This window comes from Antennarius striatus, chromosome 1 (genome assembly GCF_040054535.1).
Source record: "Antennarius striatus isolate MH-2024 chromosome 1, ASM4005453v1, whole genome shotgun sequence".
NCBI lineage: Eukaryota > Metazoa > Chordata > Actinopteri > Lophiiformes > Antennariidae > Antennarius > Antennarius striatus.
The window spans coordinates 12,996,693-13,068,781 of record NC_090776.1 but is presented as its reverse complement, the minus strand read 5'-3'; the positions used below and the strand labels follow the sequence as shown (position 1 = coordinate 13,068,781).

The window sequence follows — 72,089 nt, the reverse complement described above, 5'->3', positions numbered from 1 at the left end:
CACATATGTCATAGTCACGGTGGGAGTCAGATTGTATGTTCAGAGAGGTAAAAGGTAAATGTGTGTGTCTTCTGCTGAGTTTGCAGATTTCATCCCCGACATAATGCCCTAGCTGCGTATCCAAGCTGCTCGGACGCTCTCGGTTTTGTAGCACAGACCTGTGTGAACAATTTTTCCCTCTAATAAAGCTGAACAAAAAAATCACATAGGAGCCGTCTGACTGATAAAAAACAATAACTGATTTTCAGTTTATACTCTATGCAATTTGATTTATGCGTTTATCTTGATATTAATGTTTCTCCTTGAAGTTACTGACAGAGCCATAACAAAATATTGCTTTATTCATTTTATAATTAAATAACATGCAACTGTGTTAGCTCTTGGTTCAATAGGCTATGTTCCTTTCAATATGGTTTAATAAACATTGAACCAGTATGGCTCTCGGCTCGTAGCAAATTTATTTTTTGGCCCTCCGTGTGTTTGACTTTGACACCCCTACTGTAGAGGGAAGTAATGTTGCATGTTTCATCTTTTCTGTCTGCTGAATTGAATTCCATCAGAGATTTGTTTAATAATGACACCCTGGGCTCATGTGTCATGCTTTAAAAGACAGCAGACATTGTTTGTCAGAACAACCATTTCCCAGCTACACATGTGAAAAATGCAAAGGCTGACATAATTTCCTGTTCTCCTTGAGGCACACAATTAAACTTTATAACAGGATAATGAAGGCAAATCTGAGACCTGTAAAGGCTCTTTAAATAACTTAACTTCATAGAAACAAAGAAAAAAGGAGGGGGTTGCATAGAAAGCAGTCATTCTTAAATTGTATTTACAATTATTGAAGCTGCAGTTGTTTTTTTGTGTTGAGCTGACGCAAGTTTGTGAACTACTGTATCCATATCTGCTGACAATTTTTATCAATGTCTCTGTAACCTTAAAAAAGTACTCCCATTAACCTCCCCACCCTGATAAGTAGATAAATATATCCATTGCCAGTTCGCAAGTATACGATTAAATTCATACAACGTCTGCATCCACACTCTGTGCGAGCAATTCAAATAATCCACTGTGTTTCTGTTAAATTTTGACAGTCTTTGAAAACAGATACCTGCCTCCGTGGTCTCTGTCGCTAGTATTGAATGAGAGCACATGCAGCTGGGTAGCACCACAGTGGTTTTTAATGGCTGGAGTCTGTCTGCTAGACAGTTTTTAATGTGCACCGTGCTAAAACTGTGATCGATTGCTAGTTGGACTGCACTACCCTGTGTCTCTTCTGGACAGATCCTGATGTTGTACTGTAAATTTAAGAAACAAAGCATATTCCGTTCTTTCACTTATGATGTAACAATCAGTAAATTGCTGCAAGGCAAAGACCTGGCAGTTACTGATGATGGACCAAAACAGTGTCCAAATCCATTTTTATTCAAAAATCAAACAGCTTTACATTGACCATCGAGGCTTTGGTTAACCGTCTTCATTGGAACAAATCATTGGAATTTCCAGCCAGACACAGTGGCCTTCAAAGATCAGTCATCCAAGGTCGGTTGATTACAACTGGATAGGTGCAGTATTGGCCACATAATTGAAAGCTCACATCAACAAACAGAGAGAAGACAGAGTTCAACAACAAGACAACAAACCAATCACCTTTCACACATGTTCTTTTCTCACAGACACTAAAATATCATCACATGCACCCAAGTTTTTAATTTGTTTATTTACCCAGGTGACAAATGTTAACAGACTTTGTCACGTAGGTGAAAAGCTGACAGCTGCACTCTCCAATCTACATCTACAAAAGGTCGCTGTTTCCTGTGAAAACAAAGTGTGTCTTACATTTCACTCTTAATGCACAGCTAAGCTAACAAATGTGTTATGTTCCATGTCCTGCCATATTTCAGAAGAGTTGACACTCTTACCAAATTATACAGCCTCCAATTGTTATACTTCAACTGAATTACAAAAATTCGCCCTTTCACAGAGACTGAGCATGTGCAACAGACGGGTCATAAAGTGGGACTGTAAAAACTAAATTAACCCTCGTTAAAATGTAAATGGGGACGTCTTTCCTAAAAGCATACGTCTAAATTAAGTGACAATTGAAGTATGACAAGTGATCGCTGTGCAGCAAGTCTACTGTTCAGAAATGTGGCAGGACATCAAAACTAGCTTAGCTGAGCATAAGGGGTGAAAAGTGAGAATCGTACGGTTTCTTCACAGGAAATGCGTAAAAATTTCTGGGAGACTGTCACACGCCAACCTTTTGCAGTTGGGAGAGTGCAGCTGTCACTTTTTTCACTGACATCACAAACTCAATCTGTTTGCATTTGTCACCTTGGGAATGAAATAAATTATAGAACAGGAACACATCACAAGAACTGACTACTTGGAAGGGATGAACATCCGTTAACAATTTGTTTAAACGGTGAAGAATTTGTCGTTTTATTGTTGAACTCTCACACATGTTTCAGTATATAAGTAATTATACTCTCATGTGTATATCATTTCTCAGATTTTTCATTTCCTCTGGAGGATTTAATCATGTTTGTCAGATTTTAAACGTCATTACCCTGAATTATGACTACACTGCCATGTCAAATTATGCGTACCAAATTATGCGTACCAAATTATGCGTACCAAACAAATACACACTTTTGTAAATATTACCTTTTAAGCATTGGTACACCTATGAACATTCAAGCTATATTAGATGAAAGGTTAATGATTTTCCTGGTTTAGACGTATGCTTTTATATATATATATATATATGTGTGCATATATATATATATATATATGCACACACACACACACACATACACACAAAGTATATACTGTATATATATACACAAAGTATATACAGTATATATATATACACTGTATATATATATATACATCGTGTTGGTCAGTCCGGCTTCTTCTCTGGTCAGTTTCGTAACAAAGGGTTTCCCCAGGATGGGTTCCATTGTTAGAAAAAACTGACTCATCTAGTTGGCTCAACGCACAGGGATGGCACACCCCCCAATCGCAAGAGCCCTACTGACTGATATATATATATATATATATATATATATATATATATATATATATATATATATATATATATATATATATATGCATATATATACATATATATATATATATACATACACACACACACAAATATATATATATATATATATATATATACACACACATACAGTATATATTATACAATTGAGTCCAAAGAGGTCTTCTTCATGAATTATTATGCCATTTTCATGTTAGGTGTCCCATTAAGAAACCTGGATTTTAATAGCTTTGTGATATGCAGCTTATCTCCGAGGGAACCAAAAGAGAATCGCAGCTCTTTTAAGAAAAGTGCCCTTTCTTGAAAACATTTCATCTTACACATTAAAGTATCAACTATCCCATAAGGGGCAATGCGAATGTAGGAGATAGCTATCTCTGAGGAGGTTGTGTGGAATGAAGTAATCTAAATGCATTTCTGCTCTGACACAGCACCCTTTGAGTCAGCCCTTCATTTAGTTTATAGAAATGTTGCAGTTGCCAGAATGATCAATAACCCCATTAACAGAACGAAAGGAAAACACATTCCCAATCTACCTTTTGGGGATTTTCTAAAGGTGCTCATCTAGGAATTTAAATGGATAGATGTGGCCAAATTTACAACTGTGTAGGTCTGCGTGAGTGCTCATGTCGTGTATAAACATATTAGCCCACATTTTTCACCTAATTACCTCGTGCGGTTATCACTTTCACAAGATATTTTACATTCTGTTGTTGCTATATGTGTTGTGTCAAAAATCCAATTGTTAAAAATAATGAATGACTCATTAATTACTATTAATTACCAGTTAAACACTCATATTAAGGTACGAATACCATGCGGTTTGGTTAAACAAAAAAATCAATGAAATGTGTGTTTCAGCTAGAACGAGAACTCTGGCCTCTTGGCTGAAAGAATTGGTATGAACCACCACTCCATCCAAACCCACAACCCTGGGGACGTCCTTGTTTTGCTGCATTGTGCTGTTGTTCTGATGGTCCCATATTTATGCAGACAGGTTTACAGGGGAGCAGGTTGAAAATCTGGTGTGTCTCATGCAGACACTAAAGGGTAGCTTCTGTGTCTGGAGGAGACACCACGGGATGCGATAAAATGGTGGTAGTTGATGCCTTTTGAAAGAGACTATGCTCATCAGCTTTTTATAGTTTACTTTTATAGTACATTCTTTTTTATATGTGTCAGTGTTGTATTTTGAAGACATCTATTAAGGCCAGTAGTGCTAAAGTATCAGTTAAATAATAGAATGTTCACCGTCTTAGTTTAGCTTGCTGCAGAAACATGTCACAGGAATTTGACCATCAATCCAAGTATTAGACCAATTCAAATAGTGATCATCAAATCATCAAGGGACCTTATAGCTTTTTGAAAGGACAGTTTATAGCCATCCAATCCAAGGCGGCCCTCAGTGATGGAGTGACCAACACTTCCAATTCTGCTTTCACCAAAAAACTGAGTACAAATGCTCCCTGCTGATTAAGGTAAAAATGGCCATCATTGCGGAGTAGCATTTTGTTCCATAAATGGAATTACTGATGATGCCAGTTTAAACTGTTATAAGCTAATATCTACCCCTAAGATTTCAAAGTCAGCTGGTCTAACATATCAGCTCAGAGTCTGAATAAATCTGATGGGCAATGCTGACATTTTTTCTGACATTTAAAAGTGTATCCAATTGATGAAAAAAAAATGGACAGCTGATAATGAAGTAATCGGACATTGCTGTAATACATATCAGTTACACAGAACTAAATATACCACAACAGGAATCTTCCTGGACCCATTTGAAAGAAAATATTATTGAGGTGTGCAGCAGGACATACTAATGGATTCCACATAGATTGACACTTTAAAGGAAAAGAGCTGTTGGGGCACGACTGACTAATAACAGGCTTGCTCCATCCACTGAGATGCTTATTAAAATATGAATTTGAAAATAATCAGTCGTCAGAGCATTGTGCAGCGTCCAGCTGTAATTTATTGTCGCTAAAGCTTTGACACTGGTATCTCCTTGCCCAGAATAAGAAGTGGTAAAAACACCCTGACTGGAAATGAAAGCCAAAGATATGACACAGGAGGCAAAGAGAGCGGTCCTCTTCCAAACGACTATAATGGATTTGTTACCCTTCTGATTTACATTTAAATTAAACCCTTTTATCTGCAGGTCTACCTACTAATGAGCAAACTCTGCTTTGACAGATGTGAGTTCTCTTTGCATCATAAATGGAGTGAACCGAGAGTATATCGCTGTATATATATATATATATATATATATATATATATATATATATATATATATATATATATATATATATATATTATACACACACACACACACACCTACACACACACACACACACACACACACACACACACACACACACACACACACACACACACACACACACACACACACACACACACACACACACATTTACAAATGTATTTGTTGAATTATTTCAGGTTGAGGATGAGGGCACTGATTGAATATTTTTACCCATAATGGAACACTCTGAAGGTCATCCATCATATTGACAAATTAGATGAATGAAAGCCATCTAGTATAACATCAGACTATTCACTCTATCCCACAATGACCACATTTAGACCACCTGTGGCACCTGCCTTCAGTTCAGTAACAGGAGTACATCAAAGATGAGAGTTATAGTAGCACACAAAATTGGCTGCTGATATTTTAGCTTACTTCATACACAATTTGAGACACATACATATTTCATCCCACAGTTTAGTGTTGCAAATGCTTTAGCATCGTATTTGTATTACTATGACTCCCAGGTTTCCCACGCCTTTAGAGCACCAGCCAAACTATCAGTGTCGTTAACATAGTCGTTAGTATCTGGGCTAGTTGAAAGGGCTTGCTGCGAAAAGAATTTGATATATTTCTATCCATTCAACATGTAATAAGAGTCATTATACACTATTAAGTAAATACAATGTTGTGATCTGTAGTCTATTGCTCATGCCATGTTAGGACAACTGCATGCACGTACTTTTATTTTGCCCAGTTATTAGCAGATAAGGAGCCAGGCACAGCATGTTTTCTTTTGCCTACAGGCAACATATTGAGTAATTGAAACAGCAGCGAAGAGACAGTAATAAAAAATTAGTTATTACTGAGATTAATAAAGAAATAAAATCTGAATGAAGAATGAATGAATAATCATGTGACATTTTTAGTAGGTATAAAAACTGAACAGACATGAGAAGCAAGTTCCAAACGCCAGTGCTGGGGTTGTCCATCGATGTATCTGCAGAAGCCACCATGTGTATCCTCTGTCTCCTGCACAACTCCTTTAGCTCCACCAAACTAGGCAGTGAGATTTAATAAACATTTTCCATCACCTTTCAAATTGAATTTTTCCTTGCAGTATTAATTTATTCTGCTGTCTGTAGCTCATTTCTAGTTCACCTAAGAAAAGCATCTCCTGACAAAAGTGGAATCAGGAAGTCTCATATTCCGGTCATCTTGTCAAGGATAGATTTGAAGTTTATACAAAACAGAAAGTTAGGTAGGAGGGTTTATTTTCGTTTTAATTTTGACTGTGTGATTCTATCATATGCACCTAATTTGGTCCAATGACCCTTTCATTGTTTGCTGATGGTTCCTCTCCTTCTCCCTTTGTTGTATTGTTTGTATTACATGATACTGTAATCAGGTCGCGTTCGAAAATGAAATGCTATTAAACACTTTATCACTACAAAAATGTAATTAAAAACATGACAGCGGGGAAAGTTTAACACCTTCTGATGGAGGTGGAACTGAAACAGAACATAAAAAAGCACTGCTTCAGGTTTACTTTCTGAGCCAAAGGCTGAATTCATGATTAGACACAATTTTTTTTTTTAATTGAAAATGTGGGGTTTTTTAGGTTTAGGTAAAGAAATTTTAAAAGTGTAGTTGCTCGACAACATTCTGCTACCTCCCTCTCAGGAGATTTAAAAAATGCATCAGAAGACTGCACAAAAGCCCTATGCTGGGGGTGTGGCCTCCTGCCAATGTAACGGATGACGCAGGAGGTAAGGAGACGATATGACAGACAACTGCTCTGTGTAACAGGAACAGCCATCTGGCAGTTAGAGCTAACCATCCATGATCGGCTGCTGTCAGACGATCCATGTCCGTGATGGAAATGCAGAGTTCGCTGCAGCTTTGACAGTCAGATGCACATTTTCTTTTCTTTGTTGTTTTTTGTTTGGTAACCGTTTCCACAGTATATACAGAATATGAATAAATCCTGTATATACATCTATAGTGTACATCTATAATGTGCATGTATACATATACAGTATGTATATATATATATATATATTTTTTTTTTTTAAATGTCTCTTACCCTTGTGGGGTGGTATCTGTGTGTCATCCTCAAGCTCGGGTCCTCTACCAGAGGCCTGGGAGTCTGAGGGTTCTGCGCAGTATCTTAGCTGTTCTTAGGACTGCGCTCTTCAGGACTGAGGCTTCAGATGTTGTTCCAGGAATCTGCTGGAGCCACTCTTCCAGTTTGGGGGTCACTGCCCCAAGTGCTCCTACTACCACAGGGACCACATTACCTTGACCTTCCAAGGTTGTGCACTGCCTGGATAGATTACCAGAAAGCCTACGATTCAATGCCACACACGTGGATACCGGAATGTCTGGAACTGTATAAGATCAACAGGACACTCAGAGCCTTCATCAAGAACTCAATGGGGAAGTGGAAGACAACCCTGGAGAATAACTCCAACCCAATTGCCCAAGTTAACATCAAGTGCGGCATATACCAAGGGGATGCACTATCACCACTGCTGTTCTGCATAGGCCTGAACCCCCTCAGTCAAATCATCACAAAGAGTGGCTACGGATACCGATTCCGAAACGGGACAACAATCTGCCATCTCCTCTGCATGAATGACAAAGCTGTATGCCAGGAATGAGCTAGAAATTGACTCACTGATCCACACCACCAGGATCTACAGCGACGACATAGGGATGTCATTCGGATTAGACAAATGTGGCCGGATGGTATCAAGAAGAGGCAAGATGATCAGAACTAAAGGGGTTGACCTACCAGGGGGCAGGATAGAAGACATCAAGGACAGCTACAAATACCTTGGAATCCCACAGGCTAATGGCAACCATGAGGAGGCCGCAAGGAAGTCATCCACAGCCAAATACCTCCAGAGAGTAAGGCAAGTCCTGAGAAGTCAGCTGAATGGCAAGAACAAGGTCCGAGCCATCAACATGTATGCACTGCCTGTCATCAGATATCCTGCTGGGATCATAAACTGGCCAAAGGAAGAGATAGAAGCCACAGATATCAAGACTAGAAAGCTCCTCACCATGCATGGAGGGTTTCACCCCAAGTCCAGCATCCTGAGGCTGTACACTAAGCGGAAAATGGGAGGCCGAAGACTAGTGAGCATCAGGGCCACTGTCCAGGATGAGACATCAAAAATCCAAGAGTACATCAGGAAGATGGCCCCAACAGATGAACTGCTCAGTGATGCCTTAGACAGCAGAAACATGAGGAGGAAGAGGAGGAGGAGGAGACAACATGGCAGGACAAGCCCCTACACGGCATGTACCACTGTCAGATAGAGGAAGTGGCTGATATCAAGAAGACCTACCAATGGCTGAATAAAGCTGGACTGATAGACAGCACAGAAGCACTGATCATGGCAGCACAAGAACAGGCCCTAAGTACAAGAGCAATAGAGGCCAATATCTACCACAGTAGATCTGACCCAAGGTGCAGGCTATGTAAAGAAGCCCCAGAGTCAGTCCAGCATGTGGCAGCAGGGTGTAAGATGCTCGCCAGCTCAGCATGCATGGAAAGGCACAACCAAGTAGCTGTGATAGTGTACAGGAACATCTGTACCCAGAATGGACTATAAGTACCCAAATCCCAATGGGACATACCACCGAAGGTGGTTGAGAACGACAAGGCTAAGATCCTGAGGGACTTCCAGACCGACAAACAGCTGCTCGCTAACAAACCGGACATAGTGGTGATGGACAAGGAGCAGAAGAGAGCAGTGGTGATAGATGTGGCGATTCCAGCTGATGCCAACATCAGGAAGAAGGAACACTAAAAGATTGAGAAGTATCAAGGGTTGAATATATATATATACACACATATACAGTGTATATACATACATACATTGTACACACACACACACACGCAATGTTTGTTTTCCGTGTGGTTCAGCGATGCACTGGCAAAGTGTTAGGGGCATCTCTCCACCTCATGCCCTTAAGTCGAGTGGGATAGGGTCCAGTAACCCCCGTGTCCAGCAAAAGCAGAAGCAGCAGGTCAGAAAATAAACGGATGAAACAACAGGCAGGTTGTGACAGAGTTTTGTGACAGAGTTATGTCACAGCTACCCTGTAGTCCACATTGCTGGAGCGAACTTTCAACCTGACCTGATTGTCGGCAGTCAAATTTGCGAATGTCCCCATGCACACCCTGAAATACATTGTGTGTTTGTTCCCTGCTCAGGAGCTGGCAGAGATGTTGATAAAAGAAGGACAAAACCCTGCATATGATGTGCTAACAGGAAAACAGGAAAACAGGAAAAAAGGCAACATAAAGTCCGACATCAGAGCAAACTGTTCACTTAGTCTGATATTTGGCAGACTAAGTGAAACGCATCCCAGGGATGCACTACTTTCTCAAGGTAGAATGAACTCTGAGTATGTGTATTACGTTTAAATAACTGTAAATAATGAAATAGTTTGTCGCTATAATGCAGAATTTTGTATATACCCTGTATATTTACAGTATATATATAGTATCGGGAACCCGCAAGATTCCCCGATGAAACAATAGTATCAGACTTCATACCAAACATATGAAAACAAATATGTTGGTATTATCAACCAAGCGCACCCATCAGAGTTCTCCCACCAGCAGGCAGTGCATGCCAGTCTGACCCAGAACTGGTGTCTGCATCTTTGGCAAGGAACATGAATGAATGAATATAAATAAATAAATGAGTCAAAAATATATAAACTTTGACTCATAAACAAACAAATATCCAACTGTCAAGCATGTTTATCAACGAGTCTTCGATGTCGAGCTGTTATATGTCAGAAAATAGCCGGTATTAACTCTGTCCATTCTGTGTCTACATGTAGACATGGGTCACACACACTGACGTCAAAGTGGTTCTGTTGCAGAGAGACGACCCCCGGATAGAAAAAGTTTTGGTTACAGCATCCACACGACAACGCAGACCCGGCGTTTTCAAAAAACTTCACTTTGACCAGCGTTTTTGTCCCGGATATCTGCGCTGTCGTGCTGATGAAAGGTGTAAGTAACCGCCACAAAAAGCCTTGCGGCCCAATGCCTTACGCCATATTGTTCACGTGATTCCTTCTGGCAGATGCGCCGTGATTTGTTGGGCGCTTGATGGACAGGTAGTGGGTGGAGTTAAATCGTGACACCGTGAGGTTTCAAGTGAGCTCATTCAAATACTTAGATGAGATACAAATACACACATATACACATAAGCTATTTTCTATTTCTATGCTAATTTATATTGTATATTGTTTATTTACCTACCTACCTATTTTGATGTCGTATTCCATCCATCCATTCATTTTCTTCCACTGTATCCGCCGCAGCGGGTCACGGGAAGCTGGAGCCTATCCCAGATGGCATAGGGCGTGAGGCAGGGGACACTCCAGGCACGACACCAGTGCACTGCGGAGCCACACAAAAAGACAGACAACCACGCACACACACTCACTCCTACGGGCAATTTGGGACCGGCCAATGAACCTGAAGCGCACATTATTGGAGATGGGAGGAAGCCAGAGAACCTGGAGAGAACCCACGCAGACACGGGAAGAACATGCAAACTCCGCACAGAGCAGGAGTCAAACCCGGAACCGCCGTATTGTGCGGCAACAGCGCTGCCCACTGCACCACTGTGTGTTTATTGTTAAGCACCAAAAAGCCAAGACAAATGTCTTGTATAAGCACACTAACATGGCAATAAAGCTTTTCTGATTTCATTCTGATCTGATTCTTATTCTGATAAAACACCAGAAAAAGAAACTGCAGTAATTGGAGAATAACAAACATAATTTGTTTCAAGCCTTAAGGAATTGCAATAAAACGGAGGACCGTTAAAAAGCAGGTACATAAGTTGTGATGGTGTCTTATTTTCACTTTGACTCCAGAAATCAATCAAAACATGTGACGGTAATGGGAAATAATGACTTTGTTGATGGACCTCATTGAAGCAGAAAATAATCTTACACTTTCCTGAGTTCAAGCAAGTCATTCGGTGAGTCGGTGGTTCAACAGCCATTAATTACATCAGCAAACTTGTGCCTTCCTAAATTTTATTAATCTGAAGAAACCCATAAAAAATCAGTGACATCTGTGGAAACACAACCGCCTGATGTTGCTACTCATTATATAAAACTGCCAGATGCTAAAGTTTAAACGCTGTGTTTAAATCAGTACAGTGTAATCACTCACATTTGCACCTGCTTCCACCTCCTCCCACCTTCCCCAGGCAGACACCCCACAATACTGCAGCAGGACACATTCACTGCTTTGTTTTTTTTATTTGCAGATTCCCCACAAGAAGCAGCATTTCACATTTCCCAGCAGGAACACAATCTATGCACCAGGAGATCCGTGAGGGGAGTGTGCATCGCTGCCACCCGCAGTCGGTGTCACCTGTTGAAACGCTCCACCAGTGACACACCTTTGCTTGTCATTTAACCAAAGGGGCTTCTACTGGGGACATGGAGTATGACTTCCAATTAGTTTTCAGGAGATTTATTCATGAAGCTGTTAAATAAAGAACATGTTAAAGAATGTGAGCAGACTAATGGGTTTTAAATGACTGCTAGACTGCAATGGCTCATATGGCATGATAAAAGCTTTGATGAGTTTTAAATAACCTCCGACGTAAACGGCGAGCTTTAGAGTTTCATTTGCTTCTTTTTTTCTTTAAAACTATTCAGAATGCAATGCATTAATCCAAAAAGACATTTTAATATTATTATTATATCAATAAATATCTGACGGTGCAGTGGTGCAGCTTTTCTTGCCACAGAAAACTGTCCGTATGTGTGAATGTGAGCGTGCATGGATGTGTCTTTCTTTTGGCCCCACGATGGGCTGGCGTCTCATCTGGGGTGTACCCTTTCTAGCTGCCTGGGAAAGGCTTTGTCGTGACCCATAATGCTGATTAGGCTGCTGAATATGAGATGAATGTGATTATCTGGTTTTTAAGAAGATAAATGAATAAACATCTGCATCTCATCTGTCACATGACAACACTCTAACATTTGAGCTACACAGCAATGCCCTTGAGATCTCTACTGACCCTGAAGAACTATTTTTTCCTCCTCATCCATTTCTCTAGATGAAATTTAAATCCTAGTAATTAGGGATGAGCGAGTGCATCAGTATCTGTATCTGTATCTTTTCAACCATCTAAATTATCTGTACTTAAACCGGACTTACACCGGATGTGGATGTGGTTTGGCCGGAAATGAGTGGAATTTAAATCAGCACATTATTTAAAGTCTGAAATTGATATGGGTTGATCAGAAGTTGCTATATTTATTGTTTATTTTAAACTATTTACAGAACAGCCTCAAAATTGAGATTCAAATCAATGTTTTTGATTTACAGTTTTTTAAGTGTATGAATGAATATTTACAGAACAGCCTCAGAATTGAGATTCAATGCTTTTGATCACAATAGTAAAGCAACTATTTACAGAATAAGTTTTTTATGAACTCAGGACATGAAGTGCATTAATGAATACAACTCATTGCAATAGGAAATTATGAACTACAAAGTATGCATGAAAAAGAATTGTTATATTCAACACAACAATTTTTTTTTCATTTTCTTTTTAATTTTTTCTTTTAATTTTTAGGGAGAAAGAGAGAAGTAGAGAGAGAGAGAGAGAGAGAGAGAGAGAGAGAGAGAGAGAGAGAGAGAGAGTACGTGTGCGTTTGTGTCTGTCTGTGTGTGTGTGTGTGTGTGTGTGTGTGTGTGTGTGTGTGTGTGCGTGTGTGTGCGCACGCTATGTAAGTTAAAATATCTATACAGTATATAAATTATTAATTTGAAAAAGTGTCAAACTAAGAGCAGAGATTCTCTGTTACATCTGTCTATGTAAGTGGTCTCCAACCACCGGGACATTAGGTACCGGGCTGCAAAGAAAGTTTGCCTTTCTTTTTTTTTTCTTTTTTTTTATTGATTACCAGTCTAAAGATGTTTTATTTTGAAAAATCATATCTCTGCGGAATGACGCACAGAAGAATGCATGTGTCTGTCCCAATTGACAGGTCTCCGTCACCTAACAGGTTACCAGCCATTACCCCTAAATTAAGCGCCCACAAGTGCGCTAGTGTTCTGGATTAAAGCCAATGCAGATGGTCCTGAGATCGCCCAAAAAGTATCAAAAACACTGCTTCCATTTACAACCTCATGTCTTTGTGAAGCGGAATTTTCTGCGGCGACTGTAAAGAAAATCAAACTGCGGAGTAGACCAGACGTTCGGAAATCACTACAGGTGTCATTTTCTCCCGTTACCCCTAGATCAGCGGTCCCAACCACTAATTCTCATTATTGTAATTATTATTGATTGAGTTGTTCACCCCATTTTATTTGAAATTATCAGTATTTCTCCTACGTTGAATGATTGATTGTAAGTCGTTATATTTCAAAATAAAGCTCATCAGTGCAGTCACTTCAATCGAGTTTTTAACATAATTAATTCTTACAATTACTACATTTACAGAGATTTTGATGATCAATTTATGAAAAAAAAAGTTGCTTATTATCTGTTGGTGTCTGCATTTTACATAAAACCTTTATTTTTACATAAAACCATTTATTATTAGACTATAGCTGTCCTGGCGTCATTAACAAATATTGAGCAAATAAAGGCCGGTCTGTGAAAATATTGTCTGAGATGAAACCGGTCCGTGGCGCAAAAAAGGTCAGGGATCGCTGGTTATGCGGATTTTTCTTCAGCACGAGCATTGACGAGTTTTACTTGTATCATGCTCGTACTTGTCAAAAATGCTTTATCCACACCAGATACTCATCTGAAATGAGTACCCAGCTCAAGCCTAATAACAATGCAGATCGTTATTAACAACCTATGACTTGTGTGTAAAGCATCAAGTGATTCAGAGCCTAACGCCATCTCAGTTTATATGGGACAGGTTGACTCCACGTTCAGAAGATCAAAACCAACAATATAAATTAGCTTTTAGTTTCTATGCTCCCCAAATGCGAAATAGGATTATTAAATACCTGAGGCTAAAATTGGGGATTAAAGTATTACTATTCAGTGAGGATTTGGTTTTTTAAAAAAATACAACCACCCTTCAAACTATCAATTTGTTGGCTTTGCTTTTATTTGACTGTACATTCCATGCCATCTGGATGTAATGATTGCTATATTTATTAGTTTACTTGCTGTGTTTTCATTGGTTTTGAATGCAATTTGAAATGTTCTTAATGTCATGTTTTATTGTTTCCATGTCCCTGTCCCTTTGAAAACACAACTTTTTTGTTGCGTTTACGCCTTCCGTCCACACGACAACGCAGATATCTGGAACGAAAACGAAACTTTTTGAAAACGCTGGCCTCGGTGGACTTTTTTAAAACGTTGGGTCTGCGTTGTCGTGTGGACGGTGTATCCGCAACTTCTTAAAAACGCTGACGTCTTGCCTGCAACGAAAACCTCTGTGACGTCATATTTATGGGCCCGTGCGTTGTGACAACAAAACACAGAGGATTCCTATTGGATAAAATTTGACTCAATACTGCTACCACATGGTTTGGCATGCTTATAGCCGTCTTCGAAAACGCATTGCTGCGTTTACGTGTGAAAACGCTGTCGTGTGGACGCGAATCGTTTTCGAAGCATTTTTAAAATCTTGCATTTTCAAAAAAACCCGGCATCGTGTGGACGGGGCCTAAGAGTGAGCTGGAGTGTGAAGACTTTGGATTGTGTGTGAACTGAAGCTGACGTTAGCTAGACTCGTTATCTAACTTCAGTGTCAGCAACAAGTAAATGCTTTCATGTCATATTGACACAAATGAATACCAGGAATTCCAATGTCCCGAAATCTCCAAATTACCAAGGAACTGGGTGACTACTAGCATCATCCCTTTTATGAAAGAAGGTGACTTCATAATGTGCATAAAGATCTCAGTCACAGTTAAAGCCTCAGTGTTGTCATGATATCCTCACAAGAGAGCTGCAGCAATGGATCCCTATCAGCTGCTTTCACGGCCTAACTGTGACCGAACTTGTGATATATTCCAATATATATATATCCATTTTCAAAGACATATAAATATATATTTAATAATAATAAACTTATTCGTAGGTTGTTTGAGCTTAAAACCTGGCACATCTTGGGAAGAAATTTGAACCTGCTGAACCAAATCAAGGGAGTAGTGATACCAGCGACCTTCACACTGTAGAGTAAGAGAGGGCTGCAGAAAACCTAATTTAGGATCAGATCAGCTCAAAACAACACACCAGGGAAAGGTCTGGTGAAACAATGCCCATGTCAGAAGTCAGGGGGGTTTGTGCATAGTGGTATACAAGGTTGGGTCAGTGTCCGGAGAATGGGAGCAACTGTTTACTGGGTTTGTCCTACAAACATTTGTAAGGACTTCATGCCCCACAGTAAACATGTTTTACAAGCTCCCAAAAAAACTCTTGACTTGATTTATACGTGAAGATGGACCAATTAATCTGGGCCAACTGGATGCTTTACAATGAGCATGATGGAAGCTGATGACAACAAACCTGCAACCAGGTTAAAAGGGCCTCTGGGCCTTTATTTATAGTACAAGTGAGGATCCTGACAGGGAACGTAGGAGGGCATAAGGCTTCCACAGGGGGTGGGGCAGAAACTCCACCCCAATGGAAAACTTTTTAAATAAAAGCACTGACAAAAGGAAATAGAACGCTCCTTTTTTGTCAGTTTGAACATTCATCTTTAATTTATTACTTTGGATTTGATGCTCAGTGATCCAAATTTGATTATTTCTTTACCTATTTTTGTTAACTGGTTGATTGGATTGTCTCTCAGAGTTTCAGAAACCCACAGGCCTGGTGTTCAAGGAACTCAGTGGACAATTCTGGAGAAGACAGAAAATTTTGCAGATGAATCAGAATCACAGGGTAGACACATGGAATCATGCCTCACTTTCAAAAGGCAGGATTTATGTAATCCACTTCTGGTGAATACACCTCTAATCCAGGTTCGTAAGGAGCTGAGGGAGTGAACTGTAATAACCATACATAAAGGTACACAAACCAGATAAACTTTGCAGTTTCTTTTTACTAAGACAAATAGAAATTAACAACAGGAAAATTACATATTAAAATACATATTAACAAAACAAAATTGGGCCCTTCAAATAATAAATCTTCTTTTCGTTGGTGATCACTTTTAAATCTACTTTCTGTAGATTCTTAAATGTTTTAACAGTTTCTGAAACAGTGCACTCTTTTCACTTGTGGGTGAAAGTCCAGACGACCGGCACCACCCTACCCCACGTGGAGTACTTGATGAATCCCTTTAGTCCAGGTCAAATCATGCTGGGAGGCTCGCCATCAATAGAACTGGATCCCGAAGTGGTCCTCACTCTATCCTTAAGACCTGACCTGTTTGGTTTTTTTGTTACAAACAAGACTTTAAAATGTATTCTAACCAAGTTGTTCAATAGTTCAACTCGTACTATAAATTGCGTAGCATCGCACACACAATTAGCACATTGAAACATGTTGCTAGCTTACCGAGCTATATCAGCATTAGCATGTTAAAATGTGTTGCTAGTTTACCGAGATATATTGTAGAAAGTCACAGGGACTTCCCAACTCACGGTGTCTTCTAAAGTGTTCAAATATCTTCAACGTTTATTGGAAAAACTTGCAAAACTAAGTTTTAAAGTTTTTCAAAGCTGCATCAATTTGTTCTCCGCCTGTCATGAGCACGTCACATCTCTCTCATCCCATCGCACAGATTGATCTGTCAATCATGTCCACTCGTAGGCGGAACCTAACCAATAAAATATAATGATTGGCTCTCTATTTTTAACCCTTTATTGTCACTGGGTTTCATTTAGTTGCCCCATTCTGTACCAAGTACTTCAGCAAGTTGAAGGGGGGGGGGTGAAAGAGAGAGAGATAGCTTTTATCATAAAAAATAATTCGGCACATTTCTGCTTGTGTTTTCATACATGCTCCAGTGGCTGACTTTTGTCCTACTGGTCTAAATTTGCACCACTAGTAATCAGATTTCACACTAATTTCAGTTTAGTGTTTGACTGTAAGCAATTAAATTGAATATGTAGTAAATAATTCTCTGCACATCCTCGGGTGATGGTGACTAACTGAGCCAACTGCCTCCCAAATTCTCTGCACCTGGAGAAAAAACAGCGTGTTCTATTTTCACTGGATATTGCAACATGCTGTTTTGATTAATTATGCTGAGATGAAATGGGATGTGATCGTTCAGTCACTGTCACCGCCTCAGTTGAGTTCTGATGGCAACTAGTCTCTTAAGATCAATTTAGTTTCAAGATGGAAGTATAAACAATTACCTCAGTCATTAAACACATGGTGTTCGCTGTGTGACGGTACCTCTGCTGCTCTCCGCTCAAGTCAACAGCAATATTTCATATAAGTGTTGAAAGTGAGTGACGTGATACCCAGTTATCCTCCTTACACGCAATTTTACTATTGCCTCTTAATTTTCAGGAGGCTTATCCAAATTCACAAAGGACCTGCATTGGTACATGCTACAGAAAGCCCTCCATGACTTCATCAAAGGAGCTCATTTTCATAGCCATACCATAACATTACAAAAGATCTTGCCCGAAGCTTTTCCACTCCATAAACTTTATGGACATCGAGTAATGTTTTTCTGTGGAGCTTATTGTTAGAATGAATTTAAATGTAAGTACCATTACAAATTACACATCATAAAATGTACCCTAATTTACAGAAAAATAATTTGACGCTGTCAGCAAGACCACAGGATTAATAAATTAAAATCTATATCATGCGTCACGGGTGACATCGCAGATGCTGCGTTTATTCAAACTGTCTTGGGGCGGGGGGAGAATGTAAGCTGGTTATTACATTTGAAATCAAGTGACTCTGTTCATATCTTTATTAATAATATTTCAGACAGCATTAATATAGCAAATACTATCAATGTCTCAAAGCATGATTACTTTCATCTTCGTCCGGCAACGCCACGAATGTGATTTATGATGCCTTTCTGGAAATCATGACATACAGATGTATTCGTCAATTCGCGACAGCGGAGGACAAACATCACTCTGGTTTGGCATCGTAATATTTAAGCTGTGTGTTTCCTAATCCTTCTGAAACTGTGTGAGCTCGGTGGGGCATTCTGGCAGAACTGTTTATTCTGAGAGGTCCTCTTACTGCGCTCTGGGGGTGGACATCTTGCCAGCAGCAGGACCATGGGAACCGTATGGTGGCAGACATGATGAAGAGCCGCGCTCTGCTCGGGTCTGGTTCTGTGTGTGTGTGTGTGTGTGTGTGTGTGTGTGTGTGTGTGTGTGTGTGTGTGTGTGTGTGTGTGTGTGTGTGTGTGTGTGTGTGTGTGTGTGTGTGTGTGTGTGAGTTGCCAGAGAAAAGAAAGGGAGTCTAAAAAAGAGGCTCAAGCTCGCTGTGTGGAGGGGTGAGGGCGTGTCATTGCATCACTGTCTTTTGGTCAGAAGCCATCAGAAGTGGAACAGATGCATTGTTTCAGGGGCAATTTTAGGATCACACATACAAGACAGCTCCAGCTCCCATCTTTGTGAAATTCTACAGTGAATAAAATGTTTTTTACTTAGACTAATCCTGTGTTGTCACCATCATAAACTCTACTTCATTATCTCATCTGGGCCTCCCTCTGCTCTCTTTGTCTGGATGCTTTTTTGCATTCCTTTGAACTGTCAATAACTCACGTTCAATGCAGCTATAAAATCAAATAATAAATACAGTAAATAGTATTGGTGATGCAGATAAATACACACAAGTGCAGGAAACATATGTTTGAAAGAATCTCGACTTGGTCCTGAACCTCATGGCCTTGTTGAGTAGAAAATTTTTAAGTTCCTTTAAGTAAAGCCCAAAATTTATTCACAAATTTATTAACTGAAAATGTCAAAAAATACTCATCTGATCTTAACAGTTTGGAATTTTATATTCATTGTGGAGTATTTTTTTTGTACTAGTGTATTGTAAAAATCCTTCAAGGCAGTTAAGACCTCACCAATCACTTGTTCTCATGAGGACGATGCTTTCAGTAACCTTGACAACTGATGAATTTTGCCTCAGGCTTTGTGGGAATTGCAAAGTCATTAAACATAGTAATTTTTCTTCATAAGTATGACATACGTAAAAACTCCCATTAGCCATGTGAGACTTCGGGTCTTCCATGGGATCCTACATTTTCCAGAGCGATCTCTGATCTATTAATCATGGTTATTTTAATGAGCAGCGCCTTGTGAAGAACACAAAAAAAGTCCTCTAAGACAAATATTAGATCTCACATTCATGAGGCTGCGCTGCACATCATTCTCAATCTGACTGGATTTATTAATTTGTCTATTATTTATTTATTAATTGTATACTGAGATGCTGATATTCAGTCCACATTCATTGGAACGCAGGTCTTTGTGTTGCTGAACACACCAAAGATAAGAGAATTGACAGAAAGTCTGAAGACATACAACAAAAAACAAGCAACAGGGTTTGTTACAACTACATTAAATCATATGACGACATCACGCTACAAACATCTCCCTTGTCTTCTTCTGACTACACTAAGTGATAAAGACTCGAAACTCTTCCAAGGCGTGGAATTCTGATAATTTTTTATCATCAGAATAAGATTTGAAGCTCTAACTGTGAAAAATACCTCCACGTTAATCAGGACAGAAGACTACACCTTTGTACCATTGGGCCAGACTTTATTTCTCATGCTATTTAATCCTTCATGCCACTCAATTGCGCTCAATCTCATTTTCATGTCATCAAGGTTTCAGGCATCAACCGTTATCACCCATTGCCAACAATTGGTCACAACGATCCAGTTGCACGTCGACACAACTTCATTGTCGGCCTGTTGCTTCAGTGCCATCTTTTTAAATCCCAGCGTTGATGCCTGAATGTGCGAGGGCGCACTGTACTCTATATTTTATAGTTGACTTCTCATACCATCTTTTGGATTTATAATCTATTACTAGAAATAACTACAGTTCATTAGGGCATTCTCTAAAATTTACAATATAACAATGGTTCTATTGTTAACTATTGTATACAGGTAGGCCCCAACATTCAAACATAATTGGTTCCAAGAAGTTGTTCATAAGTCTTCATTAAATTTCAATATTTTTCAATTTGAGGTCATCTAAATCCCATGACTACTTTTAATACGAAAGTGCTATTCCCTAAGACTGACCAGAAACAATAAGAGGACAAAAGCACTTAACAAAATAAAATAGTGTAGTACCGTAATATAACTTTTACATGTCTACCTTTGTTGAATACTTTTATCCTCGGGGTGTAGAGGCTAAGTCAAGTTTTAATCCACTGAGGTATTCCACCATACTTACGTGGATGAAGTGCTGCCGCGCTTCTTGGCGATCAAAAGTCATATACATATATAATCACGTTAAAATACATATAGTAAATATAGTTTCAGTATCTACTGCCAAGCGTCACTTGTGATTGACTTGATTGATTTGAATTCAGATTAGTTTATTTTGCTCCTTATAATTTAATCCTTGAGTAGAAGAAGCAGTTAAGGGAACTCTCAACCAGTTTTTAAGCACATTAAACAACTATAGACAAGTCAACTTTATTTATAAAGCACTGAATCACACCAGTTGTCTAGTGAATATGGGGTTGTGAATGACAGCAGGGCTAAATATTCAGTGTACTTATTTTTAACACTAATTTCTTTCTGTGATTCAAATAGGTGGAAGAGGGGGATGAGTGAGGAATTGTCGGTCAGAGTCATAGTTGTGACCACTACCACTATCTTCACTAGCCTTCGCTTTATCATCCATGATGAATTGTCAAGTTTCCAAGGTACGAAGCCAGACGCTGGTTGTGGCAGAAACCAGCAGGACAATAGTCGGACATGGCCGCAAATATTTGTTCGTATCTCCGAATGTATGTAAGTCGAATGTTCATAAATTGAGGACCACCTTTATCTATCAGTACTTTTAATTGCATTTGAAGCCAAAATGTGTGTAGGTAACAAATGAATTCCCCTTTGGAATTATTAAAGTATTCATTCATTGATTCAAATGATTTTACACCAACCTGTAATTACGACGGGTAGAATTATTTTCCCTACCTTTACATTCAAGGGCACAAAGAGTAGTACTAAAAAATGAGGTGTTGATATTAATGCACCACCATCTGGCTTGTGGGAGTTCTGACCTCAGTCGTGTCCTGCCAGCAAAGTTAATAGAAATCCTAGCACACTGCAGCATCACCAGATTTTTTTTTTTAAACAGCACCCGCAGCACTAACAAATACAATAACCTATAAATTGAGGTTATAAAACAGCCCTTTTCTTGAGCAGATAGAAGGTCTATATATCTGTCTGTCTATTTATGTATACCAGCTCTCCACTCCACTGTCCCTCCAAAGAATCTGTGGCCTCATTACTACTAGAGAGCAATAATGGTGGTGCCTGTATTTGCACACACAGCTGTTCTCCCAAATGACACTAGAAATCGTATCATTTGTGTCGCTACCATGACCATGTATGCATGCTATGTATGCACAGGAGTGATGGTTGCATATGGCATCTAGGGCTCATACCGATCTCTGTTTGCCTTCACTGCCCCATTAATGTCACATCTTAGTCACAACAGTTCGTCTTTTTGCAGGAGAGGATGGGTCATTACCATTTCATAGCGCTGTCATCGTACTTCAGTCTGAAAGTGCAGATAGTATTAAGTCAGTGGCTGTGATTTTTCTCTCCAGAAGATGTTTCCTTACATTAATGTGAACCATTACTTTTGAGACTTTGAGACTTGTCATTTTAACAGAAATTATTTATGAAGTCTGTCTTAAGTGATACATCCATGAAAATAATTTCCCCGGGTAGTTAAATGTCCCTGTCTTAGTTCTCTGTCACAAGTGTTGAAAGTACTGTTTCAAAGCATAAATCTTTCTCAGCCTCATAATAAGCATTAAAGTGCATCAAGAAAATACTGTTAGGTTTGTTTATTGTCTTACTGAGGCTGTAACAACAACCTATTTGCAGGGCTATGTCTGCTAGTGTATTTTAATCAGGAGAGATTCGCAGTTGAAGTAAATATGTTTTTTTATTACATCAGATGAAACGTGATATGTCTAAGTCCCTTCAGGGAGCTTGACAATGCAGATCATCTGTCCTGAACAGCAGCATAATGTACCTATTTAAATACTAAGATAAGGTGTCCAGACAGTGGTGACGGTGGCCGATGACCCTGCTGAAGCTGATGAACCATGGCATGATGACAAAATATGAGGACCTGTGAATCAGATTCAAAGATGATCGATGGACAATGAAGTACCACAGTTGTGCTTTTGGATGTAATAACGACAGACAACTCAAAGCAGAATATCATTGATTGATTAAACATTATGAAGGAAGCATAACAAAAAATATATTTTAGTCTATAAGTTATCCAAAGCTGTAAAATCGATCCACTGGACTAACTATAAGGACAACTGTTACGGTCCCTGTGCTCCTCTAGGATGAGCTGATGTACATTAACCTCTGTTCTTCAGTTGTGACACTCAGGAGTTTTTGTCCTTAAATAGTCTACCTAAAGTTGAACCTCTGTCCTTCTTTTGACTTGCTTCTTCCTTCCTGACAAACTTCATTAGTAGTGTGTTCCCCTTCTTTGTCATTGTAATTCTTATCCATGTCTACCCATCAATCTTTATCTCACCATCGTCACAATGATTTTTGAGAACATCTGGCTAAATTTGAAAGAACTTATGTTTGTGTTTGTTAATGATAATGTCTGTTCATAGAGTCCTGCTGTCTTTATGATTAAGATAACAAAAGAAAAACTTCATCAGGAAGCGATTACACTGAATTCACCACAAACAGAGTACAGAGCAGATTATTTTTAAAAAAAGAATTTCAAATGCAGTACAGTATTATAAAATGTGTAGCAGCAAAACTTTGGGCATAGCCAAAGAAGCTTAAAAGACTGAGATTATTTTCATAACTTGAAGAATTTTGTCTCATTTGGCAAGCCAGAAATTAAAGTGGTTGAATGATTGTTGCTAGCAATCATCTCTCAGGGATTAGTTTTACGGCAACATGTTGACTGAACACTTCTTAAGTTTCTACAGTCTTTGCCGCCATCATTTCAACATGAGCCTCTGTCATTGCCATTCCCTGCCTTAGAGCCAGGTCCTCTGGCCAGTGAGTCACAGCGTTACACACATTAAATGGAATCTCAAAATCATCTTTTGAATGCAATTGTTATTTACCATTTTAATACAAGGATGCATATCACGTTTTACTCTGTTGACAGTTTGGATGTGGATCTTATTTCTCATACAATGGTCTGTACTATATTATAGACAGATTAAAACCATTACTTTGATAAACCATTGTAAAAATTTTATTTCTTCTGATTACATTTTATTCAACATATGATGATCAACATTTTAGTAATATAGTTACTATTTCCCTTTAGTTTATTTACTCTGAGCACGGTTGCTGTTATAAATGTTTTACCTTCTAGTATCACAGGATTTCTTTGAGCATGCAGACGATAACCAGCAACTATATCAATTCTGGGTGGCTGACGTTTGGGTTCAAAATACATTTCTACAGTATTCCACTCCTTCGGCTTGAAGAGAGGCTGCCACGATCCAATGTAAAGGTTATTGCTGGATTGTGAGTTCACATCTGGATGCAGCTGTTGCGGTGGGACTTCACTGGTTAGCCGGGGGAGTCGTATCCGGGTGTTCACTGTGTAAGTCTGGCAGCTATTTTCCTCCGAGGCTCAGTGGATACAGCTGTCATGACTGGTGGTCGGATATCATTTGTCATCATGTAAGTGATTAGTCGACAGGTTGAATTAATTTTGCTAAATCTTGCTGTTCTGTAAGATAAATACTGGTTAGTTAAATAGATTAGTTTGTTACTATTATTATTCTATTAATATAAGAATAGAAGCATCTATAGAACAACAAATTGCTCCAGAAGATCATATGCATTTGGTAAAGTTCACTGATGTGAACACAAACATAAAGTAAATGCCGCTGGGTTGAACTGGTGAAATATTTAGTTTTAATGAGATCTGAAGACAGCAGTTATGGATTCTTGAATGCATCACAGTAGAGAGTATATACAGTCAGCAATAAATGATCAACATTAAGCAGCACACATCAGACACCATTATTTATACAGACAAGCAGTCTGATGCGCTACAGACTGCATTGACATTGACAAAGCATGTCCTAAAATGAAATCTTCCACGTTAGATTCATATAAAATAGGCATCTGATGTAATTTTAATTATGTCTGTTAACTGTGTTAACTGTAGTATCTAAGAATAATCTGACTGTTAAGACTTTTGGAGGGTATCTTTTTATTTTACTGCAATGCATAGCGCTCTGCAAATGTACTGACCAAAATGTGGTTAGGTTCTGCGGCAGACTGAGCTGAATATGTCTGCAGGCCAAAACATGAAACCAGAACACTTCAGTTAAACTTTGTCTTAGCTCTGTCACATCTATTCATCAGTGGATAATGGCATTAAATCAAGGCTGATACAGGATTTGTCGATGACTATATTAAATACAGTATATATACAGTATATATACAGTATATATATATATATATACTATATATGGAATTCCCTGTGAATTTGAATATACATTAAAGATGACAAAGTATTTCCATTTTTTCTAAAAGTCATCATGCGAGTTCTGATATATTTTTCTGCAAGAATAATTTAAGTCTTTGTTTCTCCCAAGAGAAGTCCCAGAATTATTTTGTAGACTGCAAATACTGAATTATATGAGATAATAAATCATTCCCACTAAGTTGTCAACGTTTCAAGAGACCTTAAAAGATAATCCAATTTTTATACTCTCATAAAAATTCTAAGTTATCATCACGTCATACCGACACAGCGGGATCATTCCACATACATATTTCATATATAATGGAGGGCAGAGCGATGCGTTGATTGAACAAAAAACACTCTACATTGAAGTTGGAACTGAACTTTACTCCACTTCCACTGCAAGAAATGAACAGTACGAATTTTAAAAAAAGAGCAGAAGGTCCAATCCCTGACTCCTTGGCCCCATCATGTATTTACAATTTGAATTTCATTAGCATTAACGAAGCAATATTTTGTTCCGGACAGGCATCTCAAGCAATGAAATGCACCTAACAGTCTATGTGGTTTAATCCATTTATTACGCCGGAAGACAAGGCATTTTGCCGTTGCTTGCATGAAGCATTCATTCTGAATGCCAGGTTTGCTCTGAGGGTAAGCTGCATCGTGGTGTACACCTTTAAATATATGAAGAAAAGCCCTCTTAAACCCTCCTAAGCCCTCTCTACTGTAACCTGCTCTGTCTTGTCATCAAACAGTAGTCTTTATCCATTTAGCAAAAGAGATATTTTTCAAAGACTATTATGGATATTCACGCCGGTATGACAACTCAAATCCAATTTTAGCATGTTAATAATCTGAGGAGGTCTGGGTTAATCTTTCCCTGACTGCAGGCACTATGTATTAAAAGGCTTCCTTGTGTAGCAAATTAATTTTGTGTAATGAGTCCATACTTTGTGTCAAAGAGCTTAATATGCATAATACACAGTTCCCCTGCTGGTAAGTTGCTTTAAATCCATATTGTAAGGGGACTTTAATCAAGGATTATTAAAGTTGCATTCATACTGTATCTTGACCCAGGTCAACACTGATAATGATGTTTAGGAGTGTTTAAATTCCACACATAGCATGTCAGCCGAAAGTTTATTTTTAACATGAACAAAAATATCGCAGACCACTTAGATCTGAGGTACTGAAGAACTGAGCTTGAACTGTGGCAAAGAGTGTTTTTACTGGGGCGTCTGGTATTTTCTTATCTTGATTCAAGACTATTTGAGTTCACATTGAAGTTCAAAATGGGGTAAAGGGGCAGTTAGGGGCGGCAGTGGCTCAGCGGTAAAGCAGATCGTCCAATGTTGCCAAGATCGACGGTTTGATTCCCGCTCCTGCACAGACACCCGGAGTGTGAGGTGACATTAGGAGGTGTCAGCTGATCCTCCCGAGCACTGCTGAGGAACCCTTGAGCAAGGCGCCGTCCCCTTTTACAAATTGCTCATTTGGGGCGTACCAGAAAGGAGGTGCCCAACACCCTACCTCCCACTGCATGCTTACAGGCCCCCTTGTGTGTGTGTGTGTGTGTGTGTGTGTGTGTGTGTGTGTGTGTGTGTGTGTGTGTGTGTGTGTGTGTGTGTGTGTGTGTGTGTGTGTGTGTCTGTGTGTGTTCCAGGGGCCTGTACACACTAATATACTGCATATGCATGTGTTTGATTGACGAATGACTAGAGTGTGCTCTCAGTTTTCCTTCGAGGATCACACCAGTATACAAAATAAAATAAATAAATAAATAAAAATGAAGATTTTAAATGGATAAAAGTATTGATCCTCCTTTCAGTAAGGATGACACTCTCTGTTAGCTGTACTGATGTTTACTCTGAAACCTATGTTCTTTTTTACTGTGAATGTTTCTGTAATTATAGCAAGAAAATTTTGTATTTTAATAGATGCATGACTGCAGCCATGACATTCCATTTTATTTCTTTTTGGCAGATGTTTTGTTTTCATTGTTTATTTATTTATGGGTGAAGTATTTGTACATTTTTGGCATTACTGTATTAAATTTTTTGAAGATGTATTGTCCATTTTTGCATAATTTAAAGAATTATGCACCGTCAGAGTGCATTTTAGGTCTTCTTTTGGTTTTCCTCAGACAACTTAGCCATTTGGACAGGCTGTCTGATGTCCTTTTACGGTGAGCTGCATCGATGCTTTTCATTTCATTTCTGACTGCTTCCCACAACCGGTCAGTGACCTCAGATTTTCTGCTGTCCAGTTCAGCCTTGATGTGCACTCGTCTAGTCTTTGAGGTTATCCTGACAAGGATAAAACATCGCTTGCTGCTCAAACCACGAGTTTGCTGTTACCGTACATGTAGGTGCATTCCCTGTCGAAAAATTGGCTCTTGTCTTTTATTTCCACTGCACAACCCGAGCAGGCCTGGAAGCAACCCTTTTTGTTTGGAGCTCCTTTGCTCTAATGGCCTTTCCAATTCACCTAAGAACACCCCCCACCACCATAATTCATCCATGTATCACACACTGTAGTGGAAAGAATTTGATTTTTTTCACCTGACGAACAATGATAGCACTTTGCAGTCGTGGTACACTGTACAAACTGTGACTGATCACTCCAGAGTGATTATAAATTCCAAAGCCTCATGAAATTTAGATGTTTATGAAGACATTGAAGCTTCAGGCATGGCAGAATATAATACTACAACAATTTTGCTGTCATTAAAAAGATACAATCCCATCTTGCGTTCTTGGTAACAAACTTGGTCATTCTTCAGTAGTTTCTCTCCCAAAGAGATTCTAATGAGCGCAATGTCACTAATCATTCGCATAGAAGGCTTACAGCACTCACCGTGTTCAGATGTTCATATGAAAAGTGAAGAAACATCCCAGGCTTCTGATTGGGTGGCTTATTCCTGCGTGTCATAAACTCTCTGATGTTTGGGGGTTTACGATCCAGCATCTGTGTTTTCATCCTAAATATTTGTTCCAGAAGAATCTAAGAGAGTAGAATTTTACTTGAGTCATTTTGAATCTAATATCCTAAAATGTGGTCTGGTTCAAAGGTTCCCATCACAAAGAACCTGACACGAAACAAAAAAGGCTGTCTGCAATACAGATTCTGAGTCTGCTAGATTTAGCATTTTGTATGAAATGAAATATGAATTTTAAAATTATCACAGAAAGGAGATCGAAATGTAATCTGATTGCATTGTTTTTATCTTACATTGTCTGAAGAGACAGAATGATGCCTTGTTTACCAAGATTTTTTTCTCCTTGTTTTTCCAAGTCTTCCACCCTATGTCACGACATTCACATATGGGGTGGCAGTGGCTGAGTGGTAGAACGGGCATCCTATGATCCAGGGTTGGTGGTTCGATTCCCGCTCCCGCCCAGCCATCTTCTGAGTGTGAGCTGACAATAGGAGGTTTCAGGTCACCTCCTGGTCACTGCCAAGGCGCCCTTGAGCAAGGCATCCTTTAGCAAGGCGCCGTCCCCCTCACAAGCTGCTCAATTGAGGCTTACCCCGTCACTCTATCTCCCCTGTACTGTACCAATTTGAAAGCTTACAGGCCCCTAGTGTGTTGTGTGTTATTTTCAGGTGGCTGTACACAATGTCACAATGCATGTCTAACACATACTGTATATATGCATATATAGCTGGAGGGAAAAAATAATTTCCCTGTTAATTGAATATAGTCAATGTCCCAACCAGCAGCAGATTGGGTTTTATTGTACATTTTGAAGTTCTAGTTTTTTTGGCGCTTTAATGCAAGCACCACCATCTCCTTCATTGTATTGCCCTTTGTGCACCATCACTAGTATTCTTGCTAATTAAGATTTAGGTCTGTGTTGCCCCCAGCTGGGTCCGTTGTCACCACAGTGTATGTGATCATTGATTTCATTTTCTCATTTCTTTTAATTTCGTGAGCTGAGTCTCAGAGGAACTGTACCTCCTCATAACCACCCAGTTCATGAAACTTTTAAATGTGTTTCATGTACAGAGATAGTTTTAAACTTTTAAAAGAACATTTAGATACAGAATCATGTATATGTATGTGAGTAGGTGTATATGTGTAAGATGAACCACCCTGTGATCAATAGTGCAAATCTAACAACGCATTCCAATCTGACCGGAGACTTGAGAGTGAGAGAGTTTGTTGTTTTTTTATGTAGATCTGAGATGAAATGACCACTTGTCCACTGGTGAACCCCACCTCATAACCAAAGTTCCTCGGGATAGCCTCCGGCCTACAGTGACCCTACACACAATGAGCAGCCACAGACATAAAAAACCAAACTAATCCTACGAGATGTCAAACTATGCATCCATCCCTCCATTTTCTTGTAGACAAGACAACTGTAAACCTCATGCTTACAGCCACTTATTCGTCTTTGTGGGTCAAAGGTGTTACTGGAGCCTATCGAAGCTTGCTACTGGCGAGAGGCAGGGTACACCCCGAACTTATCACCAGCTCATCACTGAGCCACACATACACATACAAACACTCACAAACACACTCACAGACAATTTGGAGTGATTAATTCCACTAAATTGCATATTTTCAGAATTGGGAGGAAACCAGAGAGCTTGGAGAGAACCCACGCAGACATGGGGAGAACATATAAACTCCACACGGGAAGGAATGGAACCAAGAACCTTCTGGCTTGTGAGGCGATAGCATTACCCACTGTGCCACCATGTGACAGGTGTCAATAGTTTTCCCCATGAAGGCAAACAACAAAGACGGTAATAAATCTCATTCTTAATCATGTGTGAGCAGGACTTCTATCGGTCATGCACATTGATCACTGATGACCACGTTTGAAAGAGCAGTTGCAAGTGGAGAATCAGGCGGGGAGGATGGGGGGAGGGGCTTTAACAAAAAGGGCACCTTCTCCTTGAATGGGTAGGAATATTTCAAAGGATAATTATACCTTTGAATGGATCGAGGAAATCATGGTCATTGCACCATTTGTGCCAGGCATTAAAGAAAGCGTATCAGGTGCATGACATTAAGCAACACCGCCATTCAAATCTACATGAAAAGAGCTTTAAGATGAAGAATTTGTGGAAAATCTTAAGAATTTTTACATTTTGAATGTCATTCACACAGGTGAGCATAGGATGAGGTCAACATGTAAAATAGAGGATGTTTTAATCATTTCACTTCATTTATTAAAAAAGATTACCTGTACTGTAAACTGGGCGGCACGGTGGCGCAGTGGTTAGCGCTGCTGCCTCACAACACGGCGGACCCGGGTTCGAGTCCCGCTCTGTGCGGAGTTTGCATGCTCTCCCCGTGTCTGCGTGGGTTCTCTCCGGGTTCTCCGGCTTCCTCCCACCTCCAAAAGCATGCGCTTCAGGTTGATTGGCCGGTCCCAAATTGACCATAGGAGTGAGTGTGTGTGTGAGTGGTTGTTTGTTTGTTTCTATGTGGCTCCGCGGTACACTGGCGTCGTGCCCGGAGTGTCCCCCGCCTCACGCCCTGAGACTGCCAGGATAGGCACTGGCTACCCCGCGACCTGCGTTAGCGGATTAAGCGGGTTGGAAAATGAATGAATGAATGTACTGTAAACTGTTTCAAACCGTAAATGTGACATCTTCTGTTCCGCATTGATACCATCTAAACGCAGCATTAGTTTAAGTGTATCAGACCAGAAAAAGAAATTCAAAAGTGACAGCACACTTTTCCATCCGGCAGCAGAAAGTAAAGCCTCCGACAACAAAGTTGAATGAACACGTCTGTGAAAAAGAGAGGTGTAACATCCTTGGGTTACATTTAAAATTTGTTGACTTTTCTGGTCACACAAAGAGAGCAATCTTTATCATTTAAGCCACACTAAACCACCAAAAAACTGCATGATTCATTTTTCAGTTCTGGAGATGTGATATTATACATCACATTGATCTAAATTAGCCAGAAAGGTCTCGTGTGTCTGTTTAAGACGAAGCACATTTATCTTTTTAAATAAATCAGAGTTCAGCGGGGCACAGATGGATAGCCTTTGCCTCATTGTGCTGTCATGCCTAGCTACATTAGACAGAAGTACAATGTACGATGGATGAAAAATCAAAATGTGAATGAGGGAAATTAAGTTTTACGATTGCTACAGGCTCTAAAGCACCTGGCAGTCGGATAAAGGGGGGAAAACGACCCACACATCTTCCACATATTCAATCCTCTCCATGTTCTTACATATTAAAAGACAGGTAGGGATAGAGAAATGTGATGTATTCATATTTTAGGGCTTTAAGACCAGGATATTTTAGTGTAATATATTTTAGCATGGATATAGTGTGCTTCTTACATTGTGAAATAACTCCATTTGGGTTTGGATTGTCTAGTACTTTGTAGTGCACAGTTCTTGATGCGTAACCACATGACAACTTCTTGCAGCATTCCTCTGGAATTTTAACCCCCATGGGTAAAGGTCTCCAGTTGGACAATATTTCACCTCACATGTTACAAATACCCTTCTTCAAATCCCACTGGAGATTTTCTGTGGGCTTCAAGTCAGGCAATTGTCACAAAGCTTTGGCAGACTTTGAGTGATGATTGAATTTCAGCTTCCTCACAGATGGTAGGATGTTTACCTTTAGACTTTCCTGAATCCATTTTAGCCTCTACACACTGCAGGTTTCCAGTGCCTGAGGAAACTCAGGCTGTGGGCATCACCGACCAACCTTCATGTTTCACTGTAGGGAAGATGTTACATACAGGGTACACTTCATTATTCCTCCTCCAGGCCCATCCATATAATGAAAACCATTTTCTTTCATTACTTCACTGAACTGTATCCCAAATATGCCTCTGTCCTACCAAGATAGTCTTGAGTATTCCACAGCTACTTTTTTTTATGGAGTTTTATTTGGCCTTGACTTTTACTTTTTTTATATTCTTGATGACAGACAATGGTTTTGTTCATTTGACATTTCATAGCCCAGTCACTGGAGTTCGATAGCAAACCGCTTTATCCTCCTAGAAACATTTCCTGAATAATGTAGCACACAGGCTGTCCTCTAGAAAAAAAAAATCCAGCATCGATTTAGTGAGCAAAAAGTCCAAAATTGCCCCCATTTTCTTGCCAAATTCATTACCGCAGCAAGAATCACATGACCTTCCTAAATGAGGGAGAAAAGGAGGTTCAGGTGGAGGGATAGTCATACGAGGAATTCTAATTTGACACGTAAAGCTCAGATCCACATCCCGTCACCTGCCGACAGTCATTGCTGCTTTCGTTGTCTAAATCAACAGAGTATTTTTGGCTGCCTCAAGACAAACATGTTGTAACCTTGGGAGCACTGTGGGTTATTTTAAAAAGCACTGACAACATTCTCCAGTGTTTTTCTGGTATGGCTATGACAACTTGTTGTCAAAGTTGATGCAGCTTTTCCAATCTGCGTTAGATAATGAGATGAAGCCTGTCCCAGCTGAATCTTGGGTAATCCTTTGTTCTCTCTCAGTGGAAGTGGTAAATGCAGCGCTCCCCAGAGAGTGAGCTCTTCAGCTGAGCCCTGTTCATTACGCTGCTACTGTGCAGGGAGATGTCTGGAAAATGGCTTTATAATGGCTCTTTGCTTCAACTGTGATCTCCCTTCCCATTTCTCTGAATGCTTCATGGGGCAAAGAACCATGTGACACAAAGCCACCATTAGCCCTTCAATAATGTCATTAAACCTTTTGGCTTTTGTAGCCTCATGTAAAGGCATCTACTGATATATTCAATGCAAGACGGGCCAATTATGTAGATATGCATTATTCAGTTGTTTCGTTCTCAAACCTAGTTATAATCCAGGAACAGTTTCCGAACAGACAGCTCACATTTAGCAATGCAGTGAACCATTATCCTCATCTCATTTCTGTTTACCCAACCCATTCTGACTGCAGAAGCATTATTCCAACCTCTGTCCACCTACACTGGCCTGTGGATCGCCTCATTTGACAGATGTTCTTTGCTAGCTAGTCGTGAAGCAATATGAGTGTGTTTGGGATAAATAGCAGATATACTTGTGTTCAAGACAATGGATACTCAGGACTGTAATTCAGTTCAGCTTTATGTAAAATCAGACCCTTGAAAGATCTACTATCTATGAAAACACATTTACATCTGGTGGAAACTGATTTGAATTTTATTTCGAAAGACATTTTCATGTTACATTACAACAACAACAACAACAACAACAACAACAACAACAACAATAATAATAATAATAATAATAATAATAATAATAATAATAATAATAATAATAATAATAATATTAATTACAGGATAAAAGCAACTCAGATCCCAATTCTTGCTCTTTAAGAGTCTCATGGCTGTCATTGATTCTCCATGAAGTTTAAATTATTTTCTTTTTTTAAACAACTCACATTGATCAGCATCACTGCAAATATGCCAGTGTTTGCCTAAAGGCTATTTTTTAAACTGCATTTCCCGTGCCCAGATGCTAAATTATTCATTATAATAACAATAAAACACACAACATGTAAAAATTGGAAAAAGAGAAAGCAAACCATGAAGCAGCTGAGCAGGATTAATGAATGTGAACCTCATTTTCCAAACCAGAGTAGGCTGTTTCTAAAGTTTTGAAGACTTTGAAGTACAGTCAGCAATGGGATCAGCTGGAGGCTGTGTTCCTAATTGACTTGTTATGATTCTGAAGTTATTTTCTAGTGCTTCAGCTGGTTTGCAATTTATGTTTACTCCAACCTGAAGAAGTGACTCTAATTTTTCTCAGCGTCAAAATCAAAGTTCAGCAGTTTAAGCACGATTTTATTCATACAAAAACTGAATAGGTGTATTTAACTGGAACACTTTTGTCATAACACAAAATATCGAAATTTTCACAAGAGCTCCAAGGTGGATTTTTTCCCCTTCTACTTCTTAATTTCTTACTATTTAAAGGGTAGCTGGCAGTATTAGAGCTTTCCAGAAGCACCGACTGCCAGTCAAACAGCAGGCAAATCTCTTACTAATGGTTTCAATACAGTATTTGTGATTAACAAGATGCAATATACTGAGAACTATGTATTTTAGAACTACTTCTTCAGTATAGTACACTACAATTTAAAAAGCATTCATTTTGATGTGTGTGACGTAATTTGATGAGAAAATGAATAACAATTTTTATTTATGTTGGATATCCACGGATACGTTGCAAATGCACATTAAAACAGGCAATGCTGTTGCAGTAAAAGTAAGAGGATAGAAGAAATGATTAATTTGTTAGGTTAGGGTTAGGATTAGGGTATCCATCTATCTAATAATTCCTAAATTGGTCAGGATGTTTGCTAAGTATAGGTTAAAATGAGTTTCATGTTTAAAATTAGATAAACAAACTTTTTTAAAATATGTGATAATTTAGACTGGGTTATGGATGGAAAAGTGGAATTAGAATATGCCAGTAGCAACCAAATGTGGGCTTTTATGGTCAAACTCCCTGCCCCCAGGCCTTACTGGTTAGAAGCATTTTCCAAATGGCCAGCTATTTCATACCCTTTTGGAGAGCCCTGCTGTCATTGATGGCCTGTTTGCTTGTAATCCAGCATCATTACCATCAGTATTTTTGAGCCACTGCCTCTCAGTGGAAAAAGCCAAACCACAATGTGAATGGCTCACTGGAAATAAGATCCCAGCTCAGATCAAAATTTAAACATAAACAGGCTCTTGATTTTGCTACCTTTTGCTAAAAATGGACTGTTTCAATCACCATTAGTCTAGAATGAAGTTGCGATGTAACAGTCATCTTTTTCAAACCAATAACTTTTTTAACCCTTTTGGTGAAACATCTGTCTGTATGTATAGCTCTGGTTTGTGCTGACATCAGCAGAGCCCTTTTGTTAAAGAGTAGAATAACTGATCTGATGATAAAAACAAGCCTAGAATGATTCATTTGTAGCTAAATACTATTTGTCATCAAAGAAGGCATGATCCACCTTGTATGGAACAGAAAGGGGGGCAATCTTGTGCCACACACCTGAGCGAGGTCATCCACACCAGGCGGGGCCAGCCTAAGAGGGGGGGTTCACCACACGGTCTGTATTTGAGAAGCCCCCTCACACACATACACAGATACACACGCACACACGCACACAGACACACACACACACACACACACACACACACACACACACACACACACACACACACACACACACACACACACACACACACACACACACATACACACTGGTCCCAGTGGAACACCCTTCCCCACCCCAGAGCCAGAAAGCCCGGCCACAAGCTGATCGATGGCTCCTCCACACACTGACCACAGCTCTGCCACCCCCCAGCCCCCCAGGCCACCTCACCCCTTGGGGGAAGGAGGCAAAAATTACCAATAAATTTTGTTGGAGCATCCTCTGATAGAACACGTTGTATGTAAATAGAGTTCGTTTGGTATTTCTTGTCTCCCCATCTTTCCCAGTGTTGTTTGATTGTTGGATTGAGGAGCTTTTATTTTGAAATTCTCCTGTGTGAGATCTAAATCATGTGGGACAATTCAGGGGGCGGTGGGCATCTCCTGTCTCAACTGTAGACTAAAGCTTATCCTGTGCAAGAGGTTTTCAAATATAGCCTCAGTCAATGTCAACCATTATGTTTAAGTTTCAACTTTCCTTTTACAGTAATGAAGTCGGATCACTGCGATTTTATATCCCAAAGTCATAGGAGAGCCAATTTGAAAGGCCTTGATTTATTCTGCTCTCCTGATGTCTTCTGTCTTTTCCAGACAATCAATAGACAAGATCAGGTAAACAGATATTACTGGCATGTGTCTAAACTGAATTATAATGGTTTTACAGCTCATTGATTCAAACATATGGCCTTTTGAATCGTGTTTTGAGGAACTACTTTTTTTAATCTCCTCAGATGTTCTAAAATTGAACTTGTTTACCAAAGTAAAACAGAATTGCATCCATAAAAGTGTATATTATTCAGTGCTGATTGAAAGCTCCCTCTACCTACTAATTGATTCAAACATAGCGTAAAATCTTACGATGCTGGCCTTCAAATCTTACGCTATGAAGGCCAGTAACGTAAGATTTTACGCTACTGGCCTTCATAAGTACTTTATCAGATACCATTAGCACCCATGCTAAATGACTATAGACATATCTGTAACATCATATTATACTGTATATTATTCATAATTAGTAGTAATTAAGGCAATAAGAGGCATGAAATTAGCATTATACAGTGTATATTATATTTTTATATTGTGTATCAGTTTGCAATTTGTGCACCCTCCAAACAAACACGATATTTTTGGATACACTGCATGTAGAAAAATATCCATTCATAACTTAAAGTATATGTTTTCAAGTACAGTGTGCGCTCGCGCATTTGTGCGTCAACGCTCGCTTCTTCACCTCATCACGGATTTTTGGTAGGCAGTCACTTGATACCATACGCGCATTCTATTGGCTGACGGCATCCGGAAGTGCACTACGTTCCTTGAGTCTTGGACTTACATGAGACACAAAAGTGCTTTAAACAGTCTATAAAAGTGTGGGAAAAGGTAATAAAGATAGAAGGTGGTTTAATATCAGTATGAGGAGGGTTTATAAACGTTTAAATTACAGTAAATAATAAAATAAATAGATTGTCGTTCTATCGCGGACTTCGTTAATCTTGTGTGGTTCCTGGAATACATTAACCACGAGGAACGAGAGCGCACTGTATATATATTTTTGTGATGCAATGTGGTCTTCTTTGCAAAACAGAACTGGCAAGTTATTGATGTACTATCTTTACTTTTAAGTACACATTAAAAGGAAACCACAGTTTCACTTGCAGGGTGAGCTTTGTGGATTTATTTCCGCCTCATTTTCGAATTTGCTGTGCAAGCTCATTGGAATCAGTGGCTTTAATAAAGGTTCTTAGCATAAGCACTGGAAGAAATTTCCCAGTTATTCCACACTGGTGCATACATCCTTATGCAGTAATCATAAATGAAAGTCCACGGAGAGAGAAGTGACAGTGGAAGATAAAACGGATAAAAACCACTATAGCTATGGTTTAAGTTGAAGGTAAAATCACATCAACAGCTGTGGCACAAAATCTTAAACAGTGCTTCATTGCACACCTCCGGACCATTTATGCATAACTAACAAAGGTTAGTGTGCTCCATTGCACCCTTTCCTGTAGAAACTATTGGGCTGCTTCCATTTTTACTTCTTTTTTCCTCACATGATCGTAGGATTCAGTGAACACAGCTCCTGCCCACTCAAGCTAGGTAGAGATAACACCAAACCTACCCAAGCAGTTCAGTCAGCAGCACGCCGTACAGGAAGATTAATTGTTAGTTTGAAATTCAAAATATTTTATTGCAGATGCCTGTTAAAGTTTTTCCTCCTATCTCATCTGGCATGTACGCATCTGTAGGTTGTAGAATCATATAGAAAAGGCACCAAAGTTCTCTTCCTTGCAGATATGGGTATTTTTCTGGGGGAGCTGCATTTTCTTGCTCTCATCTGTCTAAAAACAACCCTAAAAGTCATTTGCAGTCTTCAGATATTGGTGTACTGTAACATCTGAGCCCAAATGCATGTATAAGCACAAATAATTCTCTAAATTTACTTCATTTCAGGCTGTATTTTGGATTCTTTATTGCATGTGTTGATGTTGGAATAAGGATTTTACTCTGGTGAGATACATATCACTACAATTTGTGACTTAAATTGTTATGGGAATTGTCTTCATTGTGCCTGTGAGGTGTCAGAAACTGAAAACCTTGATGCAGACCAGAGTTTTCCATCAGCTGTTCCTGTCTACTGTTTTATTAACTGCTTTGTTCAACACTTGTCACAAACGCATCAATATTTGAACAGCATGTTTGTAGACACAGCGTGAAACCCAAAACCACTGTGCCTGGATACTTTAATTTTTACTTGACTGGAGTCTTGTCTGTTATGTTTTAAATTGGTATTAAAAAACTTATAATATCTGTGATTTCACAAATGTGTGGAAAAGGGTCTGTCCTTGCCAATATGTTGAAATAAAACATCTATCCATCCATCCATCCAGGCAGTATCCCTAAAGGTGTGTGTTTGTGTATGTGTGTGTGTGCAATGGGGGGGGGGTGAGTCACCAACACCGAAAGAGGCTCCAATTCAACTGTACCTTGTCCTTTTTTGGTGAGAGAGGAAGCCAAGATTCCAAAGGGATTCAATACAGACACTAGGAAAACAGGAGGACTCCACGCAGGAGCTTTGTCAGGGCAATTTGAACCCTGGCCCTAAACATCACAAAACGACAAAATCCAACCCATCATTGCTGCTTCTCAGTCGATTATCAATGGGGTTATTGATGAATTACAGATTTGCATACTACATTTTTGAAATATTATGCTTGTTTAATTTCCGCTAAAGGGCTTAGGATGCGATTGAGGAGGTCCAGGAGACTTCCGGTCAACATTAAGAAAAAAGCTGTAGATATAAATATAAATATCAGGAAGGATTTTGTGCTTTCTTCATGTTTATTTCACTTATAATAAATGATTATGAGTGGATAAATGGATACATCCATTTCTTTCCACATTTAAAGGCAATATACACTTTGAGCATGACCAAAATTCTCAATTACATCCTTTAGCCATCCTTTTTCTTAGCCCCTTGTTTCTTTATATGCTGTTAGTTTCCTGAAAGGTTTTACTTTGCAACAACTCAAGGCTGAAGTCACTTTAGTTTCCAGTAGACGTCTTGAATACCTCCTACAGCAAACCTGTGTTGCTTCCTTGATCGAACACAAACACATACAGTAGATGTACGATTCAATATGACACAGGCCATGAGTCTGCTGCCGCAGAGAAAGAAGAGCATTCATTTGTTCTGTCCAGACATTATAATAGAAATACAGAGTTTAAGTGCACTTAAAACTATATTTTAAAAAATAATTCAACAATGTGGGCATTCACAAAAGCGATCACAATATGAGTTCCTTTTCACAGAACTGAAAAGCACCCAGGGAGCGGATTCTACCGCCAACATCATTGTTAGAGATCAATTGCACCCTGAATATAGTATGTATCACTGAATTCCTTATTTCATGTCCCTGGAAGCTCACTCCTCATGGTAAGGGATAAGTTTTCATCAGCAGTAGTATGAGTTATCAATAAAATGTGGCTCTGATTCTGTTTTTCATCTAGATTGACGTTCTTACATTTGACAGATACATGAATCCAAATGAATGATTTGGAACCTGCGTCATATCAGCTACAGAGAGATGGCATCATTTATATACCCTTATCCATTGCTGTACAAAGACCAGATAACACTTTCTATCTCAAATAGATGAGGAAAGTGCAAATTTGATGCAGAATCTGAATTATTATCATTCCCTTATCTGCCTTTTATTGGTTTGAGATCCAACCTGACACAAAATTTCATCAATACCAGTGGACGACTTCCACAGATGTGTTCCTGACAGGAAAAAAAAATCAGCCAAAGATAGGCACAATACTGAGGTTGTATTTGCATCTAAAAACACTCCATCTGAAGGGCTAGATTATCCCTACCCCTGTATCCCCTAAAGAAACGGGACACTGTCCTACACAGGAGTGTGTAAATCAGAGGGGTAGGGCTATTGGATTGGGCCTACAGACTCCACTTTGTGGTAAACAGTTGAGGACAACAAGATACAACACAACAAAGTGAGGAACAGCTTCTCTCCCAGAGGCCTCCATCACCCATGTCTCCACCCAACCATAGAATGTATTACAAGGCCTGTCAGCTCACACATTCATCACTGTGATACATACGCACACACTCACATACACACACTCACACACACGAAGGACTGTGACAGACACACACATTAAAGATTGACACTAACACAGATAAGTCGGTATATATTTTTCATTTTAACTGCAATACATGAATTTTAATAATCACAATCAATAACATCCACGCCCTCGACAGCAAACGTGCACATGTTTATCTGAGTCAAACCAAATGCATCCATTTTCATGCATTAGCTCAGAGTACTGTGCATTTCAAAAGATGCTAGTTGAAAAAAAAAAACACTTTAGACAATCAGGCAAAACAGGATCAATTCTCAAGTTAAATGCTCATGTTGGTTCCTTTGAGTTGCTCCTCGGACTCAAAAGTAGCATTAAAATTCGATGATAATTGAAGGATTTCCCAGGTGACCGGCACCGAGGAGGAAGCACTCTCAGTGTTATCCCAGCCCACATACTGTTGTGATAATATTTCAGGCCTTGGCAAGGACAACACACACCAGCCATTGGGGAAGCTTGATTCTTTAGAACTATCGTTAAAGTCGTAAGATTTAAGGAATGTTCTTTGATCCGTCTGTGATCCGTCTGAGGGACACTATAAGGTCTGCTTGTATTTTGCTGCTGGTGGTTGGGTTCGTGGCAAATGTACAGTATTGGTGGCCTGCCACCACAAAAATCCCAGAAAAATGGATCGCGAAAAAACCACCTTGGACACAAAAATCCTAATTTATTATTTGTGAAATGATAAATGTTTTAATAGTCGATGATCCCTGATTGTTTGTGACGCTGATTTGGTTCTCACCTTTTATTGGATCACTCTATGCCACACACTCACACAAATATTTACTCAACGTGATTGGTCATAAACAAGTCTTTCACAATGAGATGATAATATCCCAGCTGTTTGGAACTCATCACTCTTTCTGTCCTTGATGCAGAGAACTTTCCGTCACTCCTCTCTGAATGCTGTACAGACCATTAATGTTACTGGGAATGAATTACACATATTAACTGGGATGATCTCGACAAATACACAGTACAGATGTACTGTAGCTATGATTTGCTGCAGCACGTGTTGTATTTTAGTTGGCTATTTATGGAGGCAGACATAAGTTTGATCTAATGTTTCCTACAGTGACGATTAAGCATTTCCTATCATGGTATATCATTTTATTTGAATTAAAATGTAAATTTATGCTTTAATGTGAATCAATGAATTCAAGATAATTCCCCTAACAAACTCTATACTGTATGGGATGGGGGAGTGGGGGAGGATGTCTTCCTCTCCATTCACATTTTACACACCTCGCAGAACACTATAGGCAGACCCTCCAGCTAATGAGCTCAGATTTGAGTAGCATGACCCTGATGATTCACTAATGCAGTCTGCACTAAGTATAATATTACTACACTACCTCTCGCTCATTGTATAAAATAGCTAATATAATACAGTACAGAAAGTAATTTGGCGACTCAGGCAGACATATCAGGTTGATGCCAGCCGTGGAGGTCAGAATGAGACTGAAGCTAATGGTGCAATAAACTGTATGACTGTTTAATTAGAGGAAGTGAAATACATTTAACAAGCCCGTCGTTCTTTTGTAGTAGATTCCACCACGGCTTCAGCGTGACAAGACGTGAAGCCGCTGTGGAGGGCATACCTTTACAGATAGCCTTAATTTATACACCGGATTAACATTGAGAAGGTGCATACGTGTGTATTCTAATGTCTTCATGTTGGAGTTTTGAAGCAATAAGACAGGAAATTAATATCTATATCATAAAAGCAAGGAAATAGCTGTTTTACTCTAGCTTTAACTCTGTCTGGTTGCCTTTATATTTACCACATTGTTTAGGTCCATGGGCCCACATGAAGGCTCCAGCAGGTCAGAGATGTTAATATATGTAAATTTTCCTCTGAATGTGGAAACATTCAAAATTGATCCTGTATAGAGTTGAAAGATTTAAGTCCAACACTTTTGCTTTTCAATTCAAATTCCATTTCGAATAATGGGGGAGGAGATGAGCTGTTGATGCTGCTACTGTTGATAACAGTGATGATAATGCACATAATTGAAAACTGAGTATTCTGAGCAGCATCACTCTCCTCCGCCTGCACCAGACCCAGGGGAGCAGACAAATGGAAAATATGGGAAACAACGGCTTCCTCTGAAGGAAGATTGTCGTTACTGTCCATTTCACTCAGCCTCCCCACTCCGAACTCGCTAACTCACACACACACACACCCTCACAACCCCCCACTTACTCACGGACGTGCAGAGTTACAGCGGCACCTACCGGTCGTCATGAATAAATGCAGTAGAAGATTTGCTGAGCCCTGATAAAGATCAGTTTTCAGAGTGACATAAAATGAAAAGGAAATATTTTATCTGCTTTTTATCTCGTCCTCTACTCTTTTATTCAGTCATTGTTCTACTCGTTTCTTCTGTGCGATAAACTCACGCAGCGGGGCGACATTGGTACATTGGACATTGCACATGACTGCGCGGGGTAAATGTCAAGACAAGGTTTAATTCATTTGTATTTGAAGTTTATCAGTCAGCTTATATTTCATCTGTTTTTGGTATCATTTAGTATAAATTACGCATCAAAATCAGCGACAGGACAATGAATGAGTCTTTAGAGTCCATGTTCGACTGGTTGTTATTCAGCTGTTTATAATTGGGCCACTGACTAATCTTATTTTTCGTCTAATCAATGCATCAGCTTGAGCACAGCAAGCACTCGTTCCTGTAATAAAGACGATGAGCATCAACCAGTTTTCCTCGAGTGCGACACTCTTCAGTTTCAAGATCAATTAACGCGCAATGCGCAAGGTTAAGACGCGTAATTGTCTTCAGTCGCGATGGAGACGGGTAAAGACTAGACCTGAAGGTGAGAAATAACAGCCCGAGGTTGTCCAAGGAAATTCTGGGATATTTAGATATATTTCATCAATTACAGCCAAACCTCTGACTGTCCACCTGTTTCCAGCACCAGATGAAACAAAAATATGCATATACTTATAAATCAATCAATAGACTTTCACAGCCTTATGGACACTTATTTCATTATATTATCGCGGACCAAAGGATTTAAGGTTGAAGCATAATGAAGAAAAGCATAGTAACAACCAGATGGTGCAGGAAGTTATCTTATAATTTCCCTGGTTAAGCTAATAGGCTGAAAGTCTGTGAATATAAGGAGTCACATAATTTCCTCTGTGCTCTTAATAGGCATTTCATTAATTTTTCTGGAGTGTCCTACAACTCCGCACCTCATTTTACTTTACAAGTCCGTGATTCCATCACCGCCCTGGTTCGACGTGTAGTGCACCTCCTTGGGCATTTGCCAGGAAATTGGATTGCAGTAAGCATGGGCTGTAATACAAGATGAGGCACGCTAATAAGATTCATAGTCTGCTTTTCCTTCAGAAGTGTAAAAAAAAAATAGGAAAGAAAAAACAATTTTCTATTCATGGACATCTGGAGTTCATGTGTGAAAATGAAATTGTCACAGGCCATCCTTCATCACTTCGCAATAAAAGGAGAGAGGATGCCCTTGAAACGCGCTGTCATGTTATTTTGCATATGTTATCAGGCTGCTGCGATCTTTACATGGAAGGGAAGGAACAAAGCGAGCGTATATATTTTAGATATCTCTATAGTCATTTGAATTCTCTCATTCCTCTTTGATTGGCGAGACTTTTTACGCAGGAATCAAACGGCTACCTCTTCACCAAACCGATGCTGGATGCAAACACAACTGGATGCAGGATGTTTGGTATGTATTATCCCAAACTCAAGGGCATTAGGCCAGACGACATTTTGCCAGTGAATGGCAGTAATAAAAGATGAAATCAAATTCCTAAAATTCAATTCAAATGTTCTTTTCCTTTTTTTTTTGCAAGTAGCTGTGTATCTACATGTGCCTTCTTCTTGCCGCATCTGCCTGCTGTTTGAAAGGCGGATAAATGAGCGTCTTACCTGCGCGCAGCTCACCGCGGCTGTCATACACCTGCGTCCCGGCAGAGGTCGCTCTAACGGACCGTCAAATTCGAAACTTTCGCTTGTAGCCGTGAGGTGGGCGGAAACCTTCGTCCGCACTTGACCCAATAAGCGGATCTTGTAGTGATGGAAAGTGTGGCGGGGGAAAGAGAGGAAGCTTCCGGCAGTAAACTTGATGCCAATTAACCTTTCTCTGGTGAGCGCAGGTGATCCATTAAAACCCCGACAGGTAGTTGTTTAGAAGGCGCTTGCGTTTATGTTTAACAGATTTTTAAAAATCGTTTTCCTCCTGGTGGTTTGATATTGATTTAAACTTGAACGTTTGTCATGAAGTGTCTTTAATTAACTTTAATGAATTGCTTCGTCTTGCACTGCTCCTGCTGATTAGACTGAAGATGGAGTGGCGTCAGCAGACCAGCGTCAGCTGTGCGGACGCGTTCATCGAGGCTCAACGCTGGATTGAGGTACATTCATCACTGTCGCTTCTCTTCCTGCGTTTAGCTCCAGAGGCCTTGAAGAAGAAGAAGAAGAAGATGAAAAAGAACGAATGGGGATGTCAATCATTTCACCATTTCCTTTTTTATCGATGGCTTCTATCTATGAAAAATCCCCCGCCCATTGTTGATTCAAGTCTTAACACCATGAACAGCTGATGCTCATCGACACACGTGACACTGCAGGAACCCACATCCACGCAGCTTGGTGCATGTTCCCCCTGATAGACTCCAGGTTCTTGAGAGAATCATCACAAGTAGTGAAGATTAAAAAGAAGAAAAAAAAAATCTAAATTGGCTCATGGACTTCAGAGAGAAATGAAAGCAAGGAGGGAAATTGTAGTGTGTGTGTGTGTGTGTGTGGGGGGGGGGGGCTGAGACTATGCAGCAGCATGTGTTACACTACTAGGTGTGTTCTTATTGTCCACTGAGATGTGGGCTTGAGTCTGCTTTGAGCTCTTTACACACTGACTGGTTTGTGCGATAGCTGCATGGCGTAGGCAGCTTTTGTCTCGCAGAGGTTGTGCAGGATGTGGTTTTATAGCTGTGCTGTTAGAGTCTGTTCCTCTTCCAAATACTGTCGAAGATGGAATCCTTAAGTCATAACTAGTGACTACAGCTTGCTTAGTGTGGGCTCTGAATGCTGACTGACTCTTAAGTAAGACCATTAATGTCAGTTGTGACTGAGTGGCTCATAATTGGACTTCTGTCGGTTTCACTGGTTTATTTTCCTGCACTGATGGAAAATATGCAAAAGAAGTGAGTTGGTGTGTTTTTGTATAGGAGGAATGCAGCTTTTTAGAAAATGGTTAACGTGTCAAATTCTTTCTGGGCCATACAGCAATTGTTTTGTGGGATAATAAGCATCCAGATATTGTAGTATTCAGAAATTGTTTCGTTTTATCATTAACAGCAACACCAGGAGCAATTACTTGTAAACGGTTTCTCAATTTTGATTAGACTGGGAAAGAAATAGAAATATATTGGCTTCTTCCACCTTGATGAACAGACTCTTAGATTTTGATGAATGGGTATTGGAGCATTTTAGAGGCACGGCCCTAATGAGAGGAAATTGTATAAATGTAAATGGAAGTTTGGTTTTGATTTAACTATTTTATTGACTATTAATCAATTCCTCTCTCAAAATGAGAAATGTAATCGTAATTTGCTTAGAACCCATAAATGTTTCAGTTTGTCCAACTTGCAGTCAAGAATCTGAAGATGTTCATTTTGTGTTTGAAAAAACGTTTCTCTTCTGTGAGTAGCCAGAGTTGGCAAAGACTTTATGTTATTGCTAAAAAAGGATCATCTGAAAATCAAGTTTCAAATTAAGTGCACGGCAAACGCCCATTCAGGAAGTAAGAAAAGATCCAAAGAGAACGCCTGAGGAGCCGAAGGCGTCTAATCTTCACCTAAGAACCCGCACACTGAAAGGAATCTTTGATCAACAGTTTGAGATCAGTTTATTAGTTGCCTTATTAGTTGCCTAGTTCTCGTAATAAATGACTTTACTTAGAATTGGATCTAGACTCGTTGATGATATTGTATTTGTTCTGAGCCCAAAATTACATCAAAGCTATCCAAAGGAATCTAAGTCTCACTTAAGAGCACATGGTTCCGTTGTGGCGATAGTTTATCGAAATGACCAATTAAAGTTTTGTTGCTATGGAACAGACGACATTTTGACCAGATGATTGTGTTTTACTGTATTACCCTGGCGCTGCATTGTTAGTCTGATTCCACCCAGGCACATTGCCTCCTTGCTCAGTGCACAGTTCTACCAAAAAATGAATTCTGATTGTGGATTCCTGAGGGGACTAATTAGTGAGAAGAATAGCCCATTGGGGCCCTCGCTTGGTTATGGAGCCAAGCTTTAATAGCCCCATTTTTATGTCCCCATTACAAATCCCCTTGCCTTGTGCTTGTGCCTTCTGTTATGTCATAATTTTTGATTTGACCAAAAACATAATTATTTGCAGGAATGCTTGTCCACAACCATTTTCTGTTGTTGTTTAGCATGTGTGGATATATTGGCATCTTTTGTGCAAATAGAACATTTTAAAGTTGTTTTTTGTATTAGTTGGGTGACTTTTCAGCAGTCGAGGTTAAATTTTAATAGTACCCATTGCAATTAACTTACATTGCATCTTTTTCTGGTAAGAACTACAAACAGGGGACACGCTTTCATCGTGGGCAGAAGAATTATTCTAATTAACTTCAACCAGGAACTTGTTGTTCTATATCTTGCCATTGTTGTTTTTTCACTAACTCCCACTAAACTTTATTCTTGTCAGGAGTGCATAAATACCAGGACCTTCTTCAACAGTGAAACTGTACAGTTTAATCGAATTGTTTTCACTCTATCAACCACATTGTGATTTAGGTATCATTAAAGTTGTTTTTTACTCCAGGCGATGGCGACCTTGTGTTGACCTCCACTGTCAAAACTAAAGCACCAAGTAAAGTCAATTAGAATCTCTGTGAAATATTTCATGTCGTGTTTGAGGATGATCTCATTATTTAAGTTTGAGAAGCAGTTAGGCTAATGTCCCCGTCTTATTTGATTTTCTCTGTACAATTGATCTGCTTAAAGCACGACAGAGGAGATGAAGAAAACAGTTTAAACATATGATCTACAAATAGAATACCTGTAATGGGGAACCTTTCGAAAATGTATCAACTTCAGTGCGAATGTCTCCATTTTTGGAATAACACTGGGCAAGGATGACGTTGAGAGTGTTGCAAAAACCTCAACATGCAATTTCCTCCGGGATTAATAAAGTATCTATCTATCTATGAGTCAAACCAGTAGAATCCGCTCCTGTGAGTTGCTTTGTCAATTACAGAAAAAATTCTTATTGCTGGGGGTAGGCAAGATGGTACAAATGACAAAATTTGATTTCCTGAAGAACACTTGTTTGTTTTTGTTTTTTTTAAGGAAGTAACGGGAAAATCGTTTGGAGGCAAAGACTTTCGTGCCGCATTGGAGAATGGAGTCCTGCTCTGCGAGTGAGTAATTCACAAACTGATGTCTTCTTTTTTTCACTTGGTGGTGAAACTCGGGTCAGACGGTGTAAATTGTTAGCTTAGCTTCAGAGCAAACCCGATAATACATTACAGAACCATAATCCATCTCTAAACATCACTGTAGAAAACATGTCAAAGGAATATTCAAATTCATATTAAAAAGAATGAGGCAAACAAGAGTCATTTGTAGTGGAATCAATGAACGTAAATTAGCCAGTATCTAAAAAAAGTATCTTGTTTCTATGTCCAAGATGCAGTTAATTGGTTTAGGTGAAAGTTATTATTGTCTGGATTATAAGTCTTTGTTTTCCCTTGCAGCTTGATCAACCAGTTGAAACCTGGCATCATTAAGAGACTGAACAGGCTTTCCACTCCCATCGCTGGCCTGGTGAGTGACCTGCAGTTCTTACCGTGTGTGTGTGTGTGTGTGTGTGCGCTTGCACACACGCAAAGTGTGTGTCTTTACAGATAAGTGTAGAACATTATGAAAAGTCTTATGTAAATATTTGAGTGCTGCAGGCGGTCAACTTAATCATCTGATTCAAATAAAGCTTTTAAACGCTGTGTTTAGAGGGTATAAAACATGAGGACACCTGCTCAACAGGAGGATGAGATGTTGAGTGGTTTCACGATTTTCCCTAATTTGAATTATCTTGAAACTGCAGTTGAGGGCGACAATCCACCTGTTGAACGTGTAACACCCCCCCCCCCCCCCCACAACCCCTCCCCCTCTGTCATAAATGCAAATTACTATTTGGCTTCTGGCTGTGTTTCAATGACTTCACACAAATGTGATGACCGAATTTGATTCATAGCAAAGGCTAGACATGATCCATTACAACCTTCCATCAGAAGATAATTAATAGAGCCCAACAGTGGGCGCTGGAGTGGGATACGCAATAATGAGTCAGCAGTTCTGTGAGGACCTACGGGACCCTGGTGGGAAGTATGGACCTATCGGAAGTTGAACAGTCACAGTGACGTTGGATATAGTCTGTCACAGAGCGACCATCCTGAGTATTGATCCAGAAAAAAAACCGATCGATAACACATTAGAGATCATGACTTCATTTAGAGCACTGGTTGGATGTTATCTAGCTCTCTGAATTTTGTATTTCTAGGACAATGTGAGCGTATTCCTGAAAGCCTGTGGGAAACTGGGCCTGAATGTGTCACAACTGTTTCATCCGGGCGACCTGCAGGACTTGTCCACCCGTGCGACACTCAGGTACGCCTGACATGTCAGATGGTGTGAGCGCATACAACCTGCACAGATGAGCTGCAGCATTTGACTCTCTATCGCATCAAACTGTGAATCTATTATGTTCAAGGGTTCTTATTTTACGACTGCGTTGAGGACGTTTAACACCAAGTTGCTTTAATAATACTACTGATTAAGATTCTGTTCAGTATTACAGCTGCTTTGCATTCATAAAAGTAAAAGCCTGACAAGCTGCCGGCCTGTTCTCTCGAACTTCTGATAAGGAGCTGATTATCAGAGCGAAGTGAATGTCACTAGACTTAAAAGTCTTGCTTAAAGTAAAGGTTTTTGCGTTTCAGTGATGTAACTAAATTGTGAGCCCGACAAGTGTTAACTCACAATTTTTGTCTTTACTTTTACTCTAGGAGAGATGAGAGCAGCAGAAGACTGAAAAATGTAAGCTTCCCCATGATGACTGCTCCATTTGTTCTCCTCCTCAGATGTTCTGCCTCTCTTCTCCACAGAGGAAGTCATTTTTGCTCCAGTTAGTCTGGTTCTTGGCAGAATTCAGCAAAAAATTACTGGACTGATTTCAATCAAACTTGGTCACAACAAATAATAAATTAAGTTTTAGCGTAGATACTCATCACCAAAAACCCATCTGAAGGGTATTTTATTTTCAACAAGCAGGATTTAGTTGTGGGTCGACGCTTCCTGTGCAGCCCGGACGGCGGCGAGTGGGTTATCTAGTTATTGAAAGAAGAGAAGAAGCAGCAATTCAAAAAGATGAAAAGTTCTGTTTCACTGCAGTGATGCTATAAATCAGAAGTAACACATTGCCAAACCTCGGAGGAAGGTGCCACATTTCTTGGCTCTATGTGAATTCTAATGACACATCTGCAGCTCATCGTACATCCATGACAAAGAACGGTGGAGAGACAGGTGGTTGATGGTGCCGGGGGAACTCGAAAATGTCTCGCCTGTGACACGAGAAAGATGAAGTCAGTGAGGTTCTACTCATGGCTGTGAATATTACGCCGCTCCAGACGTTGCCATGTTTGTAAAAAAAAAAACTGAGGTAAACAGATGGACTGTGCAGATGCAGTCACACACTTCCGCGAGTCGTAAGTCGATTGAGATCCAACATTACAGAAATGACAAAAACAGAAATTTAATGGCTGCCATATATCAAGAATTGATTATTCTCCCCTACAATGGTGTCCATTGTACTTTATATCATCTGTTCTGCTCCATCTAACCCAAGAAAGGTCCCATAACGCTACTGTCTAATATCCCTAGGCGGGACGTAGTCAGCAGTCAAACTGTCCTCTAAACTCGCAGTGAGGCAAACACGCATTCCAGCTCCAGTTGCTGCTGCCAGCATCAAGTGATGATGTTCACAAAGTTTATTTACCTCGGATAATTTGCAAAATGCAATGTTGCGTTTTATTACTTTGCCTTCGACTCTGAAAACTCAAATCCTCCCTCCGCCATAAGTGTGTGTGTGTGTGTGTGTTGAAAACGAGTACAGTACATGTGCACGCTTGCGTGCACTGCTGGTATTTCACATGTTTCAAAGCTTATGAAGTTTTTTTTCTTGTTTGAGAGGCCCCATTTAAATCACACAATAGTGGAATACTTGGAGCTGGTAATGAGGGCTCTTTTGTGAGAGCAATCTCTCTTTGGAATAGATGTACCATTTCAGCAATTAGGGTCAATTAGCTTCCATTGAAATCTAGTTTTCATGCAGATAGAAGTATCCCCCTGTTTTTACATGCAGTGTTGGTGTAATGTGGAACAATGTTGGCTTGTGCTGCTGCACACGCAACAAAAGAGGATCACATCATAATTAAGATAGAATTTCTCACTTGGACTACGTGCCTCTTAGAGTAATGCTTTTTAGTTTTATCACATTATTGTAGCAGCTCAGTTTTCCCCCCCGTCTACAGTTAACTCTGAGTCACTTATCCAAAGGGCCTGCTAATGGAAGAATACATCTAATGTGACTGTAAATCGGTATCTGCTCTTATCAATCTGACATGGTTGACATGAGGATCTTTTTTTGATCCTGAACATTTTCTGAAGGTATCACTGCTCAGAACAGGGATTCCTCGTTACTCGCGGTTACTGTGTTCCAGGACTACCCATGAAAAACGGAAATCTGCAATATAGTGACCAAATATTTTATTATTTACATATAATTTAAACGTTTATGAACCCTCCCCATACTGATATTAAACCACCTCATGTCTGTATTACCTTTTCCCACACTCTTGGACTGTTTAATGCACTTTAGTAAACTTGCAGGAGACCCTGTGAGTCTCAGAACGCAGCGCGCACACGGATGCTGTCAGCCAATAGCGTGAGCGTACGGTATCACGTGACTACAGCTCGTGGGAGACACTTGCTTTTCGCTCTCTCATATCCTCGGATGAGATGAAACTTAAATCTCATCATGGAGAACCTATGTATAGAATTTTAAAAAACTGCGATGCAGTGAAAGCCACACATCTTAAAAGCGTGAATAAGCGAAGGATAACTATTTTATTTAACTGACTCAACTGAACGCATAAAGTTGTCAAATTCCCACTGATGCGACCATCATGTGGGATCCCCATCTTGCTTGGTTTGGCTTACTTTGCTTCTATTGACGATTGTGGAGCAGGTGAAGTTTGAACATCAGGGTCAGCCGTTTGGTAATTTTTTTTCCTGCTAGTCACCAAGCAGATACTAAGAAGGTGTGTGTGTGTGTGTCCAGGTTCTGATCACAATCTACTGGTTGGGTCGCAAAGCTCATCTGGATGCGTTTTACAGTGGCCCTCAGCTTAACTTCAAGGCCTTTGAAGGGCTGTTAGGTCTCGCTTTGTCCAAGGTAAGCTGCTCTGCACTTGAGATGTGTCACTTTTCTTCCTGTGTAAACATTGCTTTCTGCGTCCAGGTTCTAGAAGAGAGCAATAATGTGTTCGCAAAAGACAGCTGGTATCCAGAGAGGGGGGAATGTCTGACCACAAGACAACCAAATAATCCGCAGAACTCCCAGGACCCCCGAGCCCTCCTCCCCAACAGTGAAGGCATGTTTATCTCTGTATTCCACGTAATGTCCTTGTAACCGCTGCCATCCCAAAGCGGATCCTCATTCTGACACTCTGTGGTCCTCGGTCTCTGTCTCAGTATATCAGTGATAGAATGTGAAGTTCCACACAGTGATGATAAATTTGTGTGTGATGAGAGAGGGTGAGGTGCTCGGCAGAGTCACCCCTAGAGGCTCGGTCTGCTGACGAACCAGCCATTTCCTGAAAACCTCTTTTAATTTTGCGTGTATTTCTGTGGTCCAGGCTGTGGAAGTGACGCCGAAGCTGAGCAGGAGTTCAGATTGGAGACCATGAAGCCGTCCTTCAAACAAACGGGGAGTTGGGTCCCACCAGTGATCCTGCAGAGGAAAGGAGTGGAGCAGAACAGAGTGCACAGCGGTAGCCCGCTCGCCAGGTACGAACCGCTTCTTCACTGCTGCTAACTCACCTGTCTAACTTCTCAAGTAAAACTTCTATTTTTCCTCTAACAGTCAACTTACATAAATTTTACCTCTTACCTTCAACTGTTTTGTAAATGATTTAATGCATCCTGCATCCAGTCACGCTCTCAACAGGAAATGGGTAATCGTTGTGTAGCCCTAACCCTCCAAAGTTGGTTCCTTTGCCTCCACATATCAATCATTTGCCTCTTATTTAACATCCTGGAGCATCTTTGTGTCTCCCGGGATCCGTGCCGCCGCTATTTGATCCGATGTCTGTGTGATCATCGCAATCAGCTGAGAATAAACACAAGTGTGGGTGTACCGCTCTTTGCCGCAGCGTTGAAGAAGCTCCTTTGTCTCCTCCTGAACGTACCTTTGATGAGGAGCTTTCGCTGAGAGCTCTGTGTGAGGAAGACTCAGAAGACGATCGCACCGAGGCAGACCCCGTCCTAGACGACTTGTATTTCCGAAGAGTGAAACAGACTCTTCATCAGACATCCACCAACCCCAGCTTCGACCGCTTCCTACCCCGATATTGGACACCCGAAGAGGAGATCCGCGTTCACACGATCTACCTCGGCTCTCAAAGAAGACCCTGGTATCGTAAAATGCAAGGGTTAAGGTCTGTCTTTTTTATATTTTTACTTCGATGCAAGGCTGTTGATGGTGTAATCAAAGCAAACACAAGGCAAAGCTGGAGCTGCAACTTCTTATATGCTTAACGTGCGGAAATTGTTGATGCATTGCTTGAACAGCAAGTAATTTCAAAGAAGCTTTGCGTGCAATATTAAAATAACTTGCTACGTGGTACAACTGCATGTGATTGTAGGACTTATATTGATTCTGGCCAGCTTAACTACCCCAGCAAACTAAGTCTTAGTTTGCCAAGACATGGAAGTGCTAGCCTAGATTGCAGATTTTCTGACATAACTGCTGATCCGTAAATGTCGAGTATCTCCTCTTCAATAGACTTCCTGTACTATTTGTGAAGAATAAATGATCCACTATCCTCATGTATTTTCTGTTCCTTTTCTTTGATTGCAGCCATAGAGCTTTGTATTCCTCTGAGGGAGGATTTAGCTGGGATTTCATTTCCCAGTTTGCGACGTCTGCAACTGAACAAAACACATCTCGTGCCTGAAGAACCTCCGCCGCAAGAAATTCAAAGCTCAAACGTTATAACTCCCATCTGGGAGATGCTAATATGTGCAGAATATACCGCAACACAGTCATCTCATGCTTTAAGACGCAATCCTATTCATTGTCGTGTACCGAGTTCACCTGTGACTTTGCATTTGCAATCTCCATACTACATGTGCTAAAAATATGTAAACGTTGCTCTGTCATATCTAAAAATAAACTTTCCTCTCCAGCTTGTGGAGATATCTGATATTCTGTTGTCTTCATTATTCATTCCAGTTCAGAAGATGATTCAAGCTACACATTTCAATTTGACAGCCGTAACGGAATTGTGTTATTTATACCACCTCTGTGTGGTTGCGCAGATGTTTTACAGTTCACCTTCTGTTGGAGTATGTCTTCAGTAAGGAAAGAAAGTCTGTCATAGGGGATCAATAAACAGGTTATTGCGCAACCTCTGAATTCGTCAATTAAACTCATTCCTCCAGTCAAGCTTTCTATTGGTACTGAATTATCTGTCAAACGACGTTGCCTTGTGTAAGTAATATGTGCAATTTCTCAACATAACTTTCATTTTTCTAACCAGGTGCCTTTTAGTTCGATGAATAAAGGCATTCATCAATTTTTGTTTTCGTCTTTTTGGTTTTGTAGAGCTAACCAAATCCGGGTCAGACCTGAGAAAGTTCAGGTCAACCCTGGTTGGATATGGTAAGTTCTGGAGTCTTGTTGGCTTGAGCTGCATTGACCATAATCGCCTTCTGGCTGCTTCATCTGAACGCACTTATTGTCTATTCAACTCACCCATACAGGAAATTTCACTGCAAACATCATTTGCCTTTTGTTAAATATGGAATACTTGGTTTTCTGCCCACCATTTACTTTCTTGGCAGAATAGCCCATAGAATTAATGACTAACTACGTGACTGTAATCACAGTCTCCATGCCTCCCATCAAATTGACAGTTTAGCTGTACCACCTGCTAAGTGCTGCTGGTAGATATTTGAATGTCGCATCCGACATCCTCTGATGCCCACAGCAGTCCCATTACTTGTTTCAAGTCGTGGCTATTTTATTATCCAGACAGCAACATCTGTTGCCATTTGTTTTGCAGTGTTGCTTGACTTGCTTGCCACTCTCTTCCTCGCACTTGGCTAAGGATTCTGTTGTTTGGATGCAGTATGTTCCTGTGGATGCAAAAATGTGTTGCGCTGCAGCTGTCGATGCTGTGGTGTAGTGGTGATTCTGGCATGGAGCACATCACAGAAAGCCGTCAGTGTGCGCTACATTGCAATATCATAATCCATCATGTATTTTCTGCTGCACTGTGTTTTGAGCCGGTTGCATTGTTTGAAATCCAATCTTTGTGTTCAATTTGTATCAATTATGTCTTTTTTTTGTTTTTCTTTTTTTGTCCCAACCAGGAGCAAATCCCTCAGTGACATCCCGATGGTGTACCCCGTACGGAACGTTCCTAACGCGAACATCGTTTGCGATCCAGGCCGGGCTGCGAGCGTCGCAGAGGAATGGGATGAAGGAAACAAAGTCAAGTGTAGCGCCGCTGCCAAGGACAGCGAGGCTCAGTGGCATGATGTAAGTCAATGAAAATAAAATGTCCCTCCGCAAGGTTCGATATGTAGCTTCTGCTGCACTGTGTTTAAAGATGTTATGTTACGCCAATTGTTCAGCAGATGAAGTTTTCACTGTTGTCATAAAATTGCAGATGTTTAATTTAACTTGTTTTTTATGTTTTTTGTAGGACTTAAATATTTCTCCTTTTAAACAATAAGTGATTGAGAGATTCTTCTTTACCTCGATAGCAGTAATCCATTAAATTTAACCTGCACTAGAAAAAGAATGCTGGAGTATGATTTGTCTTTAAATCTGAGATGTCAAACATGAAAGTTTGAACTAAACCAATTCCTTTTAAGATTGTTTGGAAAACATAAAGCGTTATGAGGCATAAATCTTTGTTAATGGTGTCAATTTGTTGCTTCATAACTTCTGTATTACTGGGTGTGTTTTTTGTTGGGTTTTTTTTTGGCTCAGGATTTGACTAAATGGAAAATTCGTCGCAGGAGCGCCAAATTAGAACTCAATCAGAAGTCTCAAGACCGACAGCAAGTCACCAGCCCGATGATCACCGGGGCTCTCACTGACGCTCAGAAAAATGAAGCGGTCCCACTGATAAAGAGGTCCACATGTTATCAATATTAAACTGAATCTTCCAAATCCTAGTGTTTAAACTTAAGTTGATGACGGGGTGTACGACAGTGAGACACACCCTACCACATCTTGTCTGTTACATCAGCTCCTCTTCCTTTTATATGTTGATTTCCAGAGACCTGCAGTTGCCCCACGGGACGAGCCCTACCACTTATCACTCTCCCGCTGTTCCCTCGAGGTCATCAAGCGGCGATTTCCAGCCACGTACTCGAGCACTGCTGGTCCACAGTTTCACCACTGATGCTCCAATTGGTTGCTGTAATGCTGTCCGGACTCTGGTAAGCCGGGGAAATTTGTGTTTGAAGGTTTCCTCTGGTGCAGAAACAATTCTACAAAGCGATGTGTTTAAGTTTAGTATTTTACTTTCCTTGCTGACCTATGACCTCTCAGGCTGCAGACATGCCCGTTTCTGATAGGGGAGTCTTGGGAGAAGAGACTCACTTTGCCTCCTTGGCGACGGATAAAGGAGCAGTGACCACTCCTCCTCTGGATTGCCCCTTCAGCTCCCAAACCCAAGTCAAAGCTCTGGGAAGCCCGACTGCTTCACAACCCAAGTCTGATTTGGCTCAGCCAGACAACAGTTACACAAAGCAAATATCCACTCTGATCACAACTATACAGCCGAACAAGACCGCAGAGTCAACCGGGCGCGCGGATCCTGCTCCATCTGTGTCGAGTCACGAGGAACTCCAGTTATTCACCGATCCAAAGACTCCAACTTTTTGCCCAGAAGCGGATGTATCAGCAGACGATGCCCTGGAGGACCACCAAAACCACAGGCCTCAGGAAGAGAATCAGAAGGTATATAACAAACCAGCTGTGGAACCAGGAAGAGGCCACCCGGCTCCGACCGTCTACAAGTACTTGTCCAGAGGCGGGTCGTGGCCCAGCTCGGCCAGCCTTCCCCGTGGATACCGGAGATCGGAGGGATCGCTGCGCCTCTCTTCAGCCATCACTGCCAGACCCTTCGGTGCAAAGCAGTCCTCGCTGCCGAGATTGTACACCGTAAGTCCTGCGCTTATCGCGGCTGAAGCTCAGCTGTTCTTCTTTGTACTGAGTTCAACCACATTCAGTAAAAGAAGTCATATTCTACACGGATTGCTTCCTCTAGTCGTTTCCTCTTTATTCCACTTAAAATGGAAAGAAATTAAGTGAAAGTGTAAGCTATTTTGGCTGCAGTTACTGTCACAAAAAACATAACAATGGAAACTTGTGGTTCCTATCCAGGTGACCAACAACCAGGGTCTGCTGTTAAACATTGAGAAAGACACATCTCAACTGAAAAGACAAACGGCGAGCGCCGATCTGACAGGACAGCACCCGAACTCCACTGAAGAAACAGAGGAGGTCCCTCCTTATGGCCAAACGTCCACCGACACCAACAGCTACCTCCATCAGCTTTCATCCCAAACCCACCTGCTGCCGAGACCGTACTCTAACTTGCAGCCCCATCCCAGCAACCCCTCAACTCCCCCATCCAACGCTACCATCCACCAGGAAAAGGTGTGTGTGTGTGTGTGTGTGTGTGTGTGTGTGTGTGTGTGTTTATCATGGTTATCAGCACCTGGAATAAAAAACATGAAGACTTGCTCACAAAGTGCATTCCATATTGCAGCTCCGTAGCGCTGACATATCTAGTTTCTACTAGGAAGTGCAGGACATTGGATCACATGGTGTCACCTTTACGTGTGTGTCTGTCTTTCAGGCGGATCACAGTGACATGAGAGTGAGCTTTACTCTTAAACCCAACAGTAGACCAGACTTTGGTTTCCAGACTCACTGGGACTCCACTGGGGTGAGGGTTACCTTCATTCAACCTGGTAAGACTTTGTTCATATCTAAAATTGCTCTAATTCCAGCTCATAAGCAACATGTGTGGGAATTGGGTGGACGGAGCATTGAGTGCTTGTGAACGTCTCATTTCATAAAAAGCAGGTTTTAATAGAAGCGATGTCGATGCTGTATTGTGCTTCATATACTTCTGCTCTTACTGGAGGAAAAGCAATAACATTTTCTATCCCACTCTCGCAAAAAATAGTAATTGAAGACAGGTCTTGGCACAGACGAGACATAGACAAATTGCCGCTACCGAAACAGGAAAAAAAAAAATGTTGCTGAGACATTGAGGGTTTCTCGTGTGCCTGGATGTGAGCAAGAAGTTCTTTTTCTGCCAAAAAGGATGTTGGTTCATGGATTTTGAGAAGCTGACAATTCGTGTACGCGAGCAGATAAAAGGTCACCGGGATGTTTGTCTCTAGTATGTTTTTACTCTCCATGCACGAAACAACAAAATAGTGATCTCCAACTCAACCATGAATATTTAATTAGATGTGAGAGATGGTGTCACTTACTCACCGCTGTGTAGTTTTGGCTTACTGGCCTACTTTCCAGCTCTAAGCAGCAGCCTTCTCCTCATTTTACATGTCTTTTTGTTAATGTCAAACACTTCCTGGCGCTTGATGTTTTACTCAGTCCTCTGCTTCATCTTTCCTCATTTTCCTCCCCCTGTGCGTCCCCCTACAGGCAGTCCGGCAGAGCTGTGCCAGTTGTGTGTGGAGGATGAGATTGTGTCTGTCAATGGAGTCGAGGTGGTGCACATGAACTACACCCAGTGGAAGGATAAAATGACGTCGTCCCTCCAAAACGGCAGTCTGACCATGGATATTCGACGCTATGGCAACAAGGGTGAGAAAATCAAAAGGTTACATGTTTCTATATATATATATATATATATAAACCACCCATTGAAAAGATTTTTGTTGATTTAAAACCCTTTAACTTCCGCAAGGGTCACAAATATTGACCGGTTGTTCTTATCAGATTGGAGCACCAGTGAGGGGGTTCATCCCAACCGGCCAGGCCAGAGCAGAATGACCCTCAATCTAACAGCAACAGCACCTGTTCTGATAGGTTACCCAGATCACCATGCCAACAGTGGCATCACCGCAGAATCCTCAATCAGGGAAGGGTCCAGGTTCAATGGGCAGGTGGACAACGTGAGCGGCATTTCAGACGGTTGTCATTTGAGTTAAACAATGGATGCATCAAGGTCTTCCTCCTGCATCGCAGCAGAATTAGCGGCGCTACTCGGCTTTATGTCGCTGTCCTCTCACCTGTCGCAGGTTATACCAGATACAGTCATGAATGGAGAACTTGCTGAAAACCACAGGACAGCCAGAAATAAAGGTAATAATAGGCCGTATGTTGGTGTAGATTATCTTACATCATGGTCGTGGTAACGCTTGAAGGTTGAATCTGAAGCAACTGAACTTCGGTTTAGGTTTTAAAGACATTTGTCTCCTGAGTTCTGGGAGGTATCTGGCGTGTAAACCCTTCTGAGGGTCGCTAACGCATCAGTTCATTGAGGTCACGTTGCAGCTACTCTAAAGCACCACCGGCATGGGTCAATAAGGTCATCGATCCTGATGCTAACAGCCTGAGAATGTCCCTGCAAAAGGCACAAGGGAATGAAGGTTTTTCGTCAAGTCGGATAGGAATCCTCAAAAGAACAGAGAGGTAAAGAAGGATCGGCATTAAAACACTCATCTGGTATGTGGCTGGAGTTTCTGACCTCACCTGAAGGACGGAACACCCAAACACAAACTCAGCAATGTCTTTATGCCGTCCGACACTGTCCTGACCTGTGTGTAGGCTAAATCAACCCCAGACACACACACACACAAACGCAAAGCACAACATGGGAGGGCCAGCTCTTTAGGCCATGACTCAGTCCACATGCATCTGGAGGACAAAGCACACACATCTGAGCACGACGAAAGTGAACACGGGGGACAGGGAGGATTTACGTGAGAGGGGACTGGATGAGACGAGAAGTCCGGTTGTTTCAGAACCAACACAAAAGGAGACAGAATTCTCAGCTCTACTGAATGTAATTCCTCTTCTTATCCATCCTCCCATTAGATAAAGATAATGATAGTATCACCAAGAGGAATCGGAGAATGAGGGCAGACTTTTTCAAACGGAGAGGTAAACCACATGGTTTCTCGTGCAGCAGCTTTGTCGGCGGTTGCTTGCTCATATAATCGTCGTGTCTTAGTTGGTAACAACACACAGTTTGCAAAGGGATTGATCATGTGTGCCGTAGAGCTGTGCGGTGTCTGACTCCCGCTGCTTTTTCTTTTACATCAAGGGGTTGCAGTTTTCAAGTGGTGTCATGCTTTTGCTCAGTGATTGAGCTGTTCTTCCTTTCTGGCGGCTAATCCCGTCATAACGTCCCCTCTCTCTCTGCAGGACCTGCAGGAATCAGCTCATGGGTTTACCTGTGTGGTAAATGTTTGCACTGTGTGTGTGGTATTATTGTCTATTTTTTAATCCCAAGCTCCATGCCAGTCGTCATGGAGCATCTTCTACAAATGAACGCATGCTCCACATGAAAACCTTTGTTATTACCACTCCCGACAAGAATGTTTTCCATCTGGCGAGTTGCTATTCTTACTGCAGCGCAACTCACCTGATCATTAAATTTAGTGAGCCAAGAAAGAAGCCGTAAATTTTTAGAAAGGATTTACTTGTGGAACACTTTAGAATGCTGCTACGGCGGAGAGGACACCACAAATAAGAGTGAAATCAAACGTTAATTTGCAGAATGAGACATTCGATGTGAATGCAACACACACTGTGAACTCTTTATACTAACACCTGGTCTCTCTGCGCTTTCACCCATCATAAACAATAGTTGAGCCGTCTTTTCTTGCAACATTTTGACGCAATTCTAAATTGATTTGGCTTGCTAATCTTAAAACGGTGGGCTTTTGGTGGAAGTGTGCGTTCTGAGCTCCCCTCTTCTCGTACCTGCTGTGACATTCCTCTTTTTGCTCAACCGTTTCCTTCCCAATGTTTGTCTGGGGATGCATCACCCAAAATATCGTGCAGATTTTCATCCTGACACAGCGATGGGTTTGCAAAGCCAGGATTTGCAAGTTTAATCTGGCCGAACCTTAAGGCATTTCATTTGATCGGTGGCATCGTTTGCACACAAGCGATCTTGCTAATCTCCAGCTGTGGCTGTCAAATATTTGTCTGGGGTCAGTTGGATTAATAAAAGGTGTGATGCTAATCTGTTATGTGGAGTGAAAGCAGACAAATTCTGGATTTAAAAATCATCCCCTTGTAGGATCCGGTGTGCTCACAATGCTTTGGATTTTCTTTGTTTTTAATGTAGCTTCACAATTTGCATGATGTAGACGTCTGCACATAAGAAATCATCATCTTGGCTGACGTGTTCTTTTCTCACACAGGAGGCTCAGCATCCGCGATATCAGATGTGAGTCCACCCACTTATCGAAGGATTTCTCTGCGTGTCCAGACATAAGTTATCGGCGTGTGTTTGAGTCTGTTTGTGCATCAACAGCTCCAGGTGCCCTCCCTCAGCCCCGCCTCGTCCAGCTCGTCGTGGAACCACGAGGAGGATCGCCGGCGTCAGGAGAAGTGGCAGGAAGAACAGGAGCGCCTCCTGCAGGTCGGGCTCGTCTCCATCACAGAACCGCGTCGCTTGGACGGCAGGTTGATCTTCATCTCGAGGTGGAAAGCGGTACACGTGTGTGTGTATGTGTGTGCGTGTGTGCGTGTGTGTGTGTGTGTGTGCGTGTGTTTGTGTGTGTGTGCGTGTGTGTGTGTGTTTCAGGAGCAGTACCAGCGGGACCAGGAAAGGCTGGAGGCAGAGTGGAGGAGGGATCAACAAGATGCAATGGGAGAGTTGTGTGCAGAGTTGGGGGTAATTGTTTGTGATCTGTGGAGCCTTGTCGAAAATGTGTTTATCTGAGTGATCATAAAAAAGAAAAAAATCTTGTCAGGTCATCTTTCAAGTCACTATACCAAGATTTCACCCTTTTAAACAGGAAGATCGAATCAGATTGAAGCGGAAGCAGTGTGTACAAATCTTTTCCACCCGGTCTTAATTTGTTTCTTTGCTTCCTTCCATTTCAAGCAGGAGACTTTGCAGATGACTGAAGGCAGCGAGAGCCCTGCCTTTACCCTCCAGCCTCTGAGCAGATCAGCCTACAAAACCAGAGAAGAAAAAGAAGAACGGATCCCTGACAGAAATATGTGGAGAGACGCTGGAGCAAAACCCCAGAGTGACGGACTGGTCGTGCAGAAGGACGAGACGACTGGACGAGCTTGGTGAGCAAACTTCCGAGTGTTTCCACGCCGTGAACTTCTCCTCCATTTTTACTGTATCACTGTTACGCCTCATCATTGTGTTGCTTGATTTTAAACGTTTCTGACTCACTGATTTGTTCTCTCGTCTGCGCTTCCTGCTGCTATTTGCTGGACTTTGTTGTACCTCAGGGCCGATAACGCTTGTGGCTTTGCTCGGCTGTCTAATGCACACAGGTGAGACCCAGATGACTCCAATTTCTCCTCCCTAAATGCTCTCTGACCAGGGCCTGGTGCTGTAGATTAGTGACTAACCTTATCGTCAGTGTAGAGGCTCGACGGTCTGGATGCTTGTCTTAAAGTATTTGTTTCGGATTTACATTTTTTTGCCATGTGAGTGTTATTTACAACAGAGTGAAGCTAAGGAACAGTTTGGTGCAGATGCTACAACCCCCTTTTATTTATTTTTTTTAATACTTGAATGTCATTTTCTTCCTCTAGGGCAAAATCCTCATCCACCCCAGTGTTATCCGGATCCCACAGACAGACCAGAGGTAGGTCCACCCCGATCCGTTGTCATATTTTTCTCTGCCCCGGCGAGGGATTCTGCTAACCCTCCCTCACTTTGATCGATCCAGGTGACGAGAAGAAGAAAAGGCAGTCTCTATCTAGGGTCGAGCAAGAAAGGCAGCAGATTTTGGAGGAGATGAAGAAAAGGACTCAGCTCCTGACCGACAACAGCTGGATACGTCAGCGCAGCAGCAGCTTTTATAAGGAGCCCATCTATCTCGGAGCTTCGCTGAAGCGGTAGGTTTTCTATCCAGCGTGACGATTTCACACGCTGTTAGTGTTTTCTGATGTATGTCCTCCGCAGGTTTGAGTCTCTGGACAACCTGGATTCTTTCCGTCAGTCTTCGCTACTGACACCGACGTTCAGCTATCCCCGTCCGCACTCGGCCGCCGCTAGTTACTGTACTCCAACTAGAAACTGTGCTTCCCGCTACAGCACTGGAGGAATATCACCCCAGAGGAATGTATCCACGGACCCTTCTAGTCACAACAGGTGGGTAAAGTAGTCAAGCAGTGCTTCATCTAGTGCCTGTCGTTTGGTATTTGAAGATTGAATCTTCACAGAAACGGCTCTTCACTTGTGTGGCCATCATGCCAGGTGTGAAAATGAAATGCTTCTATGGAGCTGAATATAAGACAATGCTACTACGGCAAAGACTGATGTGATCCTACCTTTAGTTTAGTCGGCGGGAGTCTCTCACCTCCAGCAGGACACCTGTCTCTGTCTGACAGGTTATTGATCTAGCAGTCATTTCTGTTTGGTCGGATTTCTCTCTGACTCATGTTTGATGCATGCGATTGGTGGAGTGCGAAAGGGGTCATTCACTCATAGTGAAAATCTCACTGGTGGAACTTTCATTTAGCTGCCTGTGGATCTTTAACATGTTGATGCGGGAGTCGGTTCATTCCCTGCAGCCTTGAGAATGAGTATGTTTTTATACTAAGGCTTGTGAAATAACTTAAACACAAGGGAGGTAAGCATTAAAGATCTTTTTTCTTTTTTTTTACCTGTGCCTCATTGTGTCAGCATGTCACCTGCCAACGATGTTCCAGAGGAAATGAGCGTGGACTCCAGGTTCGAATCCAAAACAGGAAGCCATCCTGCCAGCCCGACTATTTCCAGCTCGAGTGTGAGTCACGGCCTTTTGTGAGGCAAAAACCAACAGCCTCTCTCGGTTATTTAGGACTCAAAGCATTTGCTCCTTTGTGTTCAGTCTCAACATATTTTTAACTGAGATATAATCTAAAATTAATCATTTTAATTATTACAGCCACCGGCGCAGTCTATATGTGACCAGCATGCCATTCTCCAGATTACAGAGTGAGCAACATCATCAGTGGAAGCCATGACTCTTGTGTTTTGATAAAAATATCCACTTTGTGATAAAATGGAAGTGAATCATTTTGGCTTTCTAATTAGATGGGATCGATGTGGGGGTTTTTTGAGTGTCCTTTTTTTTTCCTTGATAATTCCTAAGAATTTAGATTTAATATATGAAAGTAATGCTGCATTATTAGTGTTTGATTAGTGATATTTTAATATTAGTGTTGATATTCATGTAATTTCTTGCTGTATTTTCCATTAGTTCGTGAGAGCTATTGAGCTATGTCCTGTTCATTTTTACTTGTACTGAAGCACTTTCTCCTCTCTCATGTCACCAAGTGCAGTTTGGGATCAGGTAGTGGTTTAAATGATGCAGATATTTGTCACGTGACTGAATGAAATATATTTTGTAAATAAAGCACACAGAACATTACCAAAAGATTTATTTTTATTTGTAGTTCATGTAGTCACCGCGTGGTGGCGCCATTGCACTCAGTGATTCGGGCATCAGCGTCATGAATTTCAGTTTGAGTTATTTGTCTTTGAGCTGCCACAAATCTTTAAATGTGTTCAGTCAAATCTATTTTGTGTTTTTACGACACTGAACATTCCTTAAAAAGAATCCATTAACTCAGAGGAGCTAAAAGCATCTTTAAAGATGCTGGTGTTTTATTCTCTCTGAAGGTACTATGCAGAAACGATGGCATTATGTTCAAAATGCCGACAAACCTGTCGGCCCTTATTTGTGACACACGGTAAACGTTAATCTCCCAGTGTGTTGCAGCAACATTGCTTCTGTGTAAAACATCAACAATTCACAGAAATGGAGAATAAATTCAGAGACTGTTTATTTTATGCAGTGAGGAGTGGAGATTAATAATGCTTTTAAATGTTTATCAGGCATATTTAAATACTTAATTCTGCTCTTTCCTGCACCGTCCACAAACTAAACACCTGATAACTCATATTTACTTGAGAGAGGAGTCTCCCGTCTTTGTTCCAACTCCACTGCAGTGACATAGTTATGTTAAACAGTTTTATCATGAGATTACTGCCCAGTATCCATCCTGTACTTGTATGGTGTTCCTCATTCCAGTCTGAAACTGCTTTGAAAGTCCATTTTTGGCAAGTTACTGATGGAACGATTAAAGTTTGTTATAGTTATGAAATACCGAAGTGGCATACTGTAGGCCGAAGTAGGGGTTTTTTCCCTTCGTCTTGAATCAAATGATCTTTTATTTACACAAATCCTTGCAAAGATTGTTTAATACAATCCACCGCTGAAGAAACGTCTTTCTTCATGCCACCATGCAAGAAGAGGCTTGTGGATGAGAAAAACTGAATGCAGCCATTCATGGATATTTTAGTTGTCTTTCAGAATCTTGTAATTAAAATCCAATCCGCCTCAACAGTTCTGAAGGAAGGCATACTTTTTTTTGAGTGAAGTGCACTTTCACAAGAAGGCAGAGACTCCAAGTTAACTAACAAACGGAAACAAAGTTTCCTGTTCTCTGCTCTTTAAATGGGGAAATGGTCTGACTTAAAGTAGTCTTAATGTATTTTGATGATGTGACTCAGCCAGTTTTTATCATTATCCTGCCTTTCAGCTTAGACGATTGGAAAAAGATCAGAAACTGAAGAAAGTCTTCGAAGTTTTGTTTTTTCTAAAGCATCTTGCTTCCTAGAAAGCCGGGCTAACAGAAATGACATTAAATCATGCTCACCCCACACTCTTACAGATGGAACTGTGTTCCTGGTTTTCTGTGACCCGGTCCACTGGAAGGGAGATCCAGCTCCCTCAAGGCACAATTAGTGACATTTTTCACTTTGACTGTCTCCTTCTGTTGGGGATGACTTGTGACTCAGGCCTGACCCATGTAAATTCCATGAGTACAGTTTATCAGGAAAAGCAGGAGGTCAAAGAGAAGCAGCAGGTCGCACATGTAGAGACAAATTTAGCTTGAGCGCAGAAAGATGAACGGGAGCGATGTTTACAGAAGGGGGAACATCCCCCAGCAGTGATGTTTAATCTCTCTTTGCTGGAAATGAGCAAAAACCTAATCCTGCAGTCTTAATGGAGGGTTGGACTCCGACATTAGTGTCATCTTAATCCATGCTTAAGCAGAAAACATCTGGACCACAAACATGTGGACAGATGTGCAGTAATTCTGATTTATGCGGTTCTTCAGAGGCAGAACGGATGTTTAAGTTTTTAAATCTGTCAAACTGACTGTTCTTGATGGGAATAAGTACCCATGGGATATTTTTAAAAAAGCTCTTCTTCTGATTGAGAGCATTGTTACGGGAAGCCAAGTGGAAAATCACGACCCTGGTTGATGTCTCACAATTTTAAGAATATGGTTCATGTTTCATCCCTTGTTTATGAGAAAAATCGGCGTAACTTTTCTCATGAGAGAAATCCAGTTGTCATTTTAGAGGAGACTGTCCACGCTAAACTAAATGGATAAAAGTTTCCATTGTCTGTTGAAGACATAAACTTTCAATCTTGTTTATCTTTACTAAGGTTAAGTTTTCTTAATGTCCCATAGTTTCAGGAAAAGCAGCCCTTCCCTAAGTGGTTTGTAGGCAGAAATAACAGCTCCTTGTCTAAGAGTTTAACAGCACCGATTTCAATTGAATATCTCTGGGACAATTTTAGTCAAACAGACAGAACAGTGTGACAGTTTGACGTGAAAATGGCGACAAATAGACCAGATTAAGACACTTCCTGTTCAGTGTGTCTCAAAGGGAAACACGCTGACATGAGAAAACGCTGCCTCTCCATCCACCCGTCAACCATCTGTTTATGATGCGAACTGGTTGCAGAGATAATGCACTCAAACTGCAAATGCAAACCACTAGGCGTGGCACTAGAAGAAAAAGTTGGGACAGTTGTCGGAGCTGTCGAGGTTCAACCTCTGGGGATCACAGATGTCTGTCAGGGAAAAGTTTGTGCTGCTGCTCCTGGAACGGTCATGTTATTTGGACTTTATGTTTCAAAGTACAGACTTGAAGAATATGAGCAACCAGACTAGACAGCCCTGAGGGAGGAGGGAGCTGCACTTCTTATGAAAGGAAGCTAGAAAAGTGGGGGGGGGTGGGGAGGTGTCTCGTCTTCTCTCTCTCTCAGCTGATTGATGCAGGCAGTCTTTTACCTTTTAGTTTACTGGCACAATGCAGGGCCGAGTTCCGTCACTGGGAGCTGCACTAATCTCCGATTGGCTGCTGTGTGTTTAGAACAGCTCAGCAACATTTACACACACACCCCCTCCCCCAGTCCACCCAGTAAAACCACACATCAGACTGGGAGAGCTAGGAAAGTCTTTCCCTGCAGCTAGGATTTCACTTTTATGAGACTTTTTTTCCTGCTTTTTTTTAAATTCCCTACATTTTGTTTCCAGTGCAGTGACTGACGTTCAAACTGTACTGGGACACGAACATCAATGGCCTCGAACATCTCGTAACTGAAAATGAAATACAATCGGCTGCAGCTACAATCCCTTATGATAATATCAGCGCTGTCAGATTGTAAAACTGAATGATGCCGCTGAATAAAAGATATGCTTCAAACTGCTGAGGATTATAGAGTCACAATTCAAGAACATAGCTGGGCTGTCAAACGGTACACTTGTGGTTTTAAACTTTAAGCGACTGCCAACCCGCCGCTTCGGGGAACGACTTGTGAAAGAGGATGTGTTTTCTTGTGAAAGCAGTGGTAGAGTTTGCAGAAAAGAGAAGGTCTCCAACGTGTCATCTTCATTAAAAAGATTCAAACAGAGGTTTTTTTTAGCTGTTCTGAGAATTCAACAAAGTGTGTGGAATCTTGTCGGGTTCGGTCCTTGACGACTCAATCAAACCCCGGGCTAACTTATTAGCAAACCCTTCTGGTACATCTGCTGACCGTCACAATATGTGCACTTCACATTAGCAGGAATAGATAGCATGGCATATTGGGGTTAATGAAAGAATGCTTAAAATACAGTTTTAAACAATGAGAAAACCTTTGAAGAAAGGTAGAGGACCTTAAAGGAATAGAAGTCTTAAAGGTGGGCAGGATTGTGGAAAGTCCTCTTTTTCCGGTGGCGTCTGAGCAAATTCGAAAGGCCAAAGAGGTCAGATGACACGTCCTACTCACAAAATATCATTTTAGACCTTTATTATACATCTAGATTCAAATATTAAATTCATTTTGAGCCCAACATGTTTTTAATGTGAGTAAATGCGTCCTTACACGAGACAAAATAGCTCTCCATTGTACAGGAATTGCGATAAATAAAACATTTGGGTGTTATGTTGTATGGGAGTATCTTTAAGACTGAGAACACGTCTTCATGGTTCAGAGGAGCTGAGGTTTGATCTGACTAACAGAACTTTTCACCAAAAACTTTGTGCTGGAGGAATAGAAACCTAGCACCTTCTAGGGAGGTTAGCTCGGTTTCCTCACTCCTTACTGCAGAGTGTGAACTTCTATCTTTTTATTTATCTAACTCTAAAATAAGATTCCTAACACGTCAACCATCAGAGAACATTTGCATTTGGCATTTGTGGCCACTTGTGAGGTTATTTAAGAATTGGGAAATGTCGGTTTGATGGTTTCTCCTTCGGAGTGTAGCAGAACTAAGATTTTTGTAATAAGAGACAAATCACGTAGTTTCACTTTAATGAAAACAAAATGTGGAAAAAAGAAATCCTCTCTTCTTTCTGCTGCTTTAAGCAATCTGGTTAAATATCTACAGTTGGAAAGGACTCATTCGTCATGGATGCATCGCTGCGTGTTGAACAACCGCTGCTGTCGTCAACAGACCCAGACAGGGAGACTTGGGATGGGTCCTTTTAATTTAAAGCTGGACATTTCAGGATAACAAGTTCTCACGTTCATTTTTTAGTTATGGTGGTGGTGGGGGTTGTGTTTTATTTTCTGCTCTCACGCTGGAGCCAAACAAAGAGAAACACAGCTTGGATTAATTATTCAAGCATTGTGCACTCTGCAAACATTGTGATATGTCTATTTCCGAAGAGCCAGAGATGGAACACACAGAAATTAAATGCCATTAGAGACGTACTGGGTTGCAGCGAGCGAGAAGCACGGACTGTGAAGGATTTAGCACACAGAGGCCGATGTGAAGAAAGCGTTCTGTGTTATCTCCAACTCTCCAAATTGGCTAATTTGACACTCTCTTGTGCTGTTTGTGTGTGTGTGTGTGTGTGTGTGTGTGTGTGTGTGTGTGTGTGTATGCAGTGTGGGTTTTTCTTTTTTGCATGGAAGAGAAACCTCGCATCAAGTGAAATGTGTTTCGGGGGTGTATTTATCACCAGAGATGCAAACAAACAAGGTCTTTCTTAGAAATAGCCCAGCTATACTTGGCAAAGAAAGTCATCGTCACCTCAGAAGAACAGGGAAAGGAGATTTTCATCCAGTATCTTCTGGAGAATATCTTTATAATAGACGTTTATAATAGGCGTTGTATGGATGGTCAGAGCCTTACACACTGTACCACAGACAAACTTGTTCTGCGGGGGGGAGGGGGAACGAAGGGTACATCCTGTTTCTGGAGATCACGCTTGAGGAAGAAGTTGCAGGTCATCCTTTTTCCTGTCCAGATGGCAGCATCAGCTGACAGTAGATACGGGCTCTCTTGTGCAGACACGTCTCGCTTTGAAGCTCTTATGAAGCCACTTGGTAGCAGAAGCCTGTGTGGGAGGGAGTGTGTATGTCTGTGTGTGTGTGTGTGTGTGTGTGTGTGTGTGTGTGTGTGTCTTCACATGGCTTTATTTGGATATAGAGAGTTAAGAACACCCCTACCCTGCTCCTTGTATATTTTACAGTAACAGCTCCAGTGCTACTGGGCATTCTGACATGACACGCTGAGGCAGACCACCAAAGCCTTTGTATATTAGACTTTATTCAGGAGTAACTCATATCCTAAATCCCACAAGTGAACATTTGATTAGTGTACTCGTCTGCCAAGTAGAAATCCCCCTCCTCCTCGTTCCCATCTTGCACTAGGGGAGATAACAGAGCTCTTTTGTGTGGCAGCGAAGGACACTCTGATATGCTGAGCTGTTTTTGGCAGCAATATCTTTTTGGCATTGTATCAATGTCAGTTTGAACCAGGGAAAGAAAAAAAAAAGATCTCCTGGGGTCAAAGGAGAAGAATTTGGTGGGTTAAGAATAAAATATAAATTTAGACTGTAATAAATTGGTGATAATTGGAAAAGGAGTCCCAAAATACATTTCTGAATGACTATAAAAATGACTTTCTCTTCACAGAAATTACAGCACAAAGGAATAAAAAAATATTTTTAAAAAACTCCTGTAGTTTTCGGATAATTGATGGGACAATAATGTGAGTATAGTGTTTAAATGTAGAACTTTATTCGCTGTAATTCTTTATTAAATGATAAATCAATGACGGCAGCTCATGGATGACACATTATATAAAAAAGGCCCAATGTATGAACCAAACCACCCACTCAGTTTCTTATTTATTATACTATTTACAGTACAAATATCTCACTGAATGCGCTACAACACTTAAAGCCTTTTTATAATAGCGTGTAACTTTGCAACCACAGTTGAGACAGAATCAAAATTGTGATTTTGGTGCTTGTTTGACTTTTTTTGCGCCAAATTTGCAGCGCAGGAGAAGAAGAAAAAAAATGGCAGGAAATTTAAGTAAGTCCACTTTGCAGAACACAGAGTACCGAAGCAGTAGAGAATGAAACCGGACGACCTAAAGTACCCCTGCCGGTTTGAGTTCGGTGGAGAAGTATTGATCGCTGATCGCTGCGGGTGTCGGTTGGATCGACTTTTACGCATGACGCAGCGTCCGGCTGGGTTCACCGAAAGAACACGTATTCGGTGTAGCTGGTCCAGAGCTTGTCTTCCCCCGGGTCGTGGCTCCCGTACGAGCAGGTCCCGGTGGAGTTGCAGGCCACCATGTGGAAACCGGCCTGGGCGAGTCGGTCAAACGCCTGCTCCAGAAAGTTATACTTGAGGTAATACCTGGCGGTGTATTTATCGGGGGGTCGGTCCGGGTCGCGGCTCTCGTTGAGGGTTTCCCCAAAAACTTCTTTGGCCAGAGAGATCTTGCTGCAGACGGTGATTCTAGCGACCCTGCGGAATTTTGCGTCCGCCTGGATGTCTCTCCCGATGGTGTAGGTGCCTCTGTAGCCGACGGTGATGAACCCGGAGCTGGCCCCGGGGGGAGAGGAGAGGTTCCTATCCGATGAGGAGGAGGTGGCCGGGCTGGGGAGCTCAGTCTCCTCCGGATCCCCGCTGTCCTCCGCGTACGGGCTGTCCTTACTGCCCTCCGCCAGGCGCCCCGACAGCTCCGGCAGCTGGAAGAAGTCCGCTTCTTTCTGCAGCCTCCGCCTCTCCTTGAAAAATTCGGGCAGGACGAGCTCCGAGTCCCGCAGATAATCCAGGATGTAACGGAACAAAAACCCGTCCCGGTCGAAGAAGAAGCGACCCTTGCTGTCTTTTGGCAGGTCTCCCGGGGAGCTCCGTGTGAACTTGGTCCACAGGAGAGAGTTTGGGGCCCCCGTGAGAGTTTGGAGTCGTGTCACATACACCTGGCCCCCCACGTTCAGCTCCACGATCTCCGGGAAAGATGAACTTTTGTCCGGTTGTGCCATCTCTCTCTTCTCTCGGTTGTTATTTCCTCTTCTGTCCCCCGCAGATTCCCGATCGAGGACGGAGAGTAGGAGTCTCCTCACTGTACAGAAATGTTTGTGGTTTATTTGTGTGGGAGGAGGAGGAGGACGAGGAAAAGAAGAAGGACGGCCAGCAGAGACATTAACTGTTCACTAGAGAGCTCTGTGAACACACCGTGCTGCATTCACGGGCTCCTTGTAACACTCAGCATCCTTCTCCAACAGCTGCAAACATCTGGACACCACCGCCAAGACTCACATGAAGCTCTCTGCTCACATTTGGTCAGCCTGGTGTAGCATAAAGGCGAGAAATAAGGGGAAGCATCTAGTTAATCCCAAATTATCATTTTTGCATTAAAAAATTTTTTTTTAAAATTCAAAAAACATTCATATTAAGCACAATGTCTTCAGGAAAACCCTAATGCTTGACCACAGAGCCAAGTTTCAATGCTCATTTTTGATTAACTGTCTAATTTCAAATGTTTTCACCATTTTCCATCCCATTTATTTGTGCTTGTGAAGGACGTCTATGTTTTTGCTCTATAGAAATAAAGTTTTTTTTGTCATTTAGTGCAATTTTACATAATTCATTTTTACTATGTCAAAGTTGTTTGATTCCTAGAGATTAACCTTAAGATGAAAATTTGACAAACACAAAAGAATATTAAGAAATATGACAATACAGCTGACCCAATGCAGCAGACGATGTATAATTAATCTGGAAAAAAAAAGTTGACTTTGGAGTCTGGGAATATTGTGATGGAAGGACTTAAAGCTCCACATGGAGTCTGGATCCTGATGGTGGTGACGGCGGCTGATGACTCTGCTGAGACTGATGACTGGACAGCTATGGGAATGTGAAGGGCATACAAAACAGCAACAACTAGAGGTATAGAGAGCTTTACATTTATAAAACCAGTAGCAAGGTGATAGGCTAACAGTGAAGCTAATAGTTAATCATGGATACTCCCTATAAACATTCCTGATGATCATGTCAGTTCATTAGCATCAGGTTTGGGAACACTGTGGAACTGTCTGTGGCCACTAAAGTGACTGCTTTCAAAGGAGAAACAATATAAACTTA

The 72,089-nt window shown here is 40.9% G+C and overlaps 2 protein-coding genes across 9 annotated transcripts; one reads left to right on the top strand and one right to left on the bottom strand.

The window, feature by feature from the left end:
• The first annotated feature begins 43,823 nt into the window (after window positions 1-43,823).
• Window positions 43,824-63,767, top strand: LOC137600842 (LIM domain only protein 7-like). 8 transcript variants are annotated; one of them, XM_068322734.1, is made up of 29 exons: window positions 43,825-43,935; window positions 44,128-44,203; window positions 47,172-47,242; window positions 47,579-47,648; window positions 48,382-48,488; window positions 48,887-48,917; window positions 51,220-51,333; window positions 51,400-51,532; window positions 51,797-51,947; window positions 53,767-53,823; window positions 54,537-54,705; window positions 55,162-55,307; window positions 55,454-55,616; window positions 55,729-56,343; window positions 56,566-56,841; window positions 57,044-57,158; window positions 57,862-58,023; window positions 58,159-58,334; window positions 58,461-58,524; window positions 60,597-60,622; window positions 60,710-60,817; window positions 60,983-61,072; window positions 61,286-61,479; window positions 61,648-61,692; window positions 61,957-62,009; window positions 62,094-62,262; window positions 62,330-62,518; window positions 63,053-63,155; window positions 63,297-63,767. In XM_068322734.1, the coding sequence occupies exons 2-29, from the start codon at window positions 44,135-44,137 to the stop codon at window positions 63,348-63,350; spliced, it is 3,720 nt and encodes a 1,239-aa protein (XP_068178835.1). In that variant the 5' UTR covers window positions 43,825-43,935; window positions 44,128-44,134; the 3' UTR covers window positions 63,351-63,767. The 8 variants fall into 8 exon arrangements, with proteins under 8 accessions (XP_068178831.1, XP_068178835.1, XP_068178798.1 ...); XM_068322697.1 differs by having other exon boundaries at window positions 60,710-61,072; XM_068322722.1 differs by having other exon boundaries at window positions 43,826-43,935; window positions 60,710-61,072; window positions 61,289-61,479.
• Window positions 63,768-69,240: 5,473 nt separating this feature from the next.
• LOC137593635 (BTB/POZ domain-containing protein KCTD12-like) lies at window positions 69,241-71,554 on the bottom strand. Its single transcript, XM_068312530.1, has one exon. It carries the CDS (start codon window positions 70,985-70,987, stop codon window positions 70,190-70,192), a length of 798 nt encoding a protein of 265 aa, XP_068168631.1. The 5' UTR covers window positions 70,988-71,554; the 3' UTR covers window positions 69,241-70,189.
• Between the last annotated feature and the right edge of the window lie 535 nt (window positions 71,555-72,089).

Coding starts and splice junctions, on each gene's coding strand:
- LOC137593635 (XM_068312530.1), bottom strand. CDS start 70,987: ATGGCACAACCGGACAAAAGTTCATCTTTCCCGGAGATCGTGGAGCTG.
- LOC137600842 (XM_068322697.1), top strand. CDS start 44,135: ATGGAGTGGCGTCAGCAGACCAGCGTCAGCTGTGCGGACGCGTTCATC. Junction 55,617..55,728: donor GTAATGCTGTCCGGACTCTG/GTAAGCCGGGGA, acceptor ATGACCTCTCAG/GCTGCAGACATGCCCGTTTC. Junction 63,156..63,296: donor CGACTATTTCCAGCTCGAGT/GTGAGTCACGGC, acceptor TAATTATTACAG/CCACCGGCGCAGTCTATATG.